At 38.9% G+C, this 67166-nt stretch overlaps 2 protein-coding genes across 6 annotated transcripts; both read left to right on the top strand.

Annotated features, from left to right (window-relative positions):
- Positions 1–7490: 7490 nt before the first annotated feature.
- On the top strand, positions 7491–19219 carry LOC148842594 (casein kinase 1-like protein 3). 5 transcript variants are annotated; one of them, XR_016103240.1, is made up of 18 exons: positions 7491–7635; positions 7723–7835; positions 7927–7967; positions 8712–8781; positions 8883–9031; positions 9581–9676; positions 9794–9864; positions 11038–11099; positions 11181–11244; positions 11635–11719; positions 11812–11938; positions 12424–12506; positions 12727–12784; positions 13084–13220; positions 14209–14400; positions 15902–16163; positions 17581–18288; positions 18671–19219. XR_016103240.1 is itself a non-coding variant. In XM_088957615.1 (16 exons), the coding sequence occupies exons 2-15, from the start codon at positions 7760–7762 to the stop codon at positions 14395–14397; spliced, it is 1308 nt and encodes a 435-aa protein (XP_088813741.1). In that variant the 5' UTR covers positions 7491–7635; positions 7723–7759; the 3' UTR covers positions 14398–14400; positions 15902–16274. The 5 variants fall into 5 exon arrangements, 1 of the variants encoding a protein (XP_088813741.1); XR_016103238.1 differs by lacking the exon at positions 18671–19219 and adding an exon at positions 16340–16423 and having other exon boundaries at positions 17581–18332; XR_016103239.1 differs by lacking the exon at positions 18671–19219 and having other exon boundaries at positions 17581–18332.
- Positions 19220–32226: 13007 nt separating this feature from the next.
- Positions 32227–45599, top strand: LOC148842593 (protein JINGUBANG-like). Its single transcript, XM_088956600.1, has 2 exons — positions 32227–32910; positions 44638–45599. The coding sequence occupies exons 1-2, from the start codon at positions 32338–32340 to the stop codon at positions 45376–45378; spliced, it is 1314 nt and encodes a 437-aa protein (XP_088812726.1). The 5' UTR covers positions 32227–32337; the 3' UTR covers positions 45379–45599.
- The last annotated feature ends 21567 nt before the right edge of the window (positions 45600–67166 follow it).

The raw sequence follows: 67166 nt of genomic DNA, 5'->3' as shown, positions 1-67166 counted from the left end.
GAGTAATAGCATTTTTTTAGGTTATTTTTTAATCTATTTACATTTTCACCAAATGACAAACATTTCGCTACAATCACGAAGAGTTGCATTTGGCACCATTGATCCGAGTTCCCCTCACCGTTCTTCCTACTCTTTGGTGCTTCTGTCTCTCCTTCTACTAGTGCCGCTAGGGAGATGACAAGTACCAGTTATCCCTTCTTTACCTTGTCAAGATTCGATTTTCCTATTCGAGTTCATGAGGAAGAAAGAATCTAGCCTCTTCGATCACATTCAGTAGAACCCAGTTTCCTCAGACCATGATTTCTCCTAGAATTTATAAATTTTCTCCACCTAAGTCAAATGGGTATCAATTATTTTCTCCTTTGGATGCTTCTCTGGTTGACCCAGCTGAAGATACAAGTCTCTCAAATCCAAGGTCGATGGCGGAAATTCCCAAACTTGAAATACAGAGAAGGTGCTTTATTACTGTACTTATTTACAGTGGTTTCGTGCATTAGAATATTTGATTTTCTTTGCACTTTTGATTTTTCTTGTTCTCAAATTCGGTTCAAATTTACTACTTGATTGTGTATATAGTTATACTAATTTGCATTATATTTTAATAGAATTATTTTATGAATAATGGGAGAAGAATAATGGACCTGGCACACTGAAATGGAGAATAGGAGTAGGAATAACTTTATGTTAATTTACTAGTTTCTTCGAGTAGAACTGTGAAATGGAGAATAGGAATAGTTTTATGTTAATAAGATGATTGTATTGCAACTTGTATAGAGTAATTACGATATCAATTTTGGAAAATACAGGTAACCTCCTAACTTGAGATTTGTAGCTCTATGAAATTACTTAACTTTTTAAATGTGGGGGGGGGGGTAATGAAATATACAGATGTATGTCACCATTTACGAATATGCTGAAAGAAACTTGCAAGTGATTACATTTTCATTAGATGAAGAGAATGGCAAACAAGGCCAGAGTGGGTTTTGGGGAATACAACTACATGCTGGGTTTGTTTGGTTCTCTATGTTGCAATTGTGAAGTGGCATTTTAACTATCAGAGAACTGCCTTTAGGGATTGTATGGGCACCGTCTGACACAATTAATAGATTTCTAAGCGGGCACTTCTTTGACTTCAAAAGTGAGATCAAATTTATTAATTTAATTATATTATTTATTAATTAATAATTAATTTTCATAATTATTATCAATTATTATGTTTTTAATCATTTTTATTCGTTAGTTTAGTATTATTAATTATTAATTAATAACCACTAATTTTTATTGCTTATTTTAATTTTTATTAAATTTTATTCATTTTATTATTTTTTAATAGTGATTAATTATTTTTATTAATTTAATTATGTTATTTATTATTTATTAATTATTTTTATTCATGTTAGTTAAATATTATTAATTATTAACTAGTAACCACTGATTTTTATTGATTATTTTAATTTTTATTATTTTTTAGTAGCGATTAATTTTTTTATTAATTTCATTATGTTATTTATTAATTATTAATTACTTTTCGTAATTATTATTTATTTTATTAATTTTGTATGATTTCAATATTATTTTGAATTTGATAAATTATTTTATATGAAATAGTACAACTTAAGCTCAAATTTACCAAATAGTCTATTTTAGGGGTAAAATAGTAAAATCAATACATTTTAGATGTTAAAGGTTTGGTCCAACACAAACAAGCTTAAGCATTCAGAGCCTCTAAAAAGTAGAAAAGCATCAATGCCTCTTTTTAGATTCCAGACACTTTTAATATCTTTTTAACTTTTCATATTTTAGATTTCAGATTTATCAAATGCCACCTAAGCCTATTTCAAAGTGCCTTTCTAGAAGCCTAACCTTGTCAATTCTTCCATCAAATTAAAAAAAAAAAAAGTTTGGCTGCTTTAATAGTGAACCCCTTCTATGGTGTAGATTGTGGAGAAAGTTTTCTTAATTGTTGATTGGTCAAAGGTGATTTGGTTATCATATAACTTACCTAGTGATTAGAGCTTCATCATGCAATTATCACCCTCTTGGTTTCATCATCTTTCATAATAAATTGAGAATTACATTATCCTACTTCTCGTTTTATTCTTCACAACCAAAGAAAATAAAGTCACATCAAATGCAAAAGTGAATTAGAACTTACATGCAATCCATTTTCATTTACACTAATGAAAATGAAATTTGCACTATGAATGCAATTGAGCAGAAAAGCAGGTTTAAATTTGAATGTGGACAAAAGAACAACCTTTTTAGCCCTAATTGGTTACAAGTGGGTGTACACTTGATAACAACCTACTATGCCCACTTAAAATAGTGAAGAAATCAGCATAAACCAGAAAAATGGAGTTACCTACTAGATTAAGAGATCTTTTATTTTATTGAGTAGAATAAGGGTTGTGCATATGTGTTTGATAAGATTGCTATTTTTATCTAAAACGTTTTGGATTGATCAATATAAATTTCAGACAATTGTTGTTTGAGGTTGTTTATAGTTGAAACATGCATAAATACCTTAAAAAAACATGCATATGAAACTGAAGTTGTTTGTAGAAACAACAATTTGACCTTTTAGATATATGCAACTAGCAATGGTACTAAGTCATTTAGCTGAGCAGGTGACTAACTGACTCTCATATGTGATCTAAGAACACACATCTCTTATCAAAACGTTTAGGTAAAAACAAAGGTACCAAGCACAACCTAATAATAGATTATTTAGCTAATTTGTAGTAATGTGTAGGGGAACCATTGACGTGTTGATGAAATGGGTTAATATATAGAAGAGGTCGGCATTTGCCCGACAAGGCATAGTTGGGTATTTCTATTTTAAACATGTGTGCGTCCTAGTGCATAATAGCATCTCTAATCTATATCTATATATTAAAATGGAATAGTTTGATGTGATAATTATCTTTTTCCTCAAATTTTCTTTTTTTTTTATTTTTTTAATTCTAGGTAATTCCACATAACCCTTATCTATGTATTCTTGATCTTTGTTATGAAGAGCTCTTAACAATTATGAAGTTTCGCTTTTCCGTACTTAATTATTGATTATACACATTTCCATTAACTCAGAATCTAAACCTACCTAAACCTAAACCTAACCACAATAGTGAACATAACTGTATTTGCACTCTTAGCAAAACCCAGCCTAATTCGGATCAAAGAAGACTTAACTTACCCATAAAAAGATAGCATGTACAACATTTTCTACTCACTAGGCAAAGAAGACTTAAAATGCTGGTTAGGAACTTAGGGTCACCACCTAAGATTATATGCCATCTAAGGTAGTGTTCAATATTGTATTTATATCGTGGATGGGACCATTTTGGTCATGTCCATGATAATAATTGGTGTTTGGTTCATTGAGGACGGTCTCCAATAACTTATGGACAAAAATGGGCATGTGATATTATACATCACATCACATGCCTTAGTATTTTGTTGTTTTTTTACCATTACAAATCCAAAGCTATAATTTGATGATATACCTTTTAAGTTTTAGCATAAGTTCTACTATTTTTGTTGAAGTTTTAAATAATTCAATAATTGTTTATTGAATTATTTAATTATTTAATAAAAATGTTTTTATTATTTTTAATTACTTTCTCACTTATTTTCTCTTAAAATAAATTTTTATTGATTAATATGAATGTATTGATGATATTTCCAAATTAATTTGGGTTATTGGATATAATTACTTATTTATAATCAATTGTATAGTTATTTAACAAACTGTATATGAAATGTATGGAATCAAAAGGTGATCCACACCACACCTATAGAACACAACTACAGGTGTGGATTGATTCAGAGTTCAGTCCACACCACACAAGTTATCCACAAATCAAAACAACTATGGACTGAGGTGTGGTGTGGATTGGTCCCTGCCATAGTCCACACCCACCAATTTTCATCCACGTTACAAAACACCCCCTAAAATTAAAAACCATGTGACAAACACAATTGGTTTATTAATTGTGTAAAAATAATTTAACATTTACAAATAACTATTTTATTAATTATTTAATAATTACTAATCCTACAATCAATTAATCATTATTAACTATTAATACTATAAATGTTATAATTTATAATCTATTTAAAAAATTGAAAATAATAAAAGATAGTAACATTTAAGAATTTTGATTTTTCTAATAAAATAATAAAATATTTATCAATCTTAAATTTAATTTCATTGGCTTAAAACAATGTTTTAAAACTGATTTTGAGGTTGAAATATTTTTGCCTTTGGGTAGTGGGTCATTGGTATGTGTCAAACCATAACACATCATGCATCTATGTATGAATATGTATTATATCAATAAAAATAATGTATATTATCTTCCACATAAATTATATGTTATATGTATTAATTTATGTTTAAATTATATTTTTATTTCATGTTTTAATTTTTCTTTGTCAAAAATGTCAAAAATTGGGATTTGAGACCAAAGGATGGGGGTTGACAAAAATAGCAGGGCAAGGCACCTTTGACCCTTGGGACACATAGGTCTTAAAAGATTATCCCAATTCGACATAAAGATCACCCAACCGAATGCAAAGTTATGGCCTCTGGAAGTTTGTATATATATTTAGTGGGCTCGAGCCTAGTGAAGTTTGGCTTGTGAGACTTACGAATCTAGTATAATAAATAAATATTTTTTATTATATGCATACATACATACATACATACATATACATATACATATATATACATATAAATATATAAATATATATAATAAAAATAGTTTCATTATATATAATAATATTTTTATTTTTTATGTATAATAGTAAATAATTTTTATAATTCTTATTTTTTTTGTATATAAAATAAAAACATTTTTATATGTACATTTTTTATTTTTATGTGTACTAATAAATAATTTTTATAATTCTTATTTTTTGTATATAAAATAAAAAATATTTTTATTTTTTAGAAAAACTTGGCTTGTAGTCAAGCTCGAGCTAAGCCGAGCTCGAACTTGCAAGCTTTGAACTGAGCTGAGCTCGAATAGCCAAGTATTCGGCTTGGCTCAGCTTGAATCCACCCTTAGCAACCTGTAATCTAGTGACTGAGCTAAATGGGTCAATGGTTCAACTGCATGGGTCGAATAGTTTTTGACCAAACCCTAGGTTTTAGGAAGATTGAATCCAAAATGACCCAACTAAATGCAGAGTTATGGCCTCTAGAAATTTGCATATATATTTAGTGTGTTCGACCCTAGTGAAGCTTGGCTTGTGAGGTTCATGAGCCTAGTATAATAAATAAATATATTTTTTATTATATACATACATACATACATATACATATATATACATATAAATATATAAATATAGATAATAAATAATTTCATTATATATAATAATATTTTTATTTTTTATGTATAGTAGTAAATAATTTTTATAATTCTTATTTTTTGTATATAAAATTAAAAAAATTTTATATGTATATTTTTTATTTTTATGTGTACTAATAAATAATTTTTATAATTCTTATTTTTTGTATGTAAAATAAAAAATATTTTTATTTTTTAGAAAAACTTGGCTTGTAGTCAAGCTCAAGCTCAGTCGAGCTCAAACTTGCAAGCTTTAAACTGAGCTTGAATAGCCAAGTATCGGTTCAGCTTGGCTTGAATCCACCCTTAGCAACCTGTAATCTGGTGACTGAGCTAAATGGGTCAATGGTTCAATTACATGGGTCGAATAGTTTTTGACCAAACCCTAAGTTTTACGAAGACTGAATTCAAAATCATGGCCGGGTGATGGTTTCAACAATTTGACCATCTAACAGTAGCAGGTTCAAAACACTTAAAATCCATTTAAATTTCACTTTAAAAAGAGAAAATTCTAGATTAGTACTTTGAAGTTTTGGGGTAAGTTTCAAGCTAGTACCCGAACTTTAAAATTGTCACAGCAGTATCCAAACTTGCAAAGACTGTCAAGTTGATCCCTACGGGACTACTTAGTTATAGATATATCACGTGTTGACATGTGTGACTTGAAACTTTTAGAAAAGTCAAAACTATCCTTCAATAAAAGAAACTGTTTATTGTCTTTTACCTTAGGAATTAAAATAGACATTGTTCCATCCTCATACGGTCCCCTTGCAACATGGTTTTTAAAATCGACCTGGAGACTGAACTGTTCAGGGGTCCGATTGTTCGAACCGAACACTCGATCTGTTTTGACAAATAAATAAAAAAAAATTAGAAAAAAGGTTAAAACCGTTTGAACGATTAACCGCTCAATTCAGCGATTTGCTAACCAAAATCAACAGATCTAGGGGAAAATCTGGTTTTTGGAGAAAACGGAACCAATCAGCTGGTTGGTTACTGGGTTTTTTGGATCGACCGTCCGGTTTGGTCCGGTTTTGAAAACCATGCCCTGCAACCTCCACCGTAATAGATTTCGTAATAGATTTCAGAAAGTCGTAACCGGTGTGTACATCGACCACCAATTCCGTGTTCAAAACCAATATTTTCTCCAAGCTCGGGTTCCATTGAACCACCCCCAGCTTCTGACCGTTGAAATTGACCGAGCCCCTCTCCAAAGTTTTTACAACCTCCTCGTATCTTTGATTGTATCTATACATCTTATGAGACTTTCAACCTCACGCAGAGGTCGAAAAGTAAAATATGGAGACCCTATAAAGATTTTTGTCCTTTAGCAGCATTAAATCTACAGAGCCAACCATCTCAATTCCATTACTCGTTCGAAGAACATCTCCGTTTCATTGTGTTCATACCCTTTCAAGCAGAACTTGAATTTGAGCTTGAAAGCTTAGGTACTATGGTGATAAAACTACTCCCAAAATTCATGGTGTTAATTTAGAATTTTCCTTAAAAATAATTATAAATTTATGTTAATATTTTTCAATAATTTAAAATCCATTTAATTTTCTATTTGAAATTAATACTAATAAAAAATTATAAAATTAATAAAAAATAATAACAAACTTGACCACCGAGGGTGAAACTTGGGTTGTAACCATAACTTGAGTCGAACTTGAATTTGCTTGGCTTAATTGAAAGTGCCAGGGTTTATTTTGCAATAATTTGGCCTAAAAAGGCACGGGTCCCGATTAATATCTTCCGTTTCTCCTTTTTCTTCCTCCTCGCTTCTGCTCTCTTTTTCGATTGACGATTTCCTCAACCAAACGACCACCTTATCGGCACGCGATAAACCAAACAACGCACGTGCTCTCCCGCCAAACCAGAAGGATGGATTGGCCGTCGCTAAACTTCCCAGAAGGTCCCGCCACCTAATAACACAGTTACTGAAAAAGGCCTGCTTGTATTTTATATTGACAATAGTTTCCTGTTTGAGAAAAGTATTTATTGTCTTCTACGGCTAATAATTGAGTAATTTTGGGAAATGCTTATGTCCTTTAGAGAATTAAATAGAAGTCAAATAGTCAAACGACGGTTCACTTTAGTACAATTACATAAATACCCCTTTCTTATATACACTAATTTGGATGCTTCTACACTTCTCCACATCGTTCGAAAGGCAAAATGGTCGATTTCTCTATCTAAATTTCCCCTTTCCTTCCTGAAGTTCTCGTGTGTGGTTTTGGTTTCACGAAGAGAAAAAAGCCGAAATCGTCTCTTATTCATTTTGGTCTGTCGTCTCCACTTCCGCTTCGATTAATCTGAGTTCGTTTTTTTTTCGTAAAAATTTTTGAAACCCTAGTTTTTGGATGTTCAGACAAACTTGATCCATCGATTGGAAGATAGACTAAGTTATGGAGAGGATCGTTGGAGAGAAGTACAAGTTAGGCCGTAAGATCGGCAGTGGATCTTTTGGAGAAATCTATCTTGGTAAGTTTTGATGTTTCAATTTCTCTTCGTGTTCTTCAGTTGGAGTTCATGCTCCCTTGGTGATGATTTTATGAAATTCGATATGTTACAGCGACCCATGTTGACACGTATGAGATGGTTGCGGTGAAGATCGTAAGTCTCTATCCATTTCTTAGAACGGTTTCGATTTTTCTGTGGTATTGTTTCATTTCTCTCCTCTTGGACAATTTGTTGTTGGAAACTTGGAAACTAACTAGGTTGTAAACTTATTGAGAGTTTTTCTGTATTTAACTTGTCTTCTTGTTCAATGAATAGGGAAAGAAGAGGAAACATATGCCTTTTGGCCTGGTGTTACTGATTACTTAACAGGAAAATGAATCGGCCTATAGTCAATATTAAATTGTTTCTTACATTTGAAAAAAAAAAGATTTTTCTTGCTATTCTAATGATCTGTAGTGAAATTTGTTTTTAGTATGCATTTGCGTTTTACTGGTTTTTACTTTATTCCCCAATAGTTTTGAAGGATGAGTAGCTCGAATTTTATATACATCTTCAAGTGCTAAGTAGTTGCAGAGATCATCTTCCCTCTTTTTAACGGGACTTTTCCGTTGGTTTGTTTTTATGGTCTGTCCCATTTCAGTTGCTTGCATTTTTAAAGAATAGATTTTCATATTTAGGTCAGATTTTGAAGTGCTAATCACTATTTTAGCAATTCCTTAAATCATTTTGAATCACTTCGTTCTTTTTGTTAGATAACTCTTCCGGAATAGAGGCTGTTTTTGTCACATGTTAATCAGAATCGACATTTTGGTATAGAATTAGACTTTAGGGAAGCCATGTTTTGGCTGTGGCTGTTTTACTCAACTTGATGAATACAACTATTGGTTTTACTAACAGGAAAACAGCAAGACGAAACATCCTCAGCTGCTTTATGAAGCCAAGCTATACAATATTCTTCAGGGAGGAAGTATGTATCATGAATATCATCCTTCTCAATTAAAATTATATGCATTAATTTTTAACCTTTTAGTCATTATTGATAATTATTGAATATTGTTATTCACGCAGGTGGTATTCCTGGAATAAAATGGTGTGGAGTAGATGGGGATGACAATGTTCTTGTCCTTGATTTGTTGGGACCAAGCCTTGAAGACCTATTTGTCTACTGTGGAAGGAAGTTCTCACTGAAGACTGTCTTAATGTTGGCAGATCAGATGGTAAGTACAATTTCCTACCATGTTGATCTGTTTTGTTGTTAATGGAGATGCACACATTCACAATTTCACATGAGTTTTCCCCTCTTCTGAGTTGCTTTTTTTAATGATTTTTAAATTTTTATTAGATTTCTGCTTTGTTATGCATCATCCCCAATCACAAATTAATAGATTTGTGCTTTTTTAATGGTGGTTCATAGGTTACAACCTATATTTCTCTCTCTCTCTCTCCCTCTTTTTTTTTTTTTTTTTTGAAAAAGGCAAAGTAATTTTATTAGAAACAGAACCAGAGTACAAGAGGCCCTCAAAGAAGAAATCCGGAGGCCAAGTACCCAGAATTACATTACAAGTTTAATAAACTACCATCACTCAGCTGGGCTCCCAATACCCTTGATTGAACACCTTTTGCAACTGCAGTCCAAGAGACTACCTTTCCAAAAGAACAGGAGATTAAATGGTCTGCATCACTGGATTTGTTGTTCATGTATGGAACTTAGTTCTACTTAAAGAAGTTCCATGTAATGGCTATTCTTTTGTTGCTTCATTTTCCAGATTACAAGAATAGAGTATGTGCACTCTAAAGGATTTTTGCATAGGGATATCAAACCAGATAACTTCCTGATGGGTCTTAGTCGGAAAGCAAACCAGGTAAAGTCAATAATTTTTGGCATTTTACCTGTCTTTTTTGTATTTTTATTCTGATTCTTTCATATGGCATGCCTTCTTCCTTTACTACCCATCCTTTAATTGCACTTTATTCTTCAGGTTTACATTATTGATTTTGGTCTTGCAAAAAGATATCGGGATGCTACAACTAATCGACATATTCCTTACAGGTATTATTCTGATCTGATGCAGTAAATTAGGCGGTCTTTCTTACCTTGTGAGGCCTAAATTCTGGTGGGATTGATGCCTGTGCTGTTGGCTTTCTTTTTCTGATGAATTATGGGCCACGAGAAAATATGGATGTTTATTAAGTGCTCATTCGGGAGAGCTTTCATGCCGTGGCTTTTGGATTTGTGAGGTGGGCCCCACCCAGAAAGCCTATAATCAATGTTTGATGAAAAATCCAGAGCCAAATTTTGGTCATCACAGCCATTTGCATGGCTCCCCAGAAAATCCTCTTCCAGTTGGTTCTTCAAAGCAGCTGAACTAAAGTTAAGCCCTCCCAAATGGTCCCTGAATTGAAAACAAAAACCTAAGAGTTTACCCTGTGCTAAGGTTCTGGCAATTGAAGGTATAATAAGGGTTGGTGTTTTTGACCTTTTTGTTTCATACCTCTCTTATTGCCTTCATGGCTTTCAGTCATGAGTTGTACACTCATACCTGCAAATGATTCATATGTTTAAACTTTAAAACTATGAATGCTACAGAACCCTGCAGAAGCGAAAACATATATATATATATATATATATATATATGTTAGGAGGCTTATTTAGTTTTAATGAAACCACAATAAAGCTTTGGTGGTTAGCATGGTTTTTATTTGGGTTTCTGTAAAACTGTATAACTCTCCTGGAAGACCAAGTTCTAGATATGTTGAAATGAAGGTTCTATTAGTTGCTTGTACAAAGAAGTCATTAGATGTCAATACACCTATTCATGGGCAGGTCTTGGGTTTAGCTTTTGCCAAAATTTGAATGGGCCTGACCTGAAGCTCGAGCCCAAAGCAGTGTAAAATGTTCATGAGCTGAGCCCAAAGCCCAGCCTGTGAACAGGTCGAGATGTCAACATATGAGTGTGCATGAAACTGTGTATGCTATAATATTCATTGCCACTATTAAGGCTTATGGTGTTTGCATTAGCAAGTGCATGCTGTGGCTTATGGGTCTTTCTTACAATGTCTTTTGCTTGCTATTATGTTTTCAATGTGTTGTTACCAATTTATCAAAAGACATTGTAATAACCAAAAATTTCTTTGCCGTTTTTTGAGACATTTTCATTTATCTTGCTTGGAAATATCCTATACTGGTTAGGTGAAAGGTTACTGTTTCTCTTGACCTATGTAGGGAGAACAAAAACTTAACAGGGACAGCACGTTATGCAAGTTGCAATACTCATTTGGGTATTGGTAAGTAAAATTAGTTTCTTAGCTTGTTTCTGGTAATGTTTAATTGCTTCAATTTTACTGATTATGTTGTCTTGTCTTTAGAGCAAAGCCGACGGGATGATTTGGAGTCTCTTGGCTATGTTCTTTTGTATTTCTTGAGAGGAAGGTTTGCTCCATCTCTTTGTTGTTATGTTACAAATTCTTTTATGAAAAGATAAATGTATTTGTATTTATATATGCATATGAATGGAATACATCAGCACCCATGTACAACAAGGTACTGTACAATGTGCATGTACAAAGTCTACCACTGTAACTGTATATCAAGTCACAAAAAGATTATCATACTCAAAATAAGAGTTAAAAGGCACTCTCCTGAAGAGTTTGTTAACTGCTAGCCAAGAATACGGCATGTCATACACTTTTTTTAGCTACCATCTCTTCTGGGGACTTCTTATTTTCAAAAATGCGGGATGTTACGATTGAATTTGTAGTGTTTCAATCAAATTGTGTTATGGTTATTTTCTATACCTGACTGGTACATACATGTATGCAGCCTTCCGTGGCAGGGACTAAAAGCTGCCACAAAGAAGCAAAAATATGACAAGATATGTGAAAAGAAGTTATCAACTCCCATTGAAGTATGTGCTCCTAGCTGTTTAAGTATTTACTTCCATGTTGTGATTAACATTGAAATTTAACTCGTGAGGCCTTTATTTCCCTCTGTCCAAAGGTTCTTTGCAAGTCTCATCCAGTGGAGTTTGCCTCATATTTCCATTATTGCCACTCCTTGACGTTTGATCAACGGCCTGATTATGGTTTTCTGAAACGTCTATTTCGGGACTTGTTCACTCGTGAAGGTATGTGGTAGACAAAGTCACTTTACATGTTTCCCAGTCTCTGCTCATTTCGTTGTTTTAAAAAGTGAATATTGTCACTAGATATCATTAATTAAGAATACATAATCACTGGAACACATTTTTAGTTATATTTGTAGAGCCTCATCCCTTCATATCATATATTAGTATATCTGAACACCATGTAAGGAGAATTTTGAACTGAACTTTAGATGATATACACTAGTAACCACTTGCCAAAAAATGAATTAATGAAACAATGCAGTGTGTGCCTGTGCAGATGTGGCACTGAACAGAGTAGAGTGGTGTAACAGGGTTCATGTAGCCGCCCCATATTGTTGGGGCGAGGCCTAATTGAATTGAGTTTTGTGTATTTGTTGATCTTAATTCCACTCATCCTGCAGCGTTACCATTGTCATTTAACATCAGCAGTAGCATCACCGATTCCATGTTCATGTTTTTAACAGTGCTGTCTTATGTTTTTGCAGGATATGAGTTTGATTATATATTTGACTGGACCATCTTAAAGTACCAGCAAGCGCAAAAGACAAAACCTCAGCCCCAATTATCTGTTAGTATTACCACAACTTCACTCTTCTGGGTCTGGATTTGGCATTTTGGTTTTTTTTTTTCACCCTACGTTTCATGGTTTTGTTAAGAGGCTATTCAATCTGCTTGGTGTTGACTGCCTACCTACATTATTCTCTATTTACCCTTTAAATGGTATTATCTTATGCACACAATAATTGGAATAAGCATGTTTTTAATGAGAACTGATGTCTAATTTACAGCCAGTTTCGGGAGGGACTAGTAGTCGAGCAATGCCAATGGATGTTGATAAGCATCAAGGTATAATGTTCTTTGCATTTAGTCATTCCAAGGGGAATCTGGATTTTTTAATTTGAAATAAATGGATAGATGCTAATGGGTATAGCATCTACGCCGTGAAACCCTTAGCTTTGCATATATTTTAATTGTTTGGATTATTGTGGAAGTTCTATTTGTAGACTCAAGCCTGAGACTAAAACAAGCAAGCTTTTTTAGTTTCATTTATAAGCCTCTAAAAAGGGGATTGTTGATATGCTCATCAACCTGAATTCCTATTTGTGATTAGCTTTTTGACTCCTATTCATTGCTTTTAATATCAGGAGTGAAAAATGCTTCTTATTCAGCTGAGGCTACAGAACGAGTAATATCAAGTAATGCTCCACGTCATGGTGTTCGCATGCAATTTAAATCTTCAGCGGACAAGAATTTGACTGCTGAAAACGCTGTTGATAGGAATGTAAGCCATCTTGTCATGGATAGTTTGCAATGGTGTTTTTGCAAAATTCCTATTAGGAAGCTTCAAGTTCCATTTAAGGTTTATGTTGTGGGAAATCCTGGTGCCTGTAAGGGTATGGCTTTATGGGATTCTAGAAGACAAAACATTAAAATAGGGCACATCGGTTGAATGATTTTTATTACCAGAACACCTCTTTCTACACTGCTCAGTGTTTTGCAACTTGTCATTGTGTTATTTTTTTTTTATCAGCAACAAAAAGTAATATATTTTATTAAGTCGAGAAATATAAAGTATATAAAAATGAAAGGATAGTCAGCCTCAACTAATCATCCAATTCAGATACAGTATTGCAAACAATCCCCCTCATTCTGTCATTCCCCAAAACATAGAGCTTCTCGTCACCCCCTGTTTTACCAGCCCATCTATTAGGCTATTTGCAGTCCTAGGTGTCCATCATATGATTTCTCTCAATTTTCTTTTTAGTTCCTTGGCTTCCATGATTTCATTCCTATACCTCCAAGGTCTCTTCTCTGAGCTTTCCAACCATCCTATTGAAACTTTAGAATCTCCTTCAACTATCAAGTTGCTACACACACCATAATGTTGCAGCTCTAGGACATCTCCATATTACTCTTCCTCTTTCTTTCAGGGGTGAAGAATGGGGCATCAAACAGATGTTTCAGATCATTAGGAGGCACCTATCTTTTTTTTTTGTCAGTGTTATTCAGTTGTTTATTTCCATGGGACTGTGGTCCCAGTATCCCTTGTTTGGCTAGATGTTTTGTGTTAAGGATAATGCAATCATATATGCATGTTTATATATACATTTATATTTCCTATTTCACCGTTTCTCTTTTTTCTGGGATGATATTCTGTTAACCGGACATGGATGTGATTTTCTCTTTGTTCTGTTGGTATTTTTAACTTATTAGTTGCCAATATCTTGGGTTCCCATAAATCAGATTGTGTTGAAATTTGATTGTTGCAGAACGTGAGCAAGTTCTCTGAGAAAGTTCATGTGGGATCTAGTTCATTTCTTGCTGGTGCCTCCAAGAAAAATGTTGTGAAACCAATGGTGACAACTGAGGCTGTGCATGCTAGTCATGGGCTTGGCAGCAGAATTGGTTCTTCAAGTAGTTGGCTTCCTTCACTACAACGCAACTCTTCAGCTAAGTGACTTGTACGTACCTTATCTGATTCTCAAACTCATTTCATTTCTGAAATAAAAGGAAACAAGTTAATATTTCACCTTGATTATATATTTTCCTTAATTATATTCTAGAACTTCCCAAATAATCACTTATATAGATTTTTCTGAACAGTCAACATATCTGTAGGTTTGAACCCCATTACATTTAGGTGATACTTCTGTTCCTTGATATATCATTAGTAAACTTTACATCGGGTGCTAAATTATATGTGACCACATTGGAGCTTCTGCACCCATGGTTCAACATGTATTTATGGGGGATCAAATGGGATTGCAGTGGGTGAGATATAGGCTGGGGCTGACAGGGTGGAAATATACATTGGATCTTCATTTTCATAGAGCTTTTGTATATGCTGTAATTTTTGTACAACCAAGTTTAAAGTATCGGAAATGCAAGGTGTATCGGAAAGACAATTTTAAGAGACGTATTGGGATACGCTTTGGATACGGACAAAAAATCAAGATACACAAATATGGTAAAAAATTCAAATAAATCTTAAAAAATATATTACTAACCATATTTACAAATTTTATATGATTGTAAATAAGTCATTTAAATGTAAAAAACCATAATTTAATGGTTTATATGATGTGACATATTGGGACACAATTAGTAACTATTGAAAAATGATGGAATAACTAAAATGTAAAAAAACAAAAAAAACTAAAATGTGAATGCCAATTTTCAAAAATCAATATAATTAATCTTAATATTTATTAGTATATAAATTTTAATAATTAATTCTAGCATTTATTAATAAAAACTTGCCACTCATTAAGAAAAGTGAAAATTTACTTAAAATTAAAAATACATATAATCATTGCAAACAAATATGTATGGCTCATTGGCGAACTTGTGGTGGTTAAAACTTAAAATCAAGTGACCAAGGTTTGAATCTTGCTATAGCTCAAATTTGAAGTTTTTACACTAACAAAACAAAATTAATGATAGGGGATCATTAATTAAAGGAATTAATGAGAGAATTTGAATTAGGCGCTAAAATTCAAATTTAAATTTTCCTTGGAACAATTAATGAAAGAAAAATTAGACTTAAATAAACGGCATTAATGAGAGATTTGGTATTAAATATGGATTAACAATAAATATCTGAACCGTATTGGACTGTTTCGGGCCTGTACTGGCCGATACGGATCCAAAACAGCCCGATACGGGCTAGTATCGACCGATACGTACGAAAGGTAACAGAACAAATGATTTATGCATGTTCCGCATATTGGGTTCTTGTCAGAATGATATGTATCGGCCGATACGGATCGATACATTACGATATTTTGAACCTTGTGTACAACTGTGTGAAATTGCTTTTGTTTAGATGTCCATTCATATTGATTTCATCTGACACTCATGCTTTTGTCTGTGCAAGGCAGTTGGTTGTTCTATACTTCTATGGAGCTAAAATCTATGTATAGATATTCCATGATGGCTGACATCTGCATTTTTTTTCTTCAGCAATCAATCTAGATGAGAAGACTCATTTTGGACAAGATTCAAAGGACAAATGTAGAGATGCTGTCTGGTGCCACAAAAGCTGCTTTTGCTCAAGTTCTTTTCTGATTACCAGCTCTCATGCAGTGTTTTCTTACGGTGACCATAGACACATTGGATAATGCAAAATATTGGTCAGCTCAAAAGCTTGGTTGCTGTTTTGTATATAGTTGGCTCGAATTTCGCACACCAGTATTCCATTTTAAGGTTCCTTGTAACATGGATGGTACATGAATCTATTCATCTGTTATTAGATCATACAGTTTCCATTGGCTATATGGTTGTTGTTTTGACAGTGTATATTTCATTTGATTCAGGATAGTGAGTTACTTGTGTATACTGATTGCTTTATTATTTTGCATCAAAGCCTTGGATGTTCACCTGGTTCAATTTTAACCTTAGGTACTCAAGTCCTGGATCTGAATAAAGTTATCTAGTTTTCAGGTGCACATTTTTGATGATTATTATTGTGGACATTTTCACCAGGTACTCACATGTTCTTTTAGTACGGCTTTAATGGAAGCTTTATATCATCATGATACACTGCTGTAGATCTTATCTCGTAATTCTTTTGTCTTCAAAATTGATATTACAGTTGATTAATTATGAAGTAAACAATTGCATGTGAGGAGCTCTGTTGAATAAGAACTGTTCTATGAAAATATTTTGCTTCATATGGAGGAAAGCATTCTAAGAATGAATCTTGGGGTAAATGTGTGGGAGGCTGCAAAATATATTGAAGGTACTTTGTGGGCAATACTCTGATCTAGTATTAGAAAGCACAGCTGCACGATGCCAATTAAATTCTAAAGAATTAAGTCACTATTATAGGAGATATTTTATTTTTGATTGGAATATGGCTTTGGAGTATTGTTTAAAGTCTTATTTCCCCACTTTTCTCAACTTATATTCCTTTCTTTCTTGTCTTTACCTTGTCCTAATTCCTTCTTGAAATTGTAAAATTTTCTCAGGCATTTTTCATTATCTGTGCTGAATAGTAATACAATTCTGACCAGGTTTTGCCATTTCTTCCTATGTATGCCTTGTATTTTATTTATTAGTCAGGAGTTAATTAGCTGTCAAGTCTCTTTTACTGGGAAAGCCAAGTCATCCCTTCTGTAACTTGTCTGCCTCGGCTAACAATTGCTCTCTTTTTTTTGGCCCCTCCTGGCTTGTTACTGGACGTGGTAGTTCTCCACTAATTTGACTTCCATGTTTATGAATGATACTTCTGAAATCTGGAAACTGGTAATTTTGGTTGCCTCTCCAGAGCACCGACCGTTCTTTATTTTTTATCTGGAAGTATTCTTTTATCTTTCCTATCCAGGATCCTTGGAAATTTTATTTATTTTATTTTGCCTTGCATAGTTCTAAATGTGCATTTTAATGGAATGAAATATACAGCTTCGTTTAATTATTTGGTTTTCTTCTATCAGAACTTTCATGTTGTAATTGACCATGTTAGATTTATCTGCCTTAGTCCAGTTTGTTTTTATATTCATTGATTCTATAACAATGGTAAGCTCATGCTTGCACTGTATTATTGAATCCGTTGATTTTTATGTAAATTGTAGCCAGCAGTTTGAAATATCACAATAGCCTTTTTTCTATAGCCACTCATTTATGGGATCTTCAATTTACAGGGCTTCAGAGATATCAAGGTAGATGAGATTGTAAAGATCAAATTCAATGGATATGAATAATTGACCGTGGCTGTTACCATTTGCCAACACTTGCTGAGGACTTTAGCTTTTTTCTCGTAAGAATCAACACCAAGTTTGAAAGGTTTTTGGTATATCTACGTGGAATGATGTGACCAATTTGGTACCTCACAGCGGTTGTTGTATTGTGGAACTGGAAGGGGAGCATTTTCGAAGGATTGAGCTGCCTGCCTACGTAGGAAATCTTTGTCATCCCATGTGGTAAAGGCTTACGTATTGGGGTGTATATTTTCAGGCACTGAAGTGGGATTGGTAAGATTGGACCCCTAGTAGATGGAGCAATGTGCCAAACGACAAGACGCAATTGGTGATGGATTAATTTCTTTACCTACTGTAAAGAAAAATGGCGCTAGGAAGGTATTCTGGTTGCAGAAGAGAGGTTAGTCCTTTATGTTGCACTTTGGTTTCGTTAGTTTGGGGTAAAGTAGCACCGTAAAGTTGCCAATTTTCCATGTATATACCCAGTTGGATTGCAGTCAAAAGGCAGCAGAGGGTGATCTTTAGATTTTAGTGAATTAGAGATGGCAACGGGGTACTCGAGCGCGAGTTGATTGTAGGTTATCGCAAACGGTGATCCATTCCATTTCTAAATTTCCTCTGGAGGGTAGACAATTGTGAACATTGCCATCGGTAGGTCCTTTTTATGCGAAGCTGGGTAGTTTTTATCTGATTCAGATGTTTAATTGTTAAACAAGTGGCCACGCGTTAACATTTTTAAATCCTTTGGTTGTTGCTGTGAGGATCTGGAGTTCGGATCTGCTCACACAGCGCACCTCACATGCACATCCCACCATGTATCGGGAACATCTTCCATATTTTTGTGTTCATGGGAGATGTTCCCAATGCACGGTAGGATGTGCTTGTGAGGTGCGCTGTGAGGAGCGGATCCCAATTCTGCTGTGAGGTGGATATGACTTCCGAGATCCTGTAGATGAGCTGACTGTTTAAGAGTCACAGTGCTTTGGTTTGGATCGTATCTTCTGGTTTGCTGAGGTTTTCTATTAGATTTCAGGTTGGCAATCCATTCAACCTTTCTAGTAGTTTCACCTGGGTATGCGCACCACTGCGGCTATGTGGTCGGGGGTTGCGAAGTAATCAATTAAAGCTATGGCAAACCTTTTTAGTAGTTGGTAAAATGCAAGAGTCCTCCCCCCGGAAGTCTAATGAGATTGCAATGGCTCAAAATGAGATCCTTGAGAATAGAATCAAATTAATTTATCTGGCGTAGTCTTCAACCTCGGAGGGAAATTAATTCACTGAGTGGTGGAGCAAACGGCGCATGCAAGCTCTGCATATGGCAACAATGTTCAAGTCTGTAAGGTGCTCTAGGGTGGATCACAATTTAAAAATATTAAGCTTTTCACACTTGGGTTCATCATCTTCCTAGAAAAGATTTTCTTCAGAAAGTCGATCCTAAAAGTTGAAAATGGTTTTCAATTTTTACTTGTCGTATTATTTAGCTTGCAGCTTTTGTTCTGATTACGTTTCCTTTTATTTCTCTTGTATTCTGGTCTACAAACTTACGGAGAAACAGTGATGCAAGTTTCACTCGCTATCACAAGAGGCCTTTTGCCTTCTTGAAACAGTGATGCAAGTTTCACTCGCTATCACAAGAGGCCTTTTGCCTTCTTGATCATCAGTTTTTATGATTTTACTCCTGTAAAGGTTCAAACTTGAAAGTTGGCTTAAAAACCAAAGAGACGTTTTGGCTGTTTATCTCTCACATTCGTGAAAACACATTCGTCCATGGCATAACCATCAACATAAAGATGGTCATGTAAGATAACGTGTAGCCCTTCTTTTATAACCGTGGTTTTTACATCTCTTCCATCTTGGTTTGCAGAAGAATTATAGTTCCTGCTATGCCAACTATTTTATTGAAAAAACCAATTACAATTCAAGGTTGGTTAAGATTACGAGTTATTTGAGTATACGATAGAACAAAAAATCTAATCACGGATTGTTTAAACTTTTTTAAAGTGATTGTTCAGAAAAAAAACCCTTTTGGAGGAGGATTTTGCTTGCATCCAGTAAGATCAGGAGCCTCATCTTGTTAATATTTATGGTTACCATAAGCCACAGAAAGAAAAGTGATTTGATCAATGAACTATTTATAAGATTAAATGAGTTAGTTCGGATGTTGGGAGCATTTCCAAAAGCTTTTTGGGTTGTAGAAGGTGATGGAAATGCCAAAAATGATAAAAGATCGAAGTCATGGACAGATTGTTGGATCACAACCAAAATGGGCTTTGTTACAAGTTCTGTACGGCCACAGTTACCTCAGAATTGAAGCCCATTACATTGCATTCTAAGGTGCTGGGGAATGCTAGCAGCAGTACAAAAGAAGCAATCTTTAGATAGCAACTCCAAGAGCAACATTTTAAAAAATGACCCGGAAACTGTACCATTCTAGCCATCGATTTTTGGGTCAATAGTCTGATTGTCTGGTTTGAATGGACGACCTGTTCTAACAGCAAAATTAAAAAAATTATAAATTGATCAAAAACAGTTGAACGGGTTGATGGTTTGATTGCCCAGGTCAACGGTTTATTCACTTTTTCAATGGTTTTGACCAGATTTTGGGTTTGGGGTAAAATGGAACTGGTTGCCTGGATGGTTTTCGGGCCGAATAGTTCAATCGTTCGGGTTAATGGCAATTCGAAAATGTTGCTCAAGAATTCACATATGCGCCCCTGGAGTGCTTCACAATGCCCCACAACACATCTCCACCTTGTATTCCGAATATCTACTTATAACAAGTACTAGAGATGATGAGACATCATTGGAAGATGTTCCCAATACAAAGTGGGGATTTGATGTGGGGCATTGTGGGGTGCAAGGTTCAAAATATCAATACGCCCAATACACGGGTAGGGGAGTATTAGGCGAATCGATACACATTTTTATTGCTTTTCTTTTATTTATTTTTGCAACCGGTTCAGGGGGCATTTTAGGTCTCCTCTACCCCCTAAACTGGTCAAACCTCCAATACACCCACTGTAGGGGTGTATCATAGGGATCACAGAATAATACGTATCGGCCGATATGCGTCGATACTTTGAACCTTGGTGGGGTACCCTCTTGTGGGGCATAGATGTAAACTCCAACCCCAAAACAACATTTTGTACAACTCGTGTTTGATTGGGATTTTGTGGTCAAACAGAGGTTGGTAAAGAGAGAGGTCATTTCTTTTTTTTTTTTTCTAGCTAAAATATATCTATTCATCACCAAAATATTTTACATCGGGTGTCCCAAAAGAGTAAGTGTGCCAAAATGAGAAGTCCATGCTTAAAGTTTTAGTGTTTTGGGCTATATATAGAGTGAGTCGGGGTATTAAAACATCTATTTATATGGAGAAAGGAGATCACTTTAGAGTTTCTTGGTCTTTAGCAAAAGCTGAAGGCAAGACCAAGGAAGATTTGCATGCTCCTGAAGTGCTTGAATTACTTGTAGGGAATTCAAGCATATTAAATTGTGATCAATTGCCTTTTGTTTCACTAGATGGATTCCTTGAAAGATAGCTTGGAGTTTTGCTTCCTCAACGGTACCCCAACTTTGAGATTTTGCTCCTACAATATCTGAACAAGATAACAAGATAGATCAGTATTTGCACAAATAGCTCCAAGGCACATGAAGTATTTGAAATATAACCACCATGTGAAAAGAATGGCCTGGGTTTGCCAATTTATTCTCAATGCTACCTTGGGAGAGGGACCCTGCCCCTACCTAAGGTTAATGTCCAAGTTTTGAATGGAGAAAAATATTATTGACCCTCATAGGAATCTAGTGGGGTGAGATTTGTTTGTCTTTGAAGTACTTCTTATTCCTGGCTATCTATATGTAATACAAGACTAAAGCTATCCAACTCATAATCCATCTCATAACATTTTTGTGATGAGTTGTCTGCTGAATTGTCTTAAGGCATTGAAGCCAGGAATATTGAAATAAAGTCAGATGAGAGGTTCCAAGGATTGGCAAATAGAATTGCTTTGGAAAAGTCACAATGACCGAGAAGAAGGGATATTGATTCAGATTCTGGATTACAAAAGAGTACATAGTCTGTCCTGCACTGGGTTGAACATAGTCTCTTTAACTGGGAAATAATTGTTCACAATTCTTTGAGCCATTTTCTTTTCACTTTCGAGATAGGGGGTCAACAAAGGATGAGTTGCCCAGATATAAGCATTTTCAGAAGAGAATTTCCCTATAGGGTGCCCAACCACAACCAAGATATATTGCACTCAAGGTAAACTAGAGTGTTAATGATTTTTTTGCAATCCCCCCTCCCCCCCAACCACCACCACCACTGAAGAAACTTTCTAGGAGGGGGACATTCCAGTCCCCATTCGAGATAAACTCCGCTATTGGCTTAGATTTAGGGCTCCACTAATCGGTCTGGTAATTAGAGAAAAGCCATTATTTTAGGGTTCCATTGATCGACCTAGTATTTAGAGAAAAACCATTATTTTCTTGGATATAGGCTACTTGGTCAACTTTAGTTTAAGAATCCAGGTTGACTAGAAAACCCACTTATTGCAGAAGTTCCTGAAGGATGGGAACCATGGCTCTCCAGATTGGGGAGTTGGATTTCTTTGCTGCATAGGGGAAGAAGTCCTCATTCCTCAAATATTTAGACTTTCAAATTTGGGTCCAGAGCTTATGTTGCTCATTTAAGAATGTCCAACGTAATTTTTTGAGAAGGACCCAGTTGACCCTCTTTAGTCTCTTGAAGTTGAGACCTCCACTACTCTTGGGTTGGGCTAGCTTGTTATAGGCACACCATCCGTCTGGGTTGGGTTTCACTTCAGTTTTAGCTCACTAGAAGTTCCTTATTTTCTTATCCATTTATTTAGCATGTTTTGAGGAAGCTTGATGACATTCATTACATGAATGGGAAGGGACTGTAGGATAGCATTGATAAGAGTTTGTTTGCTTGCTTGGCTTAGAGCTGTAGCCTTCCAGCTATTCAACTTGGCATTTATGTTTTCTAAGAGAAATCCTAGATCTTGTTGTTTCTTTCTGGAATAGAATAAAGGAACTCCAAAGTATTACATTCGAGTGTCTAAGGTTTTCATGTGGTGTTGTCTTTTTATCATTCTTCGGTGCCTATGGTTTATATTCCTACTGAAGATTACTCTCGATTTCTCAAAATTGATGCATTAACCCGATAGAGACTGAAATTGGTCTAGAATTTCTTTTAGGTTCTTAATTTAATCCCTATGGGCTCTTAGAAAAAGCATTATGTCATTAGCAAAAAACAAGTGGGAGATACTCAAGGATCTCTTTGACATTTGGATCCCCTGAAATTTGTTTTTAGTCCCTGCTTTTAACAAAATTCTAGACAAGCCCTCCATGGCTATTATGAACAAATAAGAGGAAAGGGGTCCCCTTGTCTTAGACCTCTTGAGGGACTAAAATGACCTTCAGCTGACCTATTTATGAGGACTGAGAAAGACAATAGAAAAACATTCTTTAATAATTTGACAAAACTCCGGAGAAAATCCTAAACCCTGTATGACTTTGATGAGGTGATCTCTTTCCAATCTGTTATAAGCTTTTGACATGTTAAACTTTAGGGCTAGAAAGCCATGCCCCCTTCTGTGAGATTTGAGAAAATGGAAAGTTCCTTAGTTATGACTAGATTGTATACCATTTGACGATTAGGTATAAAGGCAGCCTAAGTTGGAGCTATACATTTTCCCAACAAGGTATGCAGGCAGCTGGCTATGACCTTAGCCAAAATTTTGTACAAGATGTTGCATAGGCTAAAAGGACGGTAGCCATGGACCTTAAAGCAGTTTACCTTTTTGGGGATTAAGCAGATGAAAGTGTGATTTATCCTTCTGAGAAGTTTTATTTATTTATTTATATTCTGGAAGAATTCTTGGACAAATAAGACTATCTTAGATCCCATTAGTTCCCAAAATTCTTTAAAGACTAGAGCTGGCATGCCATCAGGGCCTGGGGACTTGAGGCTACTAATGCTGAATAGGGCTCTTTTAACTTCCTCTTCTATAGGAAGAGCCAACAGATTATGGTTGTCTTTCTCAGATATGATTGGGTTCAAAAAGGTGGACATATTTCTATCTGTTTGGGATGAAAAATGTCAGAAAAGTAGGAAATAAATTCTTGAGCTATTTCTTTGTGCTCAGTACATCAGTCCCCTTAAATATTTTTTATACCATCAATGGTATTACTTTTTTGCTTGAACATTGTGCTTGTGTGAAATAAGTTGGTGTTTTTATCCCCTAACTACAACCAAAGGCAAACCTGCTTTGAATTCTGTCACAAAAAACTATTTATTTGAGTGGTTAGTGTTTCCCACGGGCTATATAGCCATCTAGTTTTCTCGTGTCCCAGGGAGTCATTTGTTCCACTTGGAGGATTTAATTCTCTATGTTAACCAGCTGCTTTTGAGAGTCCTTGGATGTTGTTTTATTCCATCGAATCGGGTAATTTTTTATTCGGTCCATTCTAACCGCTGGTTTATAGGCTGCATGCCCATTTATCTTCAAGTTCTACCCATGCATCCTCAATGATTTGCTTACAGGAATTAATGGTGATGTAGCCACATTTCAAAAAATTTGAAAGGTTTAGGGTGGTGAATATTCTTGGGATCTGTATTTAGGATTAAGGGGCGGTGATCCAAGCCCCAACGTACGTGCATATACCAAGGGGGTAGAGGCATGTTGGGGTGTTGGCCTAACCAACAAGTTGGGAAGACAAGCACTCTACCAATACCCAGAGTGCGATTGACCACATATACCTCTCTCTTTTCCTCTTGTTCGACCATGAGATTCCACCTCCTTTTGACACTGATTTCAAAAAGGTTTAGATCCACAATCATGTTTCTATATTGTACTCTTGAAGTCAACCTATGGTTATGCTTCGAGGAGCTTAGGTCCTAAATCTCCACACAGAGGCTGCTTCATTAAGTCGTTCCAAAGTTCTTGATTGCAGTCATTGCTCTTGGATAATTGTATCGAGGGAGATTCTCTAGATGTTGTTAAATCCCATAATAAACCTATTCTCCATGGCAAATTAGTTCAATCCTGACCAATTGCATGGTGCTGGTTGGCTCTTTTCCTCAATGTTCAATGGCTTATGTTCAGTGTGTTTCTAGTAATAATGCAGGACATTATATAAGATATCATAGTATTAGTAGTACCTCAAGTTGTTATACTTCGTATTTATTCCAAGATTTTTTTTTTAAATCTGTTTTTTAAGATGATTGCCACTGAATATTTAATGAAATGAAGTTTTCTTCTAACAAAAATTGTTGCAAATTAATATGCATAATGCCTTAAGAATCTAAAACAAAAGAACGTTTGAATCGTAAACATTTTGCAAATTAATATTATAATATGTATATTTTAATTAAATTTAAGGAAAAATTCCACTTTAATACCTTAAACTTTGGAGGTAGTGTCAAGTTAGTACCCAAACTTTCAAACGTATCACTGTAGTACTTAAACTTAAGCTGCCCTTCAAAAGAAGATACTGATCATTTCTTCTACCTTGAGACTGAAACCCATTGAGGTGTTTGAGATTCTAGACTAATGAAGTCATTGTTTTCTACCTTTAGATTTGAAACACATTCTTGTCTAGTAGTTATTTCTTTGCTTTCAGTTATTATTTCTCTTTATCATATTTCATGTTTTTTCTCTCTTTTTCTTTGAAGATAATTGATTCAGTCTCAAGGTAGAAAACAATGAACAGTGTCTTCTTTTGAAGGGTGGTTTTGACATTTTTCAAAAGATAACTGACGGTAAGTTAACGACAGGGACCAGCTTGACACTTTTTGAAGGTTTAAGTACTGCAGTGGCACATTTGGAAGTTCAGATACTAACTTGGCACTACCCCCAAAGTTCAGGGTACTAAAGTAGAATTTTCCCTAAATTTTTATCATGTTGAAAATAACAGGAAAAAAATCAATTGATTAATTACCACTTTTATGATGTAGATTAGTTGGTTGTAATTTTTTTATCCTATCATGCATTTCCATTATCATAGTCAAACCATTTTAAAAATGGATTTTTCCTTAAATTTTGTGAAAAGGCCAATTTTGATCTTAAAGAATAAAATAATGATCATTTTCGACCCTAGACTTCGATAAAAAAACCATTTGTAAGCAAAAAAAAAAAAAAAAACACAGACTGCATACGAAACAACATTGATATATCCGTTAAACAACGTATGTGGCTGCTAAAGTTTGAAAAAGGCCACTTTTAAGTATTCATACAGAATTGTGTGAAGGCTCAAACCTCAAAGTATTCATACAGAATTGTGTATCAAGAGTTTCCGTTGAAGGAAACGGTTACTTTTTTATTTTTCTAATGAAGCGAGAGTTACTTGTAAAGGATTGATTGGAATCTTCTTCAATGGAGAAGACTGACTTTGGAGTTTGGACTAGAGCGAGGAAGGGTACCTCATGGTCTCATTCCTCATTTTGGGGTCATCACTTGTCATGAGTCTTGCATCTTTCAAGCATTATGATGGAAAGAAATCTTCTTGATTCTTGAGGATGTAGGAGGATGTAGTATCAAGTACAAGTAGGTGGAATGCAGAGGTAATGAATCACTCATCACTGGTTTAACAGAGAAGACAGACAACCGGACAACCCGCAGTTTGCAGATCCCGCTAGGATGGGCCGATGATCCTCTAATTTGGAAACATGGAAACTCGCCATCCCACCAAAAGTTACTCAGTTATTGAAGCCACTGTAGTCCTAAGCGAATGTTAACTTCCGACTGTCCTTCATGGCTATCAGAACCGAGACCCTTGCATAATTCCATGAACGGTATGAGCATTCCTCACCTCTTCTGCTCTGCTGAAGATGAACAAGAGGAGAGTGCTTATTGGCTACCATCAGCCACCATTGGTTTATGGTTTAAAGTAAATTTCGACGCTTTGTTTAGAGAGAACAGCGGCAAGGCAAGATTAGACTGGAATTGGATCATGTTATAAGAACCCAGCCGGGAATTTTGTTACTCAGAGGGGCCAACGCTCGCTCTGTTTCTTCAGAGAAATTGGGTCGGGCGTTGGCTATCAGGATTACGGAAGCTTATTAATGGAATCCAACTGCCAGGACCAGGAACTGATCTTCATATTCAATATTCAGAATGTTTGAACTACTCAATCCGCTTCCCATCTTTCCCCTTCCCGTAGAATATTACCCAGTTGTCGAATACAATTATTATTATTATTATTATTATTATTTTTTTTTTTTGCTTTTTAATGGGTGTGCGTCGGGGTAGACCCAGTGCTCAGCTGATAAGTTAATAAGAACGAGTCCCAAACCAGACCAGACCGTATATGCTCCCCAAAAATGTTTTCAACCTATTGTTGAACTGTCTACTATTTTCTATATTTAGGGGGCGTTCTTTTTTCATTTTGAGAGAAAAATTGGTCAATGGGATTTTGATTTCTATTGACCAAGAATCTCATATTCATTTTTCAGGTTTACCTAAAGATCAGGGAAAATTTATTTTTCTGAGTATCACTTACTCAGGTAAGTGCTTAGGTGGGGAAAGTTATCAACATTTGAATGAGACAAAAATACTCATTTTAATAATGATTTTTTATGATTAAAATGGTCATTACTTTATTTACACGAAAAATAAAAAAAAGTATGAATAAATACATTTACCTGGATAAATGCTTCCCAAAAAAAAACTTACCCAGAAAATAACTTACTAAAAAACTAATAAGGCCTTAATAGCATCCATCATCAAAAACAATAATTCTCCTTTAATGTACTTGTTTTTATTTGATAAAATGGATATGATAGAGACATGCCCAGGTTTTTTTTTCTTTAAATTCTTTGTATTTTTTTTTGTATTTTCTACTTCTTATTATACCATTAGAATATTGATTTATGATGGCATATGAAGTCATTCCAATTATTGATTGGGACTATTGGGTATTGTCTAATTTTTGTTGACAACTATAGTTTTAACCTGTTATTTAACAATAAGCCATTCACTTGTTAAGTTGACACATTTGGACATTGATAACATGTAATAGTAAAGTATAGGGATTAGACTGAGGATATTTTGTAATATGTTAATATTTATGCCTTTACTATAATACCGATACTTGTCTTGGCATCACGTCCAGAGCAACATGTAAAAATTTGCATTGTTTATTTCTCTTTTCCTACACTATTCATCTTTCTATATCTCTATTCCTCTTCCCTCTCTGTGGGCTGGCCTGGGCATAGTCTGAGGTTTGATTCAATTTGTTCAATCCAGGCCCAGCCTGTATATGTATATATCTATATCTATATGTGTTTCTATGGCTTGGACAGGCTTAGGTTGGGCCATGATTTGGCTGGGGTCAGGTCAGCTTCGGGTTTCCTTAGGGCCAGACCGGACTCAGCCCAAAAATAAGCAAACCGAATGTTTTGAACCTAGACCCAGTTTAATACTTAGTTTGGAAGGAATACAAATACAAATATGTACAGTGCAAATACATACAAAATAATACAAAAGATTTTACATTCTAGATATTTGTATTTATATTCCTTCAAAACTGAGCCTAAGGATCAAAATCCAAGCCTAATTCGTCCAAATTGCAGCCGTAGATGTACTGATGTATTGACAGCGCTTAAAATTATTGATCACTTTCAACACACAAGGTATAACAGTTGTGCATATGTAGGGGTGGCAATTTTTCACCCAACCCACTGAACCAGCTCAACCCACCCAGAATCTAACCCGCCCATTTACTTGGTGGGTTGTGTGATCAACCCATCACCCAATCCACTCATTTAAATGGGTTGGGTTGGGTTGTGGATAACCATTAGGTTAACCATTACAACATAAGTAATAATTCCTAAACCTTCTTTTTTTTTTATTTTCTTCATTTGAAATAAATAATTTATATCAAGACATTAATTTTCTATTAATTGTTGACTAAATTTAGGTTTGTCTTGAATCAATACACTTCACACAACATAAATCCAAATCAATTTCACCCAAGCCCGGAACAATTCAACGTAGTCTAACCCCGTCCAACAAATACCGATCCGAGTCAAGTCGAATTTGAAATAGACCTCAAATGGGACGGCTTAGTATTGCTTGCTTTGCGGGGTTTGGGTCGTCTGGTCCAACCATTATTCACACAGCTCGGCCCAACCCAACACAAGCTGATCCGGGTCAACCCAAATCCGAAGCGATCGAATTGGGTGAAGTCTAGACCCTACACCACCCCACTTGCTTTGCCCGGTTCGGATCATCGGTTTGGCTCGTATCCATACAACCCGACCCAAATCTGGCCCGGGTCAACAATGCTAACTAACCTAAATCCTTTGGAGCCTCTGACTTGGGACCGGTCTGATCGAAGTGAACCGTTCCAACCGAGGTCTGGCCCGATCGTGTTGAACCGGACCGGTCGGGTGTGGTCCTGATCGGACTGACTCTGGTCTATTTGGGTCTGGTCCGAACTGGTTCAATCAAGACATGGTTCGACCGGACTGGTCCATATCTAAACGGTTCAACCACTCTTGATGTGATTAGCTCAAAGACAATCCAATTAGATAGTTCAAGTTGGTCTGACCGGTTTGAGCCTAAGTGGTTCGTCAAATCCGAAGCCTGGACATAGTTAAATGACTTTGCTATTGGTGTAAAAAAATTAATGTAATATGATTTGAACATTCACCACTTATATAAATAACAACTACTAATACCACTAAGTTATGACCAACTTATATATTAAGATGGAGTTAATTTTTTGGATTTAAGTACATAAATATAAGATTAATGGGTTTGGGCGGATTAGATTGGGTTAAAGTGGGTTTGGGTAAAACCCAACCCATTTAATTTTATATAATTGGGTCATTAACGGATTGGCGGGTTAAATGGATTGGATTGAAACCCAATCCAACCCGCCCAATTGCCGAGGCAACAACAGTTTTGGTATGTAGCGACGTAGCAATAGGGGTGGTCCAAATAAGTAAGTAGCGAAGGAAGGCATTAGAGAGAGGTCTATGTCTACGGTCTACAGCATGTCCATCCAACCAAATCTTTCCAAGTCCCATCATGTCCATCCAACCAAATCCATCTTCCAGCATTAATAGCCCCCTGGAGTTCATGTACGTGTAGTCTATCTATTCAGCCCTATTGGCCATTCCTCCAACTCAACCCCATTTAATTACACCCACTGAAACGTTCACCCCCACTGGGTCCCATTATGAGGGCATGGGGTGGCAACATGTCTAGGGATTTTGCATTTTGGTAATAAATTAAATAATTAAATGATAAAATCACGGATGTTGGTATTCAGACCAGTTTATGACATATAATGGTTTCAAAATATAGTCCAATGTCCAAATAATAAATTAATAATGAATAAGGATTTACATGCATGCTAGTTAGTCAGTCACTCAGTCTCCTAATTAATTCAAGTACTGAAAGAAGAATTGTTAAATCAAAATGTGATGTTTTGAATAGGAACACTGGTTAAATTCCCCTGTTTTTCAGACAAATAGACCCTTCGTAGGGCAGTGGATACGTTGGTTAAATGTGATCAACAATCAAAGCTGTTGGATGGGAAGATTACAAATATAAATAAAATATATACAGTACAATTATAAGGTTTGGAAATACAACATACCGTACAAAAGTAAGGTTTTATACTATACTTTTGGACTCTGAGCATGCATGGCAATCAATTGAGACAATTCACAGTAGAAAGTAGGTGAAGGACCAAACTAATCCTATTAATTAACCACGTGCTCATTAGGTACTAGTTAGGTGACAATCTATCAATCAATCCCTGCATGTACCAGTAGTAATAGTAGTACAATACATAATTATAAAAGGATAAATAGCTGTGGGGCATACTCTGCTCTGCTCTACTCGACTCAAGTCAGGCACAAAAAATGAAATAGTGGGTTTTAAGTTTTTAAAGCACACCATACTATTTAATGCATTTGTTTATGGTGTGGTGTGGTTTAAAATTCATTATCTCGTCGAGTGGAATACATTATACTCAAAATATCGGCCATACCATTATCTCGGGTTCCCCTCTCCCTATTCAATATTTTTCATGTATCTCTCTATTCATACAATATTTTTTTTTAATTATTTTTCTTGTATCTAATTGATTATATTTATCTTATCATTACAACTGTTATAAAGTAGGAATTTTTACTTTTTATGATTTTACTAATTTTAATAATTCTAGATCATCTTTTTATTAATTATTTATTGTGAATATTAGTTTTCTTATTTGTGTGCTCTATATTTTTATATTACTTTTAATTTTAGTCATTATTAATTTTTGAATTCATCCGATAACTTTTTATTAATTCGTATTAGCTATGGTTAAATTGATTATATTTTAAATTAATTTATATTTTTCTTAAGGAACAAAAAAATATTACTCTTGATTCATGTCATAGATTATCTCACATTATCTAGGATACAAAGAATCAAAACATGGGACTGGATCTAGTAAGCATAACTATGTAAGCATGTTAAATGGTTACTTGATAAATATTTTGACAATTGTCAAAAGTGGGTATTAAACTTTTTCAAGGGTAGGCTGGGGGTATTTTAAAGGACAATTGTCAAAAAAACTTCTAAGTGCTCATTTAACATGCTTATAAGACAATGTCGTGCCTGCCTAATCCGAACTGTCAAAACACATGGTGTGTCATGAGCCACACCACACCCATATAGGTGTAGTGTGGTTCAAGCTACCTATTTTTGTCTACAGTACAAAACATTTACTCTGTTGTGGTGTGGTGTGTATACCATCCAATTTCTTTCTCTTTTTTTTTTTTTTTCTTTTTTCTTTTTTATGGCATACTCCACCCAATTTCACATCCACACTAGAGAACACCCTCTAAATAGCTGATTTGGGTCCATATTTTTCATTGAACATAGCTTAATGATTATACATGTATGACCCATTGTGCTTCACCCTTCCCAAAATGAGAACTTAGTCACTCGAATTTTGTTTTGTGATAAAGACCCCCTAAAGTTCTGGATTCCATCACTTTTCCCCAGCCATTAGAATCTGTCAGTTAGCTTCATAGAGTATTTACTTTCAACATTTCTAAAACCTCAATGAATTGATTAGAAATAGAATTATGGGAACTTTGACCGGTGTTGGGAGTCCTTGTTTAATTAGCTGGAAAAACTGCCATCCAGAGGTTTCGTGGAGGGGTAAGTGTTATTACTCCATCTGAATTGGAATAGTTTATTCTCATAGTCTGTTTAATTAAGATAGGAATGAGAATGAAAATTGAAATCAGCATGAATAGTTTATTCCCATAGTCTGTTTAATTCAAATAGGAATGAGAATAGAAATTAAAATCAGCATAAATGAGATTTCATTCTAAAGGGAGAGGCAGGGAATGGCCATTCCCTCAAATGGGGGAATACCATTCCAGCACGAATGAGAATGGGATTCCGATTTTGCCCAACCAAACATTTGGAATCCGAATAACCCATTCCGATTCTGATTTCAGACCCCTATTCCTGCGAAACCAAACGGGGTCTAAGTACAAGGTATCTATCTGTATTTTACCCGGAGAAAATTATAAATTTGGCCCGACCTGGATCCGGCTTTCAAAGTCAAAAAAAGTCCGGACCTCCCAATCTTTTTATTCCCTTGACTTCTATACCTGCAGGCAATCCCCCTTCTCCTTCTCCTTCTCCAGAGAGAGAGATGGCAACGTTAGAATCTACTCCTTCACTCCCACAAGAATCTAGTAAGATGGGTGGTGGTGGTGGATTGAGAAAAACATTGTTTAGAAGCATTTCTAGTAAGGAGCCTTCCTTCTCGGAGCTAGTCTTCTCTCCTGCTCGCTTAAGCACCAGCGACGTGGATCCACCTATTCCTTCAATATCCCCACCTTCTCCTTTACCTCCTTCCATTGCTACCAAGCATGAAAAGTTCCGATCTACCCACCAGTGCATCTCTTCCATGCTGAAGAAGGACGGCCGGATCCTGTCTATAGCCATCATCAATGGTCTTATCTACACCGGCTCCGAGAGCAACTGCATTCGCATCTGGAAGCTACCTGAATTCACAGAATGCGGTCGACTGCAGACCAAATCTGGCATGGTGTGTGCACTTGCGGTGTCAAGCGATCGGATTTTCGCCGCCTATGCCGACTGCAAGATTCGAGTGTGGCGCCGAATCTGGCATGACAAGCCCTCCCATGTTCGTATTGCAACCATCCCCAAGATCGGAAGCTACGTTCGAAATTACATCACCGGCGGCAAAGACAAGAAAATGGTAATTAAGCTCTCTCTTCCTCTCTCTTTCTCTCACACACACATACACACAACTTTAATTCATGGAAATTATGGGTTTTCGTTCTTTTGATATTTGACTAGCTTCACCACGACACCACATGCTCATAACTTAATTTGATATTTGATAGAACACCCATAGAGGAGAGAATAATCCAAAGCAATTAAGCTAGTTATAGTTTCATTCTTCTTTTCTTATATATATAAAGAATAATAATTGGAGAAAGCCATGGAAAAGGTTCTGATACAACATTCCTCTAGCTAGGTCTTGTAAGTTGTGACGCCTCCATTATTCATTATTCATTGAAGATTAGAATGCTCCGTCCTCTCATCTCTCTCTCTCTGTCAAAGCAGAGAAAAGAGAGGCCGGGTTAGTTGCTTTTTATCGCAAATGTCTTAAGTTAATCTCAGAGACAGGGAGGCTGAACGTGAACGTACGTGTTTTCTGTTGCATTAACTGCAAAGGAAATGAGAGGTATAAATACATTTGGGTGGGTGGGTAACCGACTTACAAGTTGCAACTAATTGGTTGCTACAAGTGCTTTGTAACTAACTGCCACGTGGGTGTAAGCCAAGCCAGCTTTTCTTGTTCTAATTCTATCACCCTCCCCTCAAGTTCGAGCGTGAGAAGACGTAACGCCCAACTTGAGAATAAGGTTTTGAAATGTTGACACCCCTACAGCTTTGGTTGGGAGATCTTCTGGTTGATTGTTGCTATTGATGTGGAAAGTTTTGATCTCGTCACTCTTGAATACTTTTTCGGACAAAATGACAGTCAATATCTATGTACTTTGTGTGTTCATGGAAAACCGGATTGACAACGATATGGAGAGAAACTTGACTATCGCAGTGTAATTCCATGGGTGTTGTGATGTGATTTGTTAGATATGCAAAAACTCATTTAAGCCAAATGAGTTCTGATGTTGTGACCACCATGGCTCGATACTCGGCCTCTGCAGAGGATCACGACACCGTGTGCTGTTTCATGGTCTTCCAAGAGATTGGAAACTGTCCAAGCATTATGATATAACCTGTTGTGGAGTGCTGAGTAAGTGGACAGTTAACCCAGTCGGAATCACAGAAGGCCCATACCACAAAATCATTAGTGGATGGGAGGTGGATTTGAGATATCTAACCACCCGTAAAGTAGCTTGGAGGTGCTCTTCTTGTAGATCTTGCATGAATTGACTGAGTTGATTTACTATGAAGCTAAGATTAGGTCTTGTGGTCGTAAGGTACAGAAGGCGGCCCACCAAACGCCTGTATTGAGTTGGATCTGAGAGGACTGAACTGTCATCATTATTGAAGTGTCGTTGTTGTTCCATGGGAGTTGAACATGGTTTGCATTCGCACATCCCAGTTTTGTTCAAAATGTCAATGATGTGTTTATGCTGACTTAGGAAAGCACCTGAGTTCGAACGAGCCACCTCAATGCCCAAAAAATATGTTAAGGGTCCAAGATCCTTGATGCTGAAACACTCATTGAGGTAAGATTTAAGGGAAGCAATATGGCTTAGATCATTTCTTGTGATGATGAGGTCGTGCACATACACAAGGACTGCAATAAAGGACTTGTCTTGTTTGCTTGTAAATGAATAGTCTGCTACTGATTGGGTAAAGCCTACACCCAAGAGTGTGTGAGTAAATTTTTGGAACCACATCCGTGAAACTTGTTTGAGGCCATATAAGGATTTTTGGAGTTTGCAAACTCGTTGATCCCCATCTTTGGCAAATCCAAGAGGGATGCACATGTAAACATCTTCTTGGAATTCACTGTGGAGGAATGCATTGTTTACATCCAGTTGATGAAGTTCCCAACATTTAGCAATGACCATTGCGATCAGGCAACGAACAATAATAATCTTTGCTACAAGCGTGAGGGTGTCGTGGTAGTCAATCCCCTCGACTTGATAATAACCTTTTGCCACCAAATGGACCTTCTATCTCTCAATGTTGCCATCAACTCATAATTTGATCTTGTAGATCCATTTTGAGCCTATGGCTTTCTTTCCAGGTGGTAAGTCCATAAATGTCCATGTGTTGTTGTGTTCAAGTGCTTCAATTTCAGTTGCCATTGCCTATCGCCATTTGGGATCATTGACAGTCTCAGTAAAGGAAGATGGTTCTACTTCTGAGGAAAGCAAGCACCCGGGCTGCTGACCACGTTAGCAAGAGATGGTGGAAGTTGGTAATCATATGAGCGCAAGCGGGTGGATACTTGTCGAGGTTTATGCAGTCATGGGCTAGGTTGAGTGAGAACTTGGTTATTTTCTTCAATGGTTGTTTCTGGGCTACCAATGGGTGTGCTTGTGATTGGTGGTGCCTCATGCATGTCATGAACCAATGGATCAGGTGATATAGTCGAATCATGGTCGGATGCAGGCAATGGTACGACAGGAGTGGATAATGTTGGGTATGAAGTCTGAAATGGGAATTTATTTCCATAAAATATGACATCCTACGAGGTAAAAATGAGACCAGTGTCTATATCAAACACACGATACCCTTTTTGAGCAAATGGATACCCAACAAACACACAACGTGTTGCCCTGTTGGATAATTTGTCATGAGGTTTGGGCTGTACTTTTGTATAACAGAGACAACCAAACACTCGCATGTGGTTGTAACTTGGGATTTGTTGCAGTAGCACTTCTGATGTTGATTTACTTGAAAGAAACGGCATTGGTAGCTGATTAATGATATATGTGGTTGTGAGCAGACATACACCCCAGAATGTGATAGGTAGTAAAGATTGGAATCGTAATGCACGGGTGACTTCTAACAGGTGACGGCGTTTGTGCTCTGCAACACCATTTTGTTGAGGGCTTGCTATGTAAGAATGTTGCTGGATTATGCCCTATTTAGCAAAGTAATTGAGGAGAGGAACAGAGAAAAATTACTTGCCATTATCCGATTGAATTTGTCGAACGGAATGGCCATATTTCCTTTTTACCATAGCACAAAAGGATATGAGATGATGAACAACTTCAGATTTAAATTTCAAAAGATAAGTCCAAGTACAACTGGTATGATCATCAACAATGGTAAGAAAATAATGTGCGCCCGTGTGTGATGGAGTCTTGTACCCTCCCCATAAATCGTAATGTACCAGATCAAAGGGTTGAGCAGCCCGAGACTATTGAACCGGAAATGGTACTCTAGACTTTTTGGCCCAGTGGCATGCATTGCAGTAGCTGGTTTAAGGAAGGGTTAGAATCTCTCAGATGAGGGAAAGGCATTGTGAAGAGGCATGTCCAAGTCGTCTGTGCCAAAGCTCTTGGTCCTTATTCGAGATTGTAGTGAGTGCAACAAAACTATCTATAGATCCAATATTGGTAAAGTAATATAGCCCATCCACAAGTTTACACATCCTAATCACGGTCCGAGAGGCAAGGTCTTGGAGAACACAGAATGAAGGAAAGAACAGAACAACACATTGTAGCTCCTTTGTAAGTTTGCTAATAGAGAGTAAATTGTAATGGAATTTTGGGACATATGTAAAACATGATTGATGACCAGTTTCGGTCCAAGATTCACAGTTCCATAATGAGACGCAGTTGTAATAGTCCCATTTGGAAGATGAAGTGGTTTGGAAGATTGCAGCTGAGCGCGATTAGATAATGATGCAGTAGAAGCCATATGGTCAGAAACACCACTATCTAGGATGCATCCAATGAAAATATTGGAGTGGTTACCAGAAAGGTTTACATGTGCAGTTGATTCATGGTTCTCTCTACTCAATAGGCCCATTAGTTGGTTATATTGCTAGATGCTCAACCCAGCAATAGGTGATTTGTCATCATTGATATTTGCATTGGCACATAAACTCGGTTGGAGGGTCTTGCCAGACTTTGTAGAACGATTTGATCTACCTTTCTCCCATCCGGCAGGGTAAGCCACAAGCTTGTAGCATTGTTCCCTTGTGTGCCTAAATTTTTTGCAATGATCGTGTAGAGAAGATGGGCCGAATGGCCCATAGGCTGTTTATCCTTTTTTATTTTTTATCTTCTTTGCTGTAATGAGCCTTAATCTGGGCTTTATTCTTTCTTATGTTATGTTTTTTTAATTTTCTACCCAACTAGGAGCTTCTCTGTAAATTACTAAAGTTTAACTTGATGAAATAGAATTAAGGGAGTAAGAGAAGAGATTATGTTAGAAAATCTCTCTCTGAACCCAAGTTGCCACCACCTTCTTCTTCTTCTTCTTCTCTCCTCTTGAACTCTGATTTCGGTTACTTTCTTTTGAATTTTTGTAACTTTCTAAACAGTCATTCTTGTTAAAAGGTTGTTTTTCTTCTTGGTATTAGAGTAGGCTCGTTTTTTTCCCTTTTTTCACCTTTTTTTTCCCATACACAATGTGTATGGAGAACTTAATCATATGAAGTTAAAGAAACCTATTTCAGCCTAGTTGTTAGAGGTTTCTGGAGAGAAGGGGATTGGTTTTGTCGTCCTCTTGATAGATTCAAGTGTGTTGCCCAAAAACCCTAATTTTCTGGAGAAATCTGATTGTGGGCCCCATAGGGAGTTTGACCAATCCACTCATTCTTTTTCCTGAAGATCGAATCAAGTGGATTGGTGTTCTGTGAAGTTTACAAGGAGTGGCTGAGTTTTCTCTGTTTCTCCTAGCTTTTGGGTGTGATGCAAGTTATTGGCACGACTACATAAAGGCTGGCTCACAACACAGTTTTTGTTTTGTTTTCATTTGTTGTTATTCAAAGTTATTTGAAGTCATTTTTGAAGCATTTAAGAAGATGGACTCTTCAGACTTTGAAAACAAGCATGTTGTTGAATCCGGACAAGTTCTAGGAGCTTCTGTAGACTGTCTACTGATTGTGACAACAATTAAGATGGATGGAACTAATTATTTGGCTTCGTTACAATTAGTAAAAATTCATATTTGTAGTAGATGCAAATGGGGTTTTATCTCTAAGAGCAAAAAGGCTTCTCCAGAAAATGATCCATCATATGAAAAGTGGATGCAAGAAAATTATACTGTTATTGGATGGCTTGTAAACTCAATGCAACCACAGATTAGTCAGCACTATTTGTGGATGAATTCAGCAAATGAAATTTGGGATAGTGTTGTTGAAACATATTCTCAAAAGTTAAATGTGGATAGGGTTTACAAGTTGAGAAGTGATGTGAAGAATTTGAGACAGGGGGAGAAACCATTAGCTGTATACTTCTCAACACTGAAATCTTTATTGCAAGAAATAGATTTGATAGAAGCTATAGCCCGGGACACCACTAAGGATGCTGAGACATGCAGAAAACTTGTTAAGAGAAATAGGGTGTTTGAGTTATTGACATGGTTCAATCTAGAGTACGACATTACAAAGCAAAATATTTTATCCATGGATAATGTCTCACTGTCTCAAGCATATGCCTTGGTAAGTAGTGAAGAAAGCAGAAGACTTGTCCAGGTCCAAGGGGCTGGTCTAAATGATCACTTTGCTAATATGAGAGTGAAACCCAAGGGAGTTGCATGGACTCCAAGTAGCTCAGGGAAGAAAGAGATTATCTGAGTACTGTAAAAAGTCAAAACACACTAAAGACAAGTGCTGAAAATTGCATCCTGAGCTCCTACCACTTCGGTTTTAGAAGTAGTATGATAATATAAGGGTAGAGAGTGCCAATGTTGCTGTTGGTCCAGATAGTGACGGATACCAAACTGAAGAGATGATGGGTAGTGAGTGGTTAACAACTATGAAGGCAGAATATTAGAAGCTTGGGAGGATGATCATTCACCTAGAGGGTGTGACCTCTTCTTCCAACCCTCTAGGAAATTCAACCTCTTATGCATTTGCTCATTCAGGTATACGAGCTTTTGCCAATCATACAACCATTTTAGGTAATCGTAGGATCCCTTGGATTATTGATTCTGGTGCTTCTATTCCTATGACCAACCTTTCTACTTTGTTTGTTTCATATGATTTATTTCCTGGACGTGACAAAATCACCATAGCCGATGGTTTTCTTACTCCTATCTCCAGCAAGGGAACTATCAAGGCTACAGACTCCTTGGTTCTTCCTTCTGCTCTTTATGTACCTAAACTAAATACAAATTATTATCTGTAAGTAGCCTAACTAAGTCATTAAACTGTTGTATAACCTTCTTCCCTTTCTACCATGTTTTTTAGGATTTGGAGTCTCAAAACGTGATTGAGAGTGGTCGTGAGGCAAATGAAATATATCTGTTGGATACTCCTAGACAGTGCTATGAACAACCTAGAAAAGCTTCTTTTGGGTCTACATCTACAGAGTCCATCAGTCGAGTCATGTTATGTCATTTTTGTTTGAGCCATCTTTCTTTTTCTGCCTTAAGTCATTTATTCACAAAATTGTTTAAGGGAATTAATTTGTCTATTCTTCATTGTGAGTCTTGTGAAATGTCAAAACATTGTAGAAACAATTATACTCTGAGTAATAAAAGATATTCTTCTCCTTTTAATATTGTGCACTCTGATGTGTGGGGGCCTTACTACTTACCTTCTATGGGTGGCTACAAATATTTTATCTTGTTCATTGATGACTTTTCTCGATTCACTTGGATATTTTTAATGAAGTCCCGTAATGAATTTTCCAAACTTGTGAGGCAATTCTATGAATTTGTCCTAAACAAATATTTTATCTTGTTCATTGATGACTTTTCTCGATTCACTTGGATATTTTTGATGAAGTCCCGTGATGAATTTCCCAAACTTGTAAGGCAATTCCATGAATTTGTCCTAACCCAGTTTGATACCATAATTAAAATTTTCAGATCCGACAATGCAAAAGAATATTTTGAAAAAAACCTGACCTACTATCTCATTGATTTAGGGGTTATTCATCAAAGCTTTTGTGTTAGGACTCCAGAACAAAATGAAGTTGCTGAAAGAAAAAATAGACATATTGTTGAAGTTGTAAGGAGTATTCTATTTGCCTCACATGTCCCTACAAAATTTTGGGGTGATGTTGTTCTCATTGCTACCTACTTTATAAACCGTATGCCATCCAGGGTTTTACGGTTTAAGTCTCCCTTCAGTCGTCTTCATCTGGACATGGATCCTTTTCCTATTCCTCTTTGCATCTTTGGATGCACTTGTTATGTACATATCCCAAGTGTCTAGAGACATAAATTTGAACCAAATTCCCACAAGTGTATCTTTCTTGGTTATTCCCCCACACAGAAGGGTTACTGTTGTTTTAATCCGAAGACTGACACTCAGTATGTCTTAATGGATGTCACATTTGATGAGCTTTCTTCCTTTTATGGTTCTTCTCTAGAGAGACATTGTCCAAAGAGGGAGGATTTGTCACACGTGTTTTCTCTTCCTCTTCCTGTCCCAGTTAAGTCTTTTGTTGAGTCTCTTCTTCCTTCAAATGAGTCAATGGAGGATCAGTCACTTCACTCTCATTTCAGTATTCCTATTCCTCCTCCTTTACCTCATCGCCCTCTTTTTAATCCTAGGTTGTACCAATGACAGAGAACCAGACATGAGTAGATTGTTTCCCCTCCAACACATGAGCCTCATGCACTTCTAGTTACAGATGAGACAACGGGTACTGTTACAGTTCCTTTGGAACCATCCTTCCCAAACCTTGATATCTCCATTGTTATTAGGAAAGGAAAAAGGAAGTGTACTGCACATTGCATTTTCAAACACCTTTCTTATAGTTTGCTCTCTCCTTCATCTTTTTCCTACCTTTCTTCTGTTGCTTCTAACCCAATTCTTAGGTTTGTGTCAGAATCTCTTACTACTCCAGAATGGAGGGATGCTATGAGAACAAAAATTAATGCCCTGTATAAGAATGACACTTGGGAGTGGTTGATTTGTTTGAAGGGAAGGATCCAGTAAGCTGTAAGTGGGTTTTTATTATCAAATATCATGCTGATGGCACCATTGAAAGGTACAAGGATAGGCTGGTTGCAAAAGGCTATACGTAGACATATGGGATTGATTATTTGGAGACCTTTGCCCCTGTTGCCAAGATGACTTCTGTAAGAGTTCTGCTATCTTTGGTTGCACACTCAGACTGGCCACTTTATCAACTGGATGTAAAGATGCATTTCTGAATGGAGAGTTACATGAGGAGGCCTATATGTCTCTTCCTCCAAGAATGTATGAAACAGATATGAAAGGAAAGGTCTGCATGCTAAAGAAATCTCTTTATGGACTCAAACAGTCCCCCGGAGTATGGTTTAAAAGGTTTAGGGCTGCCCTTGTTAGCTTTGGCTATGTACAGACACAATTTGATCATACCCTCTTTGTGAAGAGGAGAGGATCCTTGGCCGTTTACCTGATTGTGTATGTTGATGATATTGTTGTGACTGGTAATGATGTCTCATGGATTAACGATCTCAAATCTTTCCTTCATACAGAGTTTGAGATCAAAGCTCTAGGGGAATTGAGATACTTTCTTGGCGTAGAAGTTGCTAGATCCAAGGATGGGATCCTTATCTCTCAGAGAAAGTATGTTCTTGATTTGCTCTCTGAAATAGGGAAGATGGGTGCTAGACCAGTTGTTACTCCTATCGATATGAGCCATAAACTCTCTGCTTCAGATGGAATATTATTAGAAGATAAGGGAGTCTTTCAAAGACTATTTGGAAAACTTCTTTATCTATGCATGACTCGGTCAGACATTGCATATGCTATCAGTTGCATTAATCAGTTCATGCATGCTCCTAGGTATACTCACATGGTAGCAGTAGAGCAGATTCTGTGTTATTTGAAGGGCTCCCCTGGAAAGGGAATTCTATTTGCTAAGCATGGCCATATGAAACTTGAAGCTTACACAGATGCCGATTGGGTCGAAAAACATTGATGATAGAAGATCTACCTCTGGGTACTGTAGCTTGGTGGCAGGTAATATTGTCTCTTGGAGAAGCAAGAAACAATCAGTTGTTGCTCGATCTTCAATGGAAGCAGAATACAGAGCTATGACTCATGGAGTTTCTGAACTATTGTGGCTTAGATCCTTGATGGAGGAATTGGGTATTGAGCATGATAAGCCAATGATGTTATACTACGATAGTTAAACCGCCATCAACATTGCTCACAACCCAGTGCAACATGGCAGGCCTAAGCATATTGAAGTTGACAGACACTTCAACCGAGAAAGAGTGGCTTCTAGAGAAGTGTGTCTACCTTTCATCACCTCTAAATGATGGATAGCTGATTTCCTCACCAAGGGCATTCCCAAGGCTAAACTTTAGCATGATACTGGCAAGCCTAGCATGATTGACATCTATGCTCAGCTTGAGGGGGAGTGTAGAGAAGATGGGCCCAATGACCCATATGCTGTTTATCCTTTTTTTATCTTTTATGTTCTTTGCTGTAATGGACCTTAATCTGAGCTTTATTCATTCTTATGTTATGTCTTTTTAATTTTCTACCCAAGTAGGGGCTTCTCTATAAATTACTAAAGTTTAACTTAATGAAATAGAATTAAGGGAGTAAGAGAAGAGATTATGTTAGAAAATCTCTCTCTCTGAACCCAAGTTGCCGCCACCTTCTTTTTCTTCTTCTCTCCTCTTGAACTCGGATTTCTGCTACTTTCTTTTGAATTTTTGTAACTTTCTAAACACTCATTCTTCTCAAAAGGTTGTTTTTCTTCTGATTGCAAACGTACTTAGAACGATTGCGATTCTCGGATTCTTGAGGGTTGGATCTTGATACATTGTTCAATGCAGCAGTTTCAGGGTTGGGCGGTCCTCGAAGGGAGATAGAGATTTGGTGCCATTCTTCTTGGATCACAAGAGAATATGCCTTGTTCAAACTCGGTAGTGGATCCAATCCTAGAATGTTCGATTGGAAGATGTTGAAAGATTCATTCAAACCCATCAAGAATTGGTGGAGTTTTTCTTTCTCACGGTCTGCAATGAATTGTTTCAAAGCTTCGCAGGTATACTGAGGCAGATCGGTGAGGCTTTCGAGTTCATCCCATAACCTTTTGAGTCTAGTGAAACAACCGGCTATGGTTAGGTCTCCTTGCTGTAGCATTGCCAAGTCCCGTTTCAGCTGATGGATCCGTGGGATGTTGCTCTGTGCAAATCTCTCCTCTAACTCTTTCTAGATCTCAGAAGCCGAGTCAATGAAGGCTACACTCTCATGGAGTTCTTTCCCCAAAGAATTAAACAACCAAGAAACCACCATTGAGTTACCTTTAACCAAAGCATCCTCGTCTGGTGATGTTCTTGCTGGCTGTGGCATAGATCCGTCCACGAACCGGTATTTGTTCTTGGCTCTTAGTGCATTTCTCATGGCTTGCTGCCATGTCGGGTAATTATCTCCGGTCAAGGGAAAGGATACAAGGATGCCCCCTGGGTTAACGGATGGGTGTAGGTAGTAAGGAGAGCTTGGATCAGATTCTATGGCCGTATTGGAAGCAAGGCAGGTTTTGATAATGATGAGAACAAAGGGGATGAACTGGGAGGGAATTACAGGTTGCTTCAGCTGAAAAAGGTAGTAGCAACGGAAGGGATTATAGGCTCTGATACCATGTAAAAACAGAGGTAGGATTCGTAGCCTTATTGCAAATGTTGTAAATTCATCGTAGAGACAGGGAGGCTGAACATACTTATTTTCTCTTACATTAATTAATAAAGAAATGAGGTATAAATGCATTTGGGTCGATGGATAACCGAGTTACAAATTGCAACTGATTGGCCCAAGTGGGACAAACTGCCACGTGAGTGTAAGCCAAGCCCGCTGTCCTTATTCTAATTCTAACACTCTCTCTCTCTAGTGCGCAGGGACATAAGTCGTCCCAGTTTTTTTCAATTGAAAAATGCCCCGAATACGTACTTCGCCGGTTACGAGGCTTAGCGCTGGCGCTGCAGACAGTTTCCTTTTTTATCCGAATTCAATCCATTGAATATGGATCCACCCTTATATGATCTGATTAATTTTAATGATATGCAACAATTCAATATCCAAATTCAGTTCAATTAAAGAATGAAATTTGGATCTGGGTATATTGGTTCTAATCCGTTTACAGCCGTGTTTTTTTTCCTAGGGCGTCATAGTTCATAGTCACAAGTAGAGACTAGAGAGAAACCTTCCCAAAATTTACAAGATTTGCTCATCAAATTTTGATCGTTAATGATTATTTATTGAACCTTAGCTAGACCTGGCCAACTGTAAATACTCCTCTCCCAGCAGTATACAAGTTGTTGGCCTCATTAAACTTTCAACTGCCTCAACCATTTCCTTAATGTTGTATGTATCTTCGCACTGCAGATTTATGATAGTAAATTCCATTTATTTCTGCTATACGGAATGACAAGTTCAAACCCCAAGAAATGAAATTTCTGGGATATAACTTAGCCATCTTACTAATTAATAAAGGTCGATTGAAGCTAAACCTGACGGAATTTTTTTAAGCTACGAGTATCCAAGAAGCCCGGATGGTCTGGGCTGGTTTTTAGCCCAATGCTTGAGTCATAGACCAGTACATAGATGGCTTCTTATTGTAAGGCAATTAGCAACACAATTTGGGGACAGAGATGGGTTTAGGGGCCTTAATTAGAGAGAGAGCTATTAAATATTAATTAATAAAGTAGAACAAGCTGAAACCTCAAGTGGGCGTGTCCCAAGGACCAACAGATTGGGATGGCTACCGACCTATTAAGTTAGGTTATGGTTCAATCAAATTAATCAAATCAAATGCTTGAGATAAGTAATTAACCAGTAACCATTTGTTTATAATTATATATCAAACAGATGAAGCATTTGGGTGCCATATCATCGCTTGCGGTGAATGCATCCGATGACCTCTTGTACTCAGCTTCTATTGACAAGACAGTGAAGGTATGGAGGATTTCTGATCTCAAATGCATCGAAACCATCGAAGCACATTCCGAACCCATCAACGCTGTGGCAGTAGGAGATGACGGTGTCCTCTACACCGCCTCGGATGATGCAACCATCAGAGTGTGGCGACGGAATTTCTGTAGCAGCGATCGACCACACTCCCTAACCGTAACCCTCCCAGCCAAGAACTCCCCGGTGAAGGCACTGGCTCTGACCGCAGATGGTGGGGTGCTGTATGGTGGGTGCACAGATGGGTATATCCACTACTGGCTCAAAGGCTGGCTGTCGGGCCAACTACAATATGGAGGGGCCCTCAGCGGGCATAGCCACGCTGTGATGTGTCTGAGCAGCGTGGCCAATTATGTGGTGAGTGGCTCGGCAGACTCGACCAGCAGGGTTTGGATGAGAGAGAGAGATGGTCAGCACACATGTCTAACTGTGTTGCAAGGTCATAGAGGGCCTGTTAAGTGCGTCAGCGCATTCGCTAGTGATCGTGGAGGAGGAGGTGGAGCTGGGGATTGTGAGGATCGTTGCACCGTCTGCACTGGGAGCCTTGATGGAGTCCTCAAGCTGTGGCAGGTCACTTGTATTACCTCCACCAATGTGGCTCGGAATTCCAAGCAATCTGGCCACGATTACTTTGACATCTAAGCACAATGTACTTGTGTCCGTCCACGTCTAGCCCGGCCTCGGCCTATAACAATGTTTTCCGTTTTTACTTGTACCCAATTTTATTTATTACTTTGTTCTAACACCAATAGACATATATACGTTTGTTAATTTGTTGTATACACTCTATAGTTAGCTTAGTTGGTAAAACCATGTAAGTATTATATGTATTCATACTAGAAAAGTGCGTTTGAATCTTCAAATCGGTTCATCTGTTCATCCATTCAGCATTCACCACTAAAACAAGGCTTGGATGCTAAAATTACATAGATGTTTAAGCCCCAGATGTTAAAGATACGTATCTGCAAAGACAGGCATTTTGGATTTTGCTTTAGGAAATAAAATTGGGTTCCCACTTCCCAGCAGTAGAGAACCAAGATCCTCCTAGATGGGTCAAGTTTGTTCTGTTGGGTTTTATTTTTCTATTGGAGTTGTAAGAAGCCTGTTGTGAAGTTCCGGTCTACTGGGCCTGAATTGTTGTAGGCCCAATTGATTTTCCTTGGGCTGTCAGCTGTCTGGGGTTAGGTTTCTGTTGGTTGAACCCTAGATGGGGCTATGAGCCCCAGAAGTTCACAAGTTTCTCATGCTTTTGAGGACCAGGGAACAGACCCTTAGATGATTCTTGAGGCTTTCCAATTGGTATACAAGTGATGAAACGACGGTAGAATATGTAGTACTGAAGATAACCACAGAAGGTATACAACTTTCTCTTTATAACATATAATAAGCAGACACCATTTATTAATTTCACAACAATAGCTGCCGAAGAAAATCTAAGGACGCGACATCCGACTCATCGGGTTCAGCCAGCCATTTTCATGTATCACACGCTTATCATCATCCACACAATCGGAGATGTGGATCGCCGGGTGTGGCCACAAAGCTTTCTCTCCGCCGGTGTTCTCCTTACGAGCATTCGCTGCAGCTGGGTTGGGTTTTCCATCTGCAGCTCCATCCTCCCATTATTTGAATTCTCATCGCTTCGAGTCTCTTCCCTCTTCACTAACCGGAGAAGGATGTAACAAAGTATTCGAAGACCCAAAACGATCCCAACGATCATCAGCGCTGATAGAATGTAATCCGTAACAGAACGAGCATGTTTGCATCCAAAGATAATTCCAACACATGCCATGTTTTAACTAAGAAGCATACATGATGGAAAAACCTAGCTAATAGGTAACCCAGAAAGGAATGAAATAGTGTTTTGCTGGCCGTCTCCTATATATAAATGATGCAGATTTCATTTAATCAATCATCTTTTTTTTTTTTTTTTTTTTTTTAATTTGTATTCTTAGCTTTCCTGGGAGAGTTTGGTGAACCTAACTAGTATCAAGTTTGGTATAACCCCTGTACAGGGGCAGTTGAGAATACGGGGAGGGCATCTTCATCTTTTCATCTTTTCATCTTTGGTGATAACGTACCAAGTAGTGAATGACTGGGGGTTTACGGTTAAAACAATAAAAGGAGCCCAGAATTTGGATTGTGTGTTTTCTTGTGCCCGAGAGGCAGAGACTGAAACCTTTCCGTGCTGACGAGCTGGGTCGCCCAGCTTCAATTTTGGTTGACTTGTGAGAAGGACGGGAGAGGAATTCACACTTGTCGTTGTTTGTGTCTGGGCTTAGTACTAGGCCTGCTGTGATTAAGATGGTAGATAGTAGATTGTCCTTCTTGGGTTGGCTTACCAATTTGGACCTGCTAGCTAAAACCGTTTCCATGACATCTCTCCTCTACCAGTTTGGACCTGCTATTACCGGGAAACTAGCTAGGCCTGGCCGAGGCCGACTTCATCTTGTCAGATATGCTACAAAGTACAAACAACACGATTGGGTCTGAGTTTTGGCCTTTGTGCTGGGCCTGAGAGAAAAAAAAAAAAAAAAGAACGAAAAGGTCAGGCCTTGGGCTTGAATCAACATAGAAAGCTATTTATGTTGGGGATGAACCAACTTTCCAATTTGAATTAGGAAACAACACAATTGAGAATTATGATGGGAGTCAGCATAGACCAAACTGCAAAATTTATGTTTTTTTTTTTTAATATTTAAATTTATATATTTACCCCTTTTCCTGAGCAGAGGTTAACCTTAGTCATGTGTTTGAACTGTGAAGAAGAGTCCCACTTACCTTGAGGGCTTTGCTTTAGTTGGTAGTAGGAAAGCCAGTGGATGATAGGTTTGGGGGTGAGAGAAAATAATAGGACAAATAATAGACAATTTTAAGAAAGAAAGATTTTCAAGTGGAGGAAGAAGGAAGTACAAATTTTAGGAATTGGTAATTGGTAATTGGAAAAGTTAGCAGAAGGACTGGAGTGTAGAGAAAGGTTATGTCAATGTGATAGAGAAAAGAAAGAAAGGAAGAAAAGCAAAAAAAGAGAAAGGGATCACGTGTCATTTGTAAATGACAATTTACGAATTTCCTTGAAAAAGATGGAAGAGCCACATTATCATCTCCATGCTAAAAAATATAGTAGTTGATGTTTTATTGGTTCGAGGGGATTCTCATCTCAGAAAATGTAAATTCTCATATTTAATATGTTAGTTTATTTAGTCATAAAAAATTTAAAAGAAAAAAACAAAACATCAGATGGGAAGGGTGAACAAGTACCTATGAAATGTGATTCACACCATGTTAAAAAAGAGTGATGATCGGGTCCACGTCCACCGACGAGTGAGTCTACCGTGGTCCAAAGTTGCCAAATTCACGATCATTTAAGATGTGACATCATTATTATTATTGTTGTTGTCTGGTGCATCATCCAAATTTTAAGTAATTTGGACAGAGAAGAATTGTTGAATCACATAAGCTTAACACAATGGGCTGGATTCTCCTGGTATATTTGGGGTCTAATGTTTCGGGCCAATGACTCTGATATGTCATTTAGCATTTTAGCCACTCATTTTGCTGACTTTACTTTTGCTACGATGTGATTTCAGTGCAGTATTAAAATTGAGATATATAGGCCATTTTTTTTAAAATATTTGTTTAGGTTATTTTATTTTTCAGGTAAATAAGATAATATGGTCGTTTTAGTCATAAAAAACCATTATGTGAGAAAGTTATTTATCCAGGGAAAATAATTTTTTTTGTGAATCCCACATAAATCTAAAAACAGAATATGAGTTGCTTAATCAATGAAAACTAAATTCTCATTGACTATCTTTTCCATCTCTCAAAATCCAAAAAACGAATGAACTCCTAATTTAAGGTGAAGCCACAATAACACAAGGGAGGCTTTTGATTTAATGATTTTAGTGCCGCTCCAAAACCACATTTTAGAAAAGGTCGTTAGCTATTTTGGCACATTACACTCGAATGCCATGTAGCCTGCTGGTAAAATCTCTAGCCGGTTGTCTTTGAGACTTGAGATCAAGTTCTCCATTCACTTAGGTTGGGGGCCTAGAGGTTTTGGGGGGGGCTATCCCCTGTTTTATATCTCATTACCAAAAGAAAATAATAATAATAATAATAATAATAATAATAATAATAATAATAATAATAATAATAATAATAATAATGAACTCACTACAAATATGCCTTCAGAAGCCATTTCTGAGCAGAAGGTCCATGGCAGATTTCATTTTTAGGCTAGAGCTTGAGATTTAAGTTTGAGTTGGGCATTGTTTCTCAGGTCAGGAAAAAAAAATTATTTTAGGAACTGTGTTTGATTTACAGTTGGAATCAGAATTGTAATTAGAATAAAAATCTCCCCGTATCAGAATTGAAATGATCTATTTCCACAGTCTATTTAGTTCAACCAGAACTAAGAATAGAAATTGGAATCAATTAGAATGGGATTTCATTCCCAAGAAAGTGGGAGAAAATGTCCATTCCATTAAACCATTCCACGGGAAATGAAAATAAAATCCCAGTTCTCCCTAATCAAACAATTGGAATGAGAATGATCTGATTCCAAACCACTATTCCTACAAACCAAACCAAACGGACCCAGGACCCTTAGGTCCATGGAATTTTGTTTTGGCCCGTTAGTCGTTGCTAACAATGTGGCCTACAAGGTCAAAGTTGTCAAGAAGATACAAAGCAGAATTAAGCATCATCGTTCAGAGATGCATGCGAGACCAAATTGTGTGGAACAATAATATCTATTTTATGACTCCAAACCCTCCCATTTATTTATTAAACAAATATATGGTGGCGATCGATGGCCTGAGAAAGATCCATATTTATTCCAATCCACCAAGAAAAAGAAAAAATAAGAATACATAAATTAATTAAGGACAGACCCCTTTAATTTTGATCATTCAAAGTAGAACCAGTTTTCCATAAAACCAATTTAATGTTCAAAGTTTGAATATACGTCGTAATCCAGAAAAGAAAAGTTTGAATTCCGTCCCTATAGAATTTTTGATATGCTGGTCAGTGCATGGTTTATTTGATCAATTTAGGGTGGAAAATAACACAAGAAGGGATGTAAGTGTATTAAACTAATCCGGGTTGGGGTTGTCGATTTGTAGGGAAGAAAAGAAGTACATTGCTGATCTCATCATCTGATGTTGATAATGATATTAGCACATGCATTCAATTTCAATCCCCATGGATCGGTCATCACTGGCTGGTTAATCGTCATTCTGATAAACAGTGTGCGTTTTACTAATTTGTGAGGGATTAACTAATGAGACAAAATTAAACCTCCATGAAATGAATTGATTTCTATCTATAACTATATTAAATTAAAGGTTCACATCTTGAATTCCATGTTTGGATGGACGGCTGTTGTGTTCAATTAATCCAACATGATCGATAGATGAGTTTTAAAGCAAATAAAGGGAACATTTTAGTAAGAAAAGTCACTGCAGGTTGGCTTGACTAAATGACTAGCTAGTTTTGTTTTCATTAATTTTTTTTTCTGTTCCTCGATCTGTGTGTAAGTGTATGTTGGGTGTGGTGGCTCAAAAAAGTAAACTGATCCTCCATTATCATCACGCAATCTTTAAACCCCTATTCCCTGATTAGAAATTTAGGATTTAGGATTTAGGATTTAGGAATAAACCTGAACTCGCTCTCAAGCCAAGAAACGTTTTTATTGGGGATTTGCAGCTAGCCATAGTAGCTTAAGCTTGTTCAAGCTTACCATGAGAAAATCAGGTAATCACCATGCGTCACTGTTATTGAGAAATCTGCATTGGATGTAAACAATTAGTTTCCTTCTTTATGAAATAGTTCTGATTCAAAAGATTTTCACTTAATTTATTTTATTTTATTTTTAATTGATTGATAGATTTTCACATTAAAATAAACTAAGCAATGGTTACTATAATACTTATAAACAAAAATCAAAGTATTAATACAGATACAATTATGGCCCAAACGATACTGTTGGTCACTGATACACATATTGTATAATTGGCAGTACTGCCTTTGGTCTTTGTTGGATTCAAAGTTCAAACCAGTAGAAATTTAATAAGAAACAGGCCTGGTCTCGTGTAAAGCTACTGGAATTAAATAATGTTCGTTTTCTAAAGAGAAGATGACTCTGACGCAAACTTTGGAATTAAGCATGACTCTGTTTCTTTTAAATAAATAATACGGCTGCATGTGGTTAAACGAGAGAGAGAGAGAGAGATTTTCAAATAAAAGTTAAAACTTAAGATACAACTGATTGTGATCACTGACTAAGCACAGTACCATTTACAAACTCTAAACTCTAATAATATTTGTGGAAAAAGAAACACGTACATTTCTTTCTCTCTCTCTTTGTCTCAACACTGACCAACTTTTTGAAACTCAATTATATATAGCTGATAGGACGCACTGTTTTCAAAACCGGACCGGACTGGAAAAATTGGAATTTTACCGGTTTCGTTTTTTTTGAAAATTGCTTTTCCTTTTAAAACCGTTGATTTTGATCAGTAAATCATTGAATCGGCTGATTAATTGTTCAAACCGTTTGACTGTTTTTGATTAATTATAATTTTTTTGTCAAAATGAGCTGGCCGTTTGGTTGAAAAATCGAACCATTACCGGTAACCAAATTCCTGACTGGTTCGTTTTTAAAAACCATGATAAAACGGCTTCAATATTATTATTATTATTATTATTTTTAAATTAATATAGTTCATAAAGAAGGAATTTATATGCATAATATATATGTATTGGACAATTTTATATGCAAATAGATTTGCACTTGGATGGCAAAATTTTATATGCGAATAGTTGCAATTTTATATGCGAATAGAAGCATCTGGATGGCAAAATTTTCAAGCACATGGTTATCTTCTTCTACTCATCAGGCATTTTGTCAAAGATTTAAGTCCGGGTGAAGATTGCTTTTGTTGTCTAGATTTGCACTTGTTTTATCCATTTGTCTGACTAGCTAATACGAATATGCATGGAGCAATTTTTGACTAAGTGACTAACTAATAAAAGTTTTAATTTACGTAATTGTATTGTTGTTGCTGCAATTAAAGCTTTTGTCATTTGTCTTCATTATTGTACATGATGCAATTTAGCACATTAGTCCAAACACCAACGCTTTGTGACTTCGTGACTTTTTGACTTGGGAGTATACCTGTTATGGACCAGGTTGTGCTCTCGTTCTTTTCAGGTTTGAACACAACTTTAAGCATACGGGCTTGGATTTGGGCTCGAGTTCTAAATACCAGACCCGATTATTATAACAAGTTGCCTAAAAGAGGTTAATTAAACAAGCACAAAAACTTGAAGCGACCGTAACTTATTTGATCACGCCCGTTTATTATGTATCATATTTCTAAATAATTATGGGTCATTTAATAGAACACCCATATAGTTTTAAGTATTTATTTAAACCTATCCTCTAGTTTTCATTTTATTAAACATCTCTTATATATAACTTGCAACCTATTTATTTAGTCAATATTTCATTAAAGAATGTTTGTTTTGGCATCAGGCACATGATTGTTTATTTCAAAAATACTCTTAAGACTTTTTTGTACAGAAAACAAAATTGACCAAATAAAACTAGCAATAGAGTGGTTGCTTGTGTCTTATTAGGGGAGAAATGGTATTTTCATTTTTGTTTTCTTTTAATTAAATTTATTCAAATGGGCATTAGGATCAACGCTGCCATTTTCTATTGTCATCTAGTTAATGGAAGGTTGATAAAGTAAATCTATGAAACTATAAGGGTTGTTTTAGTGAATGACCTAATATACACTAACAAATCCATCCAAGGTCTATTCATTTGTGATTTTCAGGCCCAAAATCTATTGTTTTGGCCTCCATAAGTGGGGTTTTCTAAAATCATTTCTTATAGAAAGCTTTATATGTTTGTGGACTTTGTTTAGAAAGTCTTATTTCAGCAAAATATTATGTTTTACAGAGTTTCAGTCAAGAGTTAGGATTGGATCCTAAGGGGTGCCCCACAATACGTCATTTCTGTGCATTGTAAACGTTTCTTGATGATAAGTACAAGAGATATTCCCAATATACGGTATTGTAAACATTTTTTGATAACAGATACAGGGGATATTGTCAATACGCAAAGGGGATATGCTGTGGGAGTGCACCTGATGAGTGAATTACAAGTTTTAGTATGTTAGAAAAGTTGGGAATTACATATAAACAAGACATTGTACACACACAGGTAAGTATACCTGAATTAAAAAAAGAAAAAAATGATACTCAACTTTATAGAGTTGGTAAGCACCGATAATGTTTTGATTGCGTGATGAGAAAAAAACGGATCCATGTCTTTCTTTGTTTCCAAGCCAAAGCGAGGACAAAATTACATTCTCACATACGTCATATCTATTTCACTTATTACAGCCATTTTATACGTGGAAGATCATCAATTCATAAGTTGTTTAAAGTTTCTTCACTTAACAAGCGGACTAGCAAGCATGTACCTATCATACAATTATTCACTTTTTCCTTCTTCTTCATTGACATGGAGCATAATGGAACAATTTTGGAGTCCACACAACCCCCACCCCGGCCCCAACAGCAACAGATTGTATTAAAAAGATCTCTAATATATTGTCCAGTTACTAGATAGAATGTAATAATACAAATTAAAAAAAAAAAAATCTTGGGATAAAAGATTCAAATCCAATTACTTCTGCTCAAGTTTTGCACAATTCCATCCTTAAGTAAATGGTTCTTTTGTACTCTTAATTAACCCGTAAAGAAGTCACAACAAGGTGGTTGTGACATCTTTTCTCTAGCGAGAGGTCTTAGATTTGAGACCAGAAATATAGCTCTGTAGTCTCTGTTCGTTTTTTGATTGGTAAGTTATTTATCCAGGTAAATACATTAATTAATGTTCTTTTATTTCCTCAGTGTCAGGCATGGTACGACTTGTTTGGTTTTGGTGCCCAGAAGATGATGCGGAGTGGTGAGCGAGGCGAAGTCTTGAGTTTGGAGGTATCTATAGGGTAGGTCAGTTCGGCGAGGTGTATCCCGAACTGTTACAAGGCAGGCCAGTTCAGCGAGGTATACTCCGAGCTATTACAAGGTTGGCCAGTTTGGCGAGGTATATCCCCAGCTGTTACAAGGTTGGCCAGTTCGGCGAGGTATATCCCGAGCTGTTACAAGGTTGGCCAGTTTGGATTACTTTGGTTTTGGGCCAAGGGTGAGTTCGGGCCCCCGTAGGGAGTTCGGTCCGCTGGTGTCCCCTTGTTCACGCCTTAGGCTTGGCCCTTTTGCCGAGCTGTTGTTTCTACCACGTGTCGCATAACTGTGAGGTCGGACCAAATCTTCCTTCATCAATTGCCCCCCACTCCTCGCGCCAAGGGTCTTGCCCTGGTGCGGGGAGTTTCACGAGGTAGTAGGTGGATTTGTTCCATCCTTCGAATCTTGACTGTGCGAGTTGCTTTTGTTAGGGTTCTTCGGTTTCCGAGAAGGCTGGAAACGTGCCTACTCATAAATGCTGATGGTTGTGACAGCGCGCGTTTTAAATTTCAAAAATTCGCGCCGCTGGGACGTGACAGCGGGTCATTCAAATTTGAAAAAAGCGTGCCGCTGCTGTACGTGCGTGGGCGGCTGTCAGGGAGACATGCGGCGCAGTCAGCTTCAGAAAGACGCGTGTCGGCGCGACGTCGGTTTCAAGAAAGCGTGCGTTGACGTTTCGCTCTTTTCGGAAAGACGTGCGCCAATCACGTCTCGACCTTATGGGACGTGCGGTCAGCGCAAACGTGGGTCGTCGGATCGTCTTTGATCTGCACGGTCGGTTCTTGGTTACTGTAGCTATAAATAGTGGGGGACCCCAGTCGATTTGTCACTTCCGCGGTTTGTCTACTGAGATCGCGTCCAAGTTTTTTCCAGCTCATGTCAAGGTTGGTTACATAGCCTTCAAGGTTCTTTGGCTTGTTCCCGTCTCCGGAGCCTTCAAAACTTTCTTCCGGTGAGTACCTTCCTGAATCCACCTTTTCCTCAATGTCTAGCTTTGATAGCTCAGACGACTCTTCAAGTAGGACTGACGTAGGTTCTACAAACTGAGCCGTATCCCCCGACTGCCTCAGCGATCCTGAGGTGGAACTCGAGGACTATGAACCAGTGGGCCGAGTCACTTTGGACAGTTTGGTGTCTACCTCTCGCCGAGGTCGGATGCTAGACAGGTTTGGTCCCTCGACCATGACGCCTGAGGGGCTTCAATCTATACTTATGTCCTACAACCTTCCTGGGGGTATACATATTTTATTCCTTCGGGTAGCTTTCCTTGGGAACACGGTCCTGATGAGATCGTGATTTTTCGAGAGCAGCTCGCTGCGGGGTTGCGACTTCATCCAAACTCTATTCGGAACCTGGTGGGGACAATTTCCCTTTTTTGCGAGCAGAATTTCCCCTTAGACTTAGAGATATTCTCCTCCATCTTGATGCTCAAGAGACAGGCGGGTTCTCTTCCTGGGGGAAGACGGGCGTATTACCTTTCTCCTAGCCAGGGCTTTAAGCTTCTGCATGATCTTCCTAATAAGGTCCCGGCGTGGAAGCGGGACTACTTCGGTGTGCGAAGTGCACAAGGATGGCCCTTTCAGACCGGGTGGGGTGAAGGGCCTCCGACAATGGGCACGACAAGGTTTAAAGTGCCATCACTACTTAATGGAGGCCAAGCTTATTGCGGCCGGCCTGAGTTCGGGTAGGTTTCTAGCTATGCGGTTTCTTGCTTGCTTTGTTCCTTCATTTTTTTTGATGTCGAACTCGTTTCTGCAGGTGTGATGGACGCGGAGAGAACTCGTGGGGGGCGTCTATTCTAAGGTATGAAGAGGAGGAAGCGGATCACCAAGCGAACTCGTACCGAGCTGCCCCTGGATGAGGAGCCCCAAGTTCTAGACCACACGCTGGAGGATCTGCCTAGGGAGCCCGAGGTGACTCCATCGATGCATGAAACTGCCGGGGCGCCTTACGCTGAGACCACTCATACGGGCGCTCCTGCATACTCAAGTGCTCCTGCTCACTCTGGGTCCGCTCATACGCTGGCTGGGCCCTCGGGTTTGGGAGCTCAAGGGGAGTTCAAGAGTGTGTTGACGCTGAACTACGCTCTTCAGAAGAGTAGGGAGGCTACTTTCCCTGAGGAGATCGCGACGTTGACCGATCTTCCTTTGAATCAGGTTGCCTGCCGCGCTGTAACACATGCTATGGTGGTAAGTCAGATTCCGTCTGCCTTTTTCATTTTCTGTCGCTTTTGTTGTTATTGCTCACTTGTTTCTTTTGGTAGGTGAATTCTTTGATTCATGCCTTAGTAGCCCAAGTGGAGAGGAGCTCGCGACAGGCGCGAGCTGCTGAGGCTGTCGCCCATGCTGCTGAAGAGGCTTTCCGTGCTGCAGAGGTGAATACCCAAGCTGCTGAGGCGACCGCTTATGCTGCCGAAGAGGCTACTCGCGTCACAATGGCCAGGCAGGCAAGGTCTCAGCGTGATGCCGAGGCCATGGGGGTAGTTGTCAAGCACATAGCGGACTTGAAGTTGGATTTGCAGCATCAAGTCGAATATCTTCAGGAGGACATCAGGGAGAAAACACAGATTTTTTCTCAAGGCATTGAAGACGCCAAGAAGAAGGCAGTCTAAGACTACATTGCCTCTCCGCGTTTTGACGATCTGATGGTGGATTCTTACAGAAGGGGGTTCAAACTGAGCAGGTGGATGATCCGGAACACGTACCCCGACTTCGATGTTAGTGCCATATCCACTTCGCGTATAATTCAGGAGATGGCCAATGCTGCCGATGGCGAGCCGGACTCTGAAGGAGAGGTAGGGCCTTTGGGTGTTGTTGAAGTGCCTTCTGATGGTGAAGAATTAGCTCTGAGCATGTACTCTTGTTTCTTGCAACGGAATAGAATCTTTTTGCCCAAGTGTTCCTTTTCCCCGAACTGATTCTTTGTTGAACTGAATATGCCACTTTCTCGTCCGGGTTATTATACTTCTGCGACCTGTTTTGTCGCGAAGGCTTTTGCAGCGAACTGATTTTTTGCCGAGCTGATAATATGCCCGACTTTTCTTTGCTTGTTTATGTCGAGGTTCCTCTTGGCTCTGCATCGTGGCCCATAGGACCTGATTTCGTCCACTTCGCTTGGCGGTTTATAGGTAGTATCGCCTTAAGTTCACGATGTTCCATGCTCGAGGTACTTGTTTGCCTTCCAAGGTTTCGAGTTCGTATGCCCCCCCCCCCCCCCCCCCGAGCGCTCTCTTTACTTTATAGGGCCCTTCCCAGTTTGGTCCAAGTTTGCCCACACCGGGTTCGGGCACCATAATCTTACGAAGGACCAGGTCGCCGACTCGGAAGTTTTGTTGCTTTACTCTGGCATTGTAGTAGCGAGCTACCTGCTGCTGGTATGCCGCTGTCCGGATGTGCGCGAGGTCCCTTACCTCGTCCAATAGGTCAAGGTTGGTACGAAACTCATCTCCGTTTATCCGATCGTCGTATGTTTCTAGTCGCAATGTTGGTACTTCGATTTCCGCCGGGATCATTGCTTCAGTGCCATAGGTGAGGTTGAAGGGGGTTTCTCCCGTGGCATTTTTTTCTGTAGTTTGGTGAGCCCACAAAACACTTGGTAGCTCTTCGGCCCACAATCCCTTAGCTCGATGCAGACGTGCTTTCAGTCCGCGCAGGATGGCTCTGTTCATTACTTCCGTCTGACCATTAGCCTGCGGGTGCACGACTGATGTGAAGTTTTGCCGAATCCCCATGTTCTGGCACCACTCTTGGAACTTGATATCCTCGAACTGCTTGCCGTTGTTGGAAATTAGTACCCGAGGTAACCCGAAGCGACATACTATGTTCTTCCAAAAGAAGTTCTGTATGTTTCGGGTCGTAATAGTTGCCAGAGGTTTGGCTTCTATCCACTTCGTAAAGTAATCTACTGCAACGACTAGGAATTTTCTTCCACCTATTGCTGGTGGGAATGGCCCCAGGAGGCCGATGCCCCATTGTCAAAGGGCCACGGGCTGGCGAGGTATTTGAAGTCGGAGGCAGGTTGATGGTGGATATTGGCGTGCTTCTGACACTTGTCGCATTTTCTGACGAGCTCGACAGATTCTGCCTTCATCGTTGGCCAGTAGTATCATTGTCGAAGTGCTTTTTGAGCGAGTGCTCTACCCCCTAAGTGTCCGCCGCATAGGCCTTCGTGAGTGTCGCGGAGTACGAACTCGGCTTCGGTAGGTCGCAGGCTACGCAAGTTGGGGAGCGTGTAGGACCGTCGGTATAATCGTTCGTCTATTATGACGTATTTGGCTGCCTGGCGCTGCACCCTCTTGGCCGCATTGCATTCTCCAGGGAGGGTTCTGTCTATCAAGAAGCTCGCGAGTGGGTCGATCCAGCTCGGCTCTGCTTCCAGGACGGGAGCGACCACCTCTGTCCCCCCGAGAATACTAGGCCGAGGTAAGTCCTCTATGTACATGGTTCTCATGTTGTTGTGACTTGTGCTGGCTAACCGTGATAGAGCGTCGGCCTCAGTGTTCTCTGACCTTGGGATTTGCCTGATGAAGTGTGACTGGAAGTTGAGCAGGGCCTCTTTTACTTTCGCCAAATATGCGATCATGGAGAGCTCGCGTGCTTCATACTCGCCCGTAACTTGGTTGACCACGAGCTGGGAATCGCTGCAGATGACTAAGTGTTTTGCATTTACCTTTTGCGCTAGGTCCAGCCCAGCTATCAGTGCTTCGTACTCTGCCTCGTTGTTGGACGCCGCGAACTCAAAGTGTAGTGCGTATTCTAATTTTGTGCCGCCCGGGCCGCATAAGACTATTCCAGCCCCGCTGCCTTACCGGTTCGAGGAACCATCCACGTGAAGGATCCAGGGCTCCTCATCCCAGTTTGCATTTCGCTTAACCAGGAGAGATGCCACCTTGGCTGCTACTTCACGGGGTTCAGACTCTATTGGCTCGGGAGCTCCGGGTTTACCCGAACTGCGGACCTCGGGCTCGACCTATAGGGCTTCATGGCTGAAAGTGCACTCGACGATAAAATCTGCCAAAGCTTAGGCCTTAATTGCATCTCTTGGCTTGTATTGGAGGTCGTACTCGCTGAGTTCGATGGCCCATTTCGTCAGTCGACCGAAAACCTCGGGTTTGAGTAAAACTTGTCTCAGAGGTTTGTCAGTTAGGACGATGACGGTGTGAGCCTGGAAGTATGGGCGGAGTTTCCGAGCTACTGTCACTAGTGCGTATGCTAGCTTTTCTATCTGCGGGTACCTTGTCTCTGCTCCCTGCAAAATTTTACTAACATAATAGATGGGTCGCTGGACCCGGTCTGTTTCTTTTATTAGTACCGAACTGACCACCTCGTTGCTTGCCGAGAGGTACAGTTCTAAGACCTCGCCCTCCTCGGGCCGGGCTAAGGTCGGCACACTAGCGAGGTAACCTTTTAGCTCGTCAAATGCGAGCTGGCAGTCCTGGGTCCACTCGAACCCTTTGCCTTTGATTGCTTTGAAGAAAGGTAGGCAGCGGTCTACTGATTTGGACATGAAGCGGCTTAGGGCGGCTATGCGGCCGTTTAGCCTATGAACTTTTTTTACATTCTGAGGTGGTCTCATATCTAGAATGGCTTTTACCTTGTCCGGGTTGGCCTCAATACCGCGCCGATTGACAATGTAGCCTAGGAATTTGCCCGAGGTGACGCCGAAGACACATTTGTTGGGGTTCAAATTCATGCTAAACTGACACAAGATTTGGAAGACAGAATCTTAGTCTTGTATTAATTCTCATGAAAACTGAGTCTTGACGACCATTGTCGTCTACATAGCACTCTATCTTCGTGCCAATCAAGGGCTGAAACAGCATGTTTACAAGTCTTTGGAAGGTTGCCCTGGCATTTTTTAATCCGAAGGGCATGACCTTGTAGCAATATAGACCGAACTCGGTTATGAAGCTGGTTTTTTCCTCATCGGATGGGTCCATCCGGATTTGGTTGTAGCCCGAGTAGGCGTCTAGGAAGCTTAGCAACTCATGTCCCGAGGTCGTGTCCACTAGGGGGTCAATTCTGGGGAGGGGGAAGTAATCTTTCGGGCAAGCTCGATTCAGGTCGGTGTAGTCGACGCACATGCACCACTTGCCATTTGCCTTTTTTACCAACACCGGGTTGGCCACCCAGCTCGGGTAATGGACTTCCCTTATGAAGTTTACTGCGAGGAGCTTCTCGACCTCCTCGTCGACCGCCCTCCAGCGTTCTGGGGCTAAGTTGCGTTTCTTCTGTCTAATGGGTCTGACTACAGGGTTAGTACTAAGTTTGTGAGTTATCAGGCCGGGGCTAATGCCGGGCATGTCAACCGCGGACCAGGCAAAAATATCTAAATTTTGAAGTAAAAAACTCACCAGTTCGGTTCGTAGGGGTTCCTCGACGGAAGCTCCGATCTGAAGTGTGCGAGCTGGGTCCATAGCCGAAGTCGGGATTGCGACCGTTTCTTCTGTGGGCGAAGCTCGTTCCTCACCCTGCTCCACAGGCCGCTCTAGTTCGAGGTTGTCGACCGCCTTGGTTTTTCCCTTCAGGGCGGCAACATAACACTTGTGGGACTCGAGCTGGTCGCCCCGCGCTACCCCCACATCGAAGCCCGTAGGGAACTTCATGGCCAAATAGTAGGTGGAGACCACCGCCCGTAGGATATGCGTGATCGGCCGCCCTATTATGGCATTGTATGGGGAGGAGGTTGCGACCACCAGGAAATCATGGTTGAGTCTGACCGCACAAGGCCATGTGCCGACTTCCACAAGTACTGTTATTTTTCCGAGGGGCCTGACTTCCTCTCCGCTGAAACCCACTAGGGGAGCATTCGCGGGCTTCAACTCGCTCCTCTGTAACTGTAGCTGGACAAATGCCGATTTAAAGAGGATGTCCGCAGAGCTGCCCGAATCTACGAGTACGCGTCTGACCTCGAAGTTGTTGATCCTTAGTTTAATGACAAGCGCGTCATCATGGGGGTTGCGGACTCCTCGCGCGTCGTCCTCCGTGAAGAGGATTGGTTCTTCGGTCTTTGGCCTCTTTGTGAGGTTCTGTTCCTCGAGGGCCGCTTTGCGAACTGAAGTCCGGGCCGCTGCCGAGGTACACCCTGCTACCACCGAACCTCCCACAATTACATGGATGGTTCGCCGAACTGGCCTCTCTTTCGGAGGCTGTCACTGCAACGGCTCGGTAGGTCTGCTACTAAACTCGGGGGCATCCTTTTCGTGCTCCCCTTGCCAACTTGCCTTACTGTTATTATTGTTGTGCTATACAAAGTTTCTCAAGTATCCGCGACGGATGAGCCCCTCTATCTCGTCCCGGAGATTATTACATTGTTCGGTGCTATACAAAGTATCTCAAGTATCCGCGACGGATGAGCCCCTTTAGGCGAGGTGGCCACTTCACGTATGGGGCGTCCTTGATTGTCATTAAGATCTCGGTTCGCCTTGTGTTTAACGACGTGTAATCCGTCTGAACTGCTAGGGGAGCTCGGAACGATTGGTTCGGCTTCGGCTCCCGAGCTGGTTTTTTCCTGTCGACTGGGTTGGAGAGCTCGCCTTCCCTCTTTCTTTTCTCGTTCCCGCCTTCGGTTCGTTGGTTGGTTTCTTCCTCTGTCCTCATGAACTTGTCCGCGAGCTTGAGGAATTCGGCCACGGTTGTGGGCTGGTTAGCCACCATGTGCCATTTGAATTCTTTGTGCATTACCCCTCTTTTAGCTGCCGCGAGCTGCACTGCGGGGTCCAACCGTGGTATCTGCAAGCATGCTTCATTGAATCGCTTGATGTAGCCCCAGATGGATTCTCCTTCCCTTTGGACTACTCCGAAGATGCTTTCCTCTATTCTGGGGCACCGTTGGCTGGTGACAAAGTGTGCGGTGAAGACCTACACGAACTGGGCCCAGCACTTTATCGACCCGGGGGCCAGGTTCCTGTGCCAAGTGCGGGCTACCCCCTTGAGGGTGGTGGTGAAGGCCACGCACATGCACGATTCGCTGGCCCTGGCGAGGTGCATTTGGGACTGGAAAGCGTCAACGTGGTCGTTGGGGTCGAAGGACCCGTCGTACTTGTCCTGAGGTGGGAGCTTGAAATTTCTGGGTAAGGGGACCGCCAGGAGTTCTGATGCGAGGGGGGAAGGAACCGAGAGAATCGGGGTAGCTCCTACCTCGTCCGAGCTCGTCTCTTCTTTGCCTCTGAGCTCTGACAAGACACGGGTGGCGGTTCGGCGACTTCGCCGACGCCTTCGTTGTTGAGTGGGCCTTGTACTGGCGCTGCTGGCCTCCGTGTTGCCGAGCTCGATGGGCCCAGAATGCTGGTAGTCTACCGCCAGGGTGCTGAATCGGTTTTCCATGAGCGGGAACTCGGGCTTGGAGCGCCGAGGTGCCGATCTCGCGGGCGAGGTTCCCGACCCGCCTGCGAGCTACGAGGCGGGGATGATTTTTTTCTCTCTTCGGCCTGGGGACGTGGCCTGGCTGTTAGGGGGGTTCTGGGGCCGGGAGGCCTTTCCTTGGTGGGGGCGTCCATCCTGCGGGGAGGCCTTGACCGGCCTCGGAGCGGGGTGGCAAGGTGGAAGTTGGGGGAACTGCTGTTGATAGTGATACTGGGAGATGTTGTGCAGCACTTGGTGCTGGTGAAGCTGGTGCTGCTGGAACTGTTGCATTGCCAGCATGCACTACACCAGGTCGTCCAACTGGTTTTGGCTGGCTGCAAGGGGGACGGCAGTCGGTTCAGTAAAGGTTGTCTCAATAGGGGGAGGAAAGGGGATGCTTGTGGCAGGAAGGTTTACGGGCACAACTGATTGTGGCACGTTCAAGCTGGGGATCCCATCCACCGAAAGGCCATATGGTGAACTGTCCAATGCACATCACGGGGACTTGAAGTTGTTCCCCGGTGGTGTTTGTCTCCGTGCCACGTCCGGCGTTGCTGGAGGAGGCCATGAGTGTTGGGTTTTCTGAAGAAAAGGGGTTATGGAAGTTTGGAGGGAGGCTTTTTGAAGCGTTCCCATAGACGATGCCAATTGATGAAGCGCGATCCGGCCGGTCTTAGCTGTCAACGACCTTGCTTCTGAACTGAGTAGCAGGGAACCTGAAACGGAGGAGATGAGGAAGCTCCGGGGGGAACCCGGTGCAACGGCTACAAAGCTTAAGTTAGAATCCTTCAAAAGCAAGATAAAACCAAATAGCGCAAAGTTTGCATACCTTGTTTGTTGGGGGCAGGGGGCTCTTATAATCACTTCGTGCACTCGCTTCGAGGCCCTTGTCAGGTCGGGTATGATTACCCTTGCGCTTGTCAATTCGGCCGTCGTCCTTTCTGATAGGACAGAACCGTCACTGCCTAACCATATCTCTAATTGGAGATGGCGGTGTCAGTGGCGGTGGCAGGTGGTTGTTTAGAGTGCGGCCGCCAAGCGTCAGATCCCGAGTCAGTCAGGTGCGGCGCCCTCGGGCACGGACTTCCTCAGTGTCAGGCATGGTACGACTTGTTTGGTTTTGGTGTCCAGAAGGTGATGCGGAGTGGTGAGCGAGGTGAAGTCTTGAGTTCGGAGGTATCTATAGGGCAGGTCAGTTTGGCGAGGTGTATCCCGAACTGTTACAAGGCATGCCAGTTCGGCGAGGTATACCCCGAGCTGTTACAAGGTTGGCCAGTTTGGCGAGGTATATCCTGAGCTGTTATGAGGTTGGTTAGTTTGGCGAGGTATATCCCGAGCTGTTACAAGGTTGGCCAATTCGGATTACTTTGGTTTTGGGCCAAGGGTGAGTTCGGGCCCCTCGTAGGGAGTTCGGTCCGCTGGTGTCCCCTTGTTCATGCCTTAGGCTTGGCCCTTTTGCCGAGCTGTTGTTTCTGCCACGTGTCGCATAACTGTGAGGTCGGGCCAAATCTTCCTTCATCAGCACTCTAATAGGCTCAGTTTAGGAGTACAAATACGAATATGTAAAGCCAAAGCCTTATATTTTGTAGTATTTTGTAGGTATTTGTATTTATACTCTTTCCAAACTGAGACTAACCAGAGAATGAATACATTAAAGTGTTTCAATAGATTCCACTAATAGAAGATTGACAATCACCTTCAACAATAAAGTGTGATTAGGGGTGGATTCGAGTCGTGTTGAGCTGAATAATAGGAGGCTCGAGCTCGGCTCAAGTAAAAAACTCGTAAGTTCAAGTTCGATTTAAGAAAAATTGGTTTATCAAAACAAAAAATTAAATATATATATATATTTATTTATTTGATATTTAAAAAATTAAGAATTATAATATTTTTTAATATATATATATATATATATAACCCCTAAGTGTGATAACTTGAGGTCCCAAGCCATCCTCATACCCTCCAAGAAAGCTCTTGCTTTGCCACATCAGCAGGATGATCATCTAGCAAAATGGACAGGTCTCATTTATTTGTGATCACCACTAGACTTGTTCATAGGCCGAGCTTCGAGCCTGACTTACACTGTATTGGGCTCGGGTTCGTGTTGGTCCCCATTCAAAATTTGGAAAAAGCCAAAACCGAGCCTTGCCCATGAACAAATCTAATCACCACTGTATATGATAGAGAATTAAGGTAGGAAAAAGGAGACAAAAAGACAATTTTTGAAGGTATTAGGAGTGCAAATCATAATTTACAGACAGAACTGGATCAGGTGCAAAATTTATATTCTGTTAAGATTTATACAACAAACAAACAGAGAACATTGGACTCAGTTTGTGAAGAATCAAATACAAATTAAATATGTACGGTACAAATACAAGATTTAGGAATACCATATGCAAGGTTTTGCACCAGACATACTTGCATTTACACTTTCCCAAATTGAGTCTTGGTTATGTTTATTATGATACAAATGCAAAATTAGGGGAAAATATATATACTTATATACACCCCATTTTGCTTTTGCTAATTTGTTCCATCAGTGATAGAGAATCAAATCCTACAATCACCACTTTGGGAAAAAGGGGTCAAGGGGAAGTTTAGTGGTGCATAACACCGAATACAAAAAGAAAAAAAAGATCCATAATTAGTACAAAGTTTACATAAAAAAATGCTCTTTTAACATTGATCGGCTTCCCACACCCTTCCACTGTTGTGTTCACTATTGGACGAGTATTCTTCCACCTTCTCCCACGATGGCTATTATATATCAACTAGTGGGGACCCGTGCGATGCACGAGATTTATTAAGAGAAAGCTAAATAATAAAAAGGGTCATACATTAAAATGCCCCTTATAGTTTCATGGATTTACTAAAATCTACCCTATAATTAGCATTTTACTAAAACACCATTTAAAATTTGCAATGGATTTAATCAATCTTCTATTAGATGACATTGGAAAATGATAGTGTTGACCCTAATGTTCATTTAAATAAATTTAATCAAAAGAAAATAAAAATAAAAATACCATTTTGCCCTTAATAAGAATAGGCAACCACTCTATTGGCTAAATTTGTTCGATTTTGTTTTTTATACAAAAAATTGTTAGGGGTATTTTTGGAATAAAAAATCATGGGCCTAAGGGAAAAACAAACACTCCTTAATGAAATCGTGGGCCTAAGGCCCCAACCTCAATTATGAATTTAACCCCCATCCTCGATCCCTGACGGGGATGGATTCCCCGTGGGAACCCAAATCACCAAAATATTTTCAAGTAATAGTATTTTTTAAAAATAAATAAAAATTTAAAATTATAAATAATGTTTTAAATATGTTGTGATATATATATATATATAATATAAATAATATAATAGCATATTTAATATAAATAACATTTGGGTCGATGATTCGACCATCTGGTTCAAACGGACGACCTGTTTCGACAACAAAAATTACAAGGAAAAAGCTGAGTGTGTGAGGTCTATTAAGTAGTATTATACGTGTTATGTCATTTGAGTGCGTGACTCATACAACTCAAAAACGGAACCATTTTGGCCACCGGTTTTTGGATCGATGGTTCGACTATACGGTTCGAATGGTCGGACGGCCTGTTCTGACAACAAAAATTAAAAAATAAAAAAAGGCCAAAAACCATTGAACGGGTTGACGGTTCGACTGCTCGGGTCAATGGGCCATTGACTGATTCATCTATTTTTGGCTAGTGACAAGCATTGGGGTAAAACAGAACTGGGTGACTGGATAGTTCTCAATTAAAAAAAATAAAAAAATGATGATTCGACCATCCGGTTTGAACGGATGACCCATTCTAACAACAAAAATAAAAAAAAATAAAAAATGGTAAAAAACCGTTGAATGGGTCGATCGCCCGGGTCTACAAGTCATTCACTGATTCAACGGTTTTTTGCCAAGGACTGGGTTTGGGGTAAAATAAAATTGGTTGCCTGGATGGTTCTCGGGCCGAATGATCCTACTGTTCGGGTCAACTGGGAGTTCTCGATGTGAAACAAAGGACAGATATAGAGTAGAAATCGGAACTATCATTATATAATTATAATCTTTTATATGAGATGCTTTGTTGAAACAATATTTAAAAAATGAACACATGGCGATCTTTTTTAAGTTTTTATAAGAGTTTCAAGACTTAGGTACTTATATTTGCAAGTTCCTTATTAAAAAACCATTTTCTTTTTTAATATTGCAAATAGCAATGCTGCAATTCCAGAAAAGGAAATGAAAGCTGAAACTCGCAGTCCTCCCTCTAAATCTCAACATCTCTGCAAACTTACAAAGGTAACTACCTTCTCCAACAAATTCTCAGATCTCCCTATACACCTCTAATTGTTGGTTTCTTCCACATTCTGCCAAACATGTATCTAACTATGACCAATCAAATAACCTAAAAATTAAAGAAATTGCATCAGCTACAATATCTATAATTTTATACAGACGAAGTCATATCCGAAAACTGACAATAAATCACAAGCACAATAACCGCTCAAGTCGATTTTCTCCACGGTAATCGCCAAAACTGGCAGTAGAAACGGAGCCCACTAATAAAGTGTAATAGAAGATGTTTCACCAAATCCGCATATAATAGCTTGAGTTCATGAAGATAACAATAATGGAGGAGATGCATTTAGGAAGAAAAAATAGAGTATGGAAAAGGTTTTATAACAAAAAAAACAGAGCATATAAAGTTAGAAACACCAACAACAAATAAAACCTTACCCGTGTATGAGATTTTGATTAGAAAATGGTCATTGGAGATGATAAACTAGTCATTCGCTGTCGGTCCTTGATGCACAGTGGGAAGGGTGAATACGTGTTAGTCGGAGCACCGGGAAGAAATGAAAAAGATTGCTCAAGCATCAGGAGGAAAATGCCTCTTCTCTCATGTGGGAAGGGTGAATACGTGCTAGTAAATAAACTGGGGCGATGTGGGAAATGCACGTTCCTTGAGAACGTATTCTCCCGATGTTCACAATCGGGAATGACTTGTTTCTCACATTTTTTTTGTCAAA

The sequence above is a fragment of the Nelumbo lutea genome, chromosome 8 (genome assembly GCF_056320005.1).
Source record: "Nelumbo lutea isolate HS-2025 chromosome 8, American lotus-T2T, whole genome shotgun sequence".
Classification (NCBI taxonomy): Eukaryota; Viridiplantae; Streptophyta; class Magnoliopsida; order Proteales; family Nelumbonaceae; genus Nelumbo; species Nelumbo lutea.
This window is presented reverse-complemented; position numbering and strand designations above follow the sequence as displayed.

Excerpts from the sequence above, each read along its gene's own strand:
- LOC148842594 (XM_088957615.1), top strand. The coding sequence starts at position 7,760 with ATGGAGAGGATCGTTGGAGAGAAGTACAAGTTAGGCCGTAAGATCGGC. Across the intron at positions 9,032-9,580 it reads TAATGTTGGCAGATCAGATG|ATTACAAGAATAGAGTATGT; the intron begins GTAAGTACAATT and ends TTCATTTTCCAG. Across the intron at positions 11,245-11,634 it reads TTGTATTTCTTGAGAGGAAG|CCTTCCGTGGCAGGGACTAA; the intron begins GTTTGCTCCATC and ends ACATGTATGCAG.
- LOC148842593 (XM_088956600.1), top strand. The coding sequence starts at position 32,338 with ATGGCAACGTTAGAATCTACTCCTTCACTCCCACAAGAATCTAGTAAG. Across the intron at positions 32,911-44,637 it reads GCGGCAAAGACAAGAAAATG|ATGAAGCATTTGGGTGCCAT; the intron begins GTAATTAAGCTC and ends TATATCAAACAG.